The sequence below is a fragment of the Callorhinchus milii genome, unplaced genomic scaffold (assembly GCF_018977255.1).
Source record: "Callorhinchus milii isolate IMCB2004 unplaced genomic scaffold, IMCB_Cmil_1.0 Scaffold15, whole genome shotgun sequence".
Lineage (NCBI taxonomy): Eukaryota > Metazoa > Chordata > Chondrichthyes > Chimaeriformes > Callorhinchidae > Callorhinchus > Callorhinchus milii.
In genome coordinates this window covers 4485021-4557109 of record NW_024704756.1, presented here as the reverse complement: position 1 = coordinate 4557109, position 72089 = coordinate 4485021, and the positions used below count along the sequence as shown (strand labels likewise).

Here is a 72089-nt window from a genome sequence, read left to right as displayed (position 1 = left end):
CTTGTCTTGGCTTGCTGTGTCAATAAGTGTTATGTTCTTGACTCACCTTAAATTACTTGATATTAGGAGAGTGTGATCTTTTACTCCGTTTAGTATTTTGCATAGAACTAGACACATTCATCAATCTCAGTGATAATAACGTTTGGTGTGAATAGTCATGATCTAATATGCAGGGATTCTGTTGCTAACTGCAAGGCAGTTATTTAAAATAGTTTATATACTGTAATGCAACATTGGTGCCTAATTTGTGGTTTGGGTTAAAAACCCATGGTAAAATCCCCTGTAATCCTTGTCATTGATTCTTAATTCCATAATTGACGTCAGCTGTAATTCCTTCCATATACATGTACACAGAAGGAATTACAAATCTTTAAATAACCAATATATTGTTGCAGTCCAAATTGTATACACTCCAGCAAAACATTGTACCATTCACTAATTCAACAAATTGCATTTATATAGCCCCCTTCACGTGGGGTAGCGTCCCGGGGTGCTAATAGTTTATAATGTAATGATTTCTGATATAATCTATAACTAAACAATAATGTGAAAGAAATCATGATCTCAAGTAATCTGTGCCAAATGAAGTACCATCAATACTGGCACTCAGTGCAACAGCAAGAGGCCAAAGTGCTGATTGTAACCAAGCCACGTAAAACTCAGATGTAACTGCAATACTTCTGGAAAAACTCATAGGTGAACATTTGCTGTGGCCATTTTTGTCCCCTTACTGTGGTGAAGTCACACACTGCTGCTTTATTGATGGGAGAAAGATTTTGCAGGTCCTGGAGTGTTCTATCAAAGTGACCTTTCTCTAGTTGTCTTTGAAACAGCAAAGGACAAGTTCCATGATAACACTGCAGATGACTTTGTTGGTTGGTTCTGCAGGAAAAACATACACATAGGCCCTTGAGCAAATTTTCTTTACAGTTGTTTTCCACACAGCAGAAGTGTTATAACTTGTGGTTCGTGTATTGAAGAAACTAAACCCGAGAGTGCACAGATATGCTTTAGAATTTTATGTAGGGCAAGTCCTTCTGTTTAACCCTGATGCAAATTTGTATTTCTGATTGGGTGCGGATGTCACAATGACGGCCATTGTGTCTTGTGTGTTTTGTTTCCTCCACTCGTCATTCCAATTTCAGAATCTTGTCTTTTAGGCGCTCTAAGCAAAAGAGTTTTGGGTCCTGCTCACATCTGGCCATTGCTTTAAAACACAGCTAATTCTCAATTTCCAATTAGTCTAGAACTGACAAAGACTCCATGAAGCATCTGTCCCCCAGCAGTGTTAAATTATTGTTCCCTGATTTGCCCAGACCTTTTCTTTAGCCAGAAAATGAGAAGAATTATCTGAGTTCAACAGTGTAACATTTTCCTTTCGCACAAAGCATAATGAAGAAATAAATTCTAAATGATCAGAAAAGATATAAAGGATGGGAAAGAATATTGAAAGTGCATAAAAATATGGGCCAGATCTGGGCTGTGCTGCCTGTTTACCTAGCAGTAAGTAGGAACCCGGTTGTTTGTCGATTGGCGGATCTCTTTCTGGAGGTAATAACCCCTCCACTGTTTGTGGGACACCGGTGTGCACAACTAGCTGCCTCTTTTCGCCCACAAAACACACAGTCACTCTACAGTATATTCTGTGAAGCTTTTCGAGAGGTCTCAACGATATGTTAAGACGCTATATCAAATGCAAGGATTATTATTATTAAAACAATAATGGTTCAGAAGTAGATCATAACAGCAGTTGAACCTAAATTGCAGGGATCCAAAAGACGGTCAAGCAATCTCGAAGTGAGTGGTAGAGAGAATGAGAAGGATACACCTCCATCCAAAGGATGTGATGGTGAAAGTCGAAGAAGCAGGCGACTGAGGACACCAAAGACTGAATCGCCTTCTGGAACAGCAATAAAAGAAAAAGGTGAGACTAATATGTGGTATGATCTTGGTTATGTGTCAATCTGTACCTAAAGATGTACAGGTTTAATCAATCTCTGCTGTTTGGATCAGACATTCAGTTACTGGAGATAGAGATAACGGTCTGCCTTGCATAACTGGGAGATCTGAGTTCTTTGAATAGTTGATTTGTTGACTTCCAACCAGAGGTGCGAGGTCTGCTTGTGGAATTTGGCAATTTTTAGCTAGCTTTTTGTTTCAGAAACTGAAGGATGGTGACGAACGTTACAAGAGACAGGGAAAACACAACTGACCTCCATCTTGGGTCACTTGAGTTTGTATTCATGCATTTGTTTTAGAGACTTTATTAATGAAGTTTGTGGCTGAACAATTATATCATGCTATTTTATTAAATTTAAAAGTGGTGGTGTGATGATTTGGACAAGTCTGTTGGAAACTAAATGTGCGATCATTCCTAGCATAAGAAACTGATATTGGCTCATGCCTCTGTTTTAATGACTTCTCCATGCCCTATATATACTATTATGTGAGGATAGAAAGAATCTTGAAAGAGATTGATCATGTGGTTATATTAAATGTAGTTTGTTTTTCATTTTAGAAACATTTTTTTGCTTTTCATTGTCCATCATCATCATCCCTGATTGAAAGTTGGGTGGAAGACCTAAGAAGGACATTTTTGAATCAATCACTTTTTGTAGGAGATGATTGAGAACAGTCTTAAGAATACTCGCCCTAAGCTTTAATTTTTTTATTCTCTCGTGCCCTTTGGGGAAGTGACTTCTGGTTTCTCCAGCTGTTTTCAACCAAGATCAGGAACTTGCTATCTGGCGGATGTAGGTTACTTTAGCAGTGACTTGAAATGTTCCTTGAACATTCCATCACTTTATACTTAGGCCCCAAGTTACTAGAAGTGGCATGAGGTAGCTGAATTATACTTTTGTGTGACATTTGATTTTCCTGAATTACATATTCTCCTTGTTAAATACAGTCCAGAGTTTGTAAGGGCTTGTGTTGGAAGAGTCTGGATAAAGTGTATGAATGTTAAGGCATTCTTATGGCAGCTCTAGGAGAAAACAAACTACAACAGAATTATAACGTACTGCATAATTAGATTATTCCTGTAAAATCTGGTGCTTGTCTCGGCATTTTCACAAAGATTTTTGTGACTGTAACCTTTTGGATTTTTTTTATAGTTATGTGATCTCTACCTAATACCACAACACTGTTGTTGTTCAGGCCAAATTTTCAAGTCTGAGGTTAACCCAAGATTATTGAGAGTTATAAAGAGTTCTAGACCAACTCTTTATAACCTCTGAAAATGTTTTGTAACAGTTGACATAGGAACTCAACCTTAATTTTATCTCTGATCCTCACTACAAGAATTTGGATCTCTCCTGCTGGTCATCTCCTTTCAACACAACAAAACTTCAGCTTTATTCTTAAAATCTCACAGCAATGAATAGAGACAAACCGTTCAGACTAGCATTTTGATCCAATAATCACCATTCCGAGATTTCTAAAAGTAAACTTTGTTTCTGAAAACAGTTTCTCACAAATGCAGATGAAGGATTACTGGGGAAAAGATAAAGTGAGAAAGAAAAGCTTCTAAAGGGAGATAGATGGACAGTGGGAGATCACTGTCATTCTATTGCTAAACATTAGAGTACTCTGCTAATGGAGGCTGAGCTTATCCATACGGCTTGGTAGAAGTGAAATAAAATATAGTGCTGGCAGGGCAATTTCATTCTTGCTAAGGGAGTATAGGTAAGATCTGCCTCCATTAACAGAGACTGTTTCAGCCTAATAGAGATTAAGGTTGCTTCGCAACTCAACAAGAGTTTATAGATTAGTTCCACTCCAGCTGATGAGTATAGGTGAGCCTTGTTGCCATTAGTAGTGAATTTTTGTGCATTCTGGTAGTGAGGAAGTCTGCCACCAAGCATGCCTGCAGGAGATGGATGTTAAGAGCTGAATTGCAGGTCCAGCCACTTTAACCACTTGCTGTCAGCTGAAATTGCCTTTTTTTCAGCTTTACAGTGTTTCAGGCTACGATTGAAACACGTGGCATATAACTTAAGAAAATTACCATGCATGTAATTTCATACATATATACTGTTAACCAGCTGTTACTTGTCACTTGATTAAATGATTATGTCACAATGAAAATCTTTCAATGTGGATATATTGTATTAATCACATTGAGTGCTATCATGGATCGTGCCCACTAGAAACTGAATTGAAATTGCTCATTTCATGTGAGTTCCTTACAATCCAACAGACTAAGGAGACGTTTATTCATTAATCCAGACTGGAATTAAACTTGTGTTTCAATGGCGAAAAGCAATGATATTAGTAAAGTAATAGTAACTGACACATTAATTGTACACATCAATATCTAATTGCCATTTTTGAAGGCCGTTTATTTTGGTGTTCTGGCCAAAAACCCTCCACCTAAAAAATGGCAATTCACTTTCTGGCTGTTTGTGGCTCATTGCTGTGAACAAATTGGCTGTCAAGGTTGCATGCAAATAAACAGTCACTATATTTTTGCAGCCAAAAAACCCTCTGTAAAGTGCTTTGAAATATGATTATGTAATGTTCTTATTTTGGATTTGAAAACTGAAAACTGGTTGATGCAATGAGTTAGCAAACTGACTGTCACCTCCAAAATCTGGTTTGCAATGAGCCTAAACTCACAGGATGAAGCTCTTATCATTCCTTGTATGACCACAGCACAAAAACAGCCATTCTAATTGGCACCATATAGGCACTGCGAAATACCACAAGAATAACTTGAGTGGAAGATAACGTGTTACATTGTGCAATAAAGGCACCCGTCTGATTTTGGGGCTAAGAATATTGTTGAGGCAGATTAGGGGGAGTTTTACTCATTATATGATGGCTTTGGCAGTGCTTGATGATGACATTGGGTGGCTCAAATGGGAAAGTGCTTCATTCTCCAATACTAATATCCCTCAAAATCATGGGCACAGGGCTTAAATAGTTCAGCAATATATCCAGCACTACTTTAAGGAGTAAATTGACAGGTAGAATGTGAATGATTTATTCAGTGTTAGCTTCTGTTTCCTTTTTCTCTCAGATATTCCTCTGAAAAAGGGCAAAAATAGTTTTAAGGACTTCATTCCAGTGGTGTTGAAAACCAGGACTCGTAGTCAGTCAGGTGGGTAAAGCTTTCTGTGAGTAGGACATTATGAGGTAGAACAGATGGGAAATGCAAGGCTCTTGACCCATATTATAGAGGATTTATTTTGGGCAAACATTTGGGTATCTTAGCAGGCATTATTGAGATGTTCATTTTTACTTTAGTAATGTAAGGAGTTGTGACAAAGTGTGCCTGAAGGTTATATCATACATTGTACCAGGGACTGGGAAAATGTTCCAGTTCATTGCAGCCCTCCAATGAAATACAGGAAGCCACTCCAGGATACATATGGCTCCTTCCCTCATAAGAATCATGCAGCAGCTGGGGACTGATTTGGAGACCTAAAACAGTGGGTCTTCACGATACCAGGAAATAACGAGTAATATTTATATTTGTGCCAAAACCTTTTTGAGATTGATTTGAGAGAAAGTACCCATAGACCATCACTGTGATACTGTTTGTTTGGAAATCTTTTCCTTTCCACTGTGGTTTTTCTCGTGAATGTCTAAATTATATTTTCCAGGAGCTCATTATACTTTGTTATGGGTTAGATGAAAGCAGTTTTAGTTACTGCATTTTACCTGTAGAGGCTCTAGAAGGCAAAATTAATTATTTCCATACTGTTGCTCCCAGGAGATGTACTTTTGGCCAGTTCCTGCAGTCTTTCTTGGCTTTGTCCCCTGTTGGTTCATACACATGAAATGAAAATTGCTGCAAATTCAGTTTCCCAATTGTTAAAATTGTAAAACACAATTCTTAATTATTTCAGATGATTAACCAGGGAAATTAAAATACTTTTTCCGTCACATTTTAAATTGGAAAATCTTCAGTGTCCAGTAGCAACCTTGAAATAACCATTGATTAGAAATACTAATGGCATAGTGAATATATCATAATGCATATCAACTTTTGATGTATTAGCCACCATGATTTTACTTGTCTTCAGACATCCAACTGGCTTATCATTCAACATGTTATATTAATTTGTGAAGTTAGGTACCATTTGGCGTTGGAATCATGTTTACTTGTAGAAGAAAGGGCAGACATCAGTGGAGGTAATATGACTGATTTTGGTTTATTATTTTAATTAATTTTGTATATGTAGTAAAATGAATTTTGTGTATGTGGTGAATCCTTCTAATCAAGATGAAGGATAGCCTTGTTAGCAATCCCTGGTCCATTTTGAGCCTCAGACGTATGGTGAGCAATTAAGCACAGTTTTCTTTGCTTCACCCCAATGAATCAACTTTTACTTCCCCCTCAAAGGTTCACACATCACTGTACCAATTGAATTTTTTAATTTCCCATATTTGCTATTCTGTAACCAGGGCCAGATTAACCAATAACCCAGGTAAGTGGTGGTTTAGGGCCCCAAGATCGGAGGGGGTCCCAGATATGGTTGACACTTTGACCTCCCATCTGCGCCTCTTCTGGGCAGCGCATTTAGCGATGAGAAGAGCGTCGACAAGATTCACCTCTTCCTGTCATTCTCCGCCCTTGTTCCCATCACTCTCCATGTTGTCTTGTGCCTCGTATAACCTTGTGAGAGATAGCACAAAGAACGACAGGGAGGGAAGAGGAGGAAGTAAGAGGCAGCATGGAGAGTGGGAACCATGTCTAGCAGCAATAGAGTTGCTTTTTTTTTGTAAACTGAATGTCGACACATGCAGAAACCCATCACTTTGCTTGAGAGTATCCAAACCAAAATGAGTTCCATGCATACCACCTACACATGGAAATTCCAGATAATGGAATGGGCACTCTCTCGCTGGAGGGATGCATCCTGCTTAACTAATTCTGGAAAGTATTAGGTGCAGGTTGGCAAGAGCCAAGACTTGGGGACCACAGTGTGTATTGGAGTACTGCTGAAGTCTAACCAGCTAAAAGTGCACAGTTTGCCATTGAGAGAGAGCATTGGCAAGCAATAGAGCTCATCTTAGTGGTGCTGAAAAAATAAATCTACAGTGATCCAGGATGGATTGAATGCACACAGAATTCTGTCTATTCAGCATGACTTGACTAAGTTACCACTAAGTTTTGATCATGTAGTTGGTATGTTTGCAACTATAAAAACAAGTATTTTAAAAAGGTATTGTTGCATATTTTGCGTGCATAGTTCAAAGGGCCCCCAGATTTCTTAATCTGGCCCTGTCTATGACTCGAGTTAGATTTATCAAATTATAGACCATTGTATACCTTGGTCCATCATCCACTAGAAATTGAATTGACTCTCCACAAAGTAACAACATAGAACTCGTATAGTTAGCAGAGAGAACAGAATTCCATCCTATTAACCAATGTTCCAGAGCTGAATGGCAGTATAATAATGCCCTGCGTCACTCATTTGCCTGGCTTTTTTTTAAAAAGATGACCTTCAAAATATCCATCTACTATTTTGTGTGGTACAAATCAATTCACAGAATAACCCAATCAAAATTTTCAGATGCCATAAACTGCACCAAGCTTAGGTATTAAACACACTATTGCCTCTATTTGAGTTTGCCCACAATAGAAAGTCACTGCTCTTCACAGTGTATCCTACCAAGTGCTTTGAGACATCCTCCTGGCCTGAGAGGCACTATACCAAATTAAGTATTATCTATTATTATTTTATATAGTGGACACGCTATCTGCACTTTTTGTTGTGATACTTCAACATTTTTCCACATCTGTGGACTTCACCAGTTGCCCACACTGGTCATCTTAAGAGGGACAACATCTGGCCAGCAGTTGATATTAAATATTATAGTAATTATAATAAAAGATCAAATGTATATCTTAGGCAGAAATGATATTTAATCAAGCAATATATTTAACTGGAAAACAGCTCAATCATATCTACTAATACAAGGTCTATTGCCTTATTTTTTTATATAAGAAAAAGTATTATGGCCATGTAAGTTGATTACACAGGCGACAAGGCTTTTGGTAATTATGTACAACATGTCTGTCTGCAACACCTCCTACATTGGTAGGAAAATAATATAAAATAACCAGACATGGGATCATGCAGATTGCAAAAATGTAGCATTTTCAAAATACTGGATGATTAAAGAATTCTGTGAATTATAAAGGAGTTTTCAATTTATGTGTTGCAGAAACTAACTGTGGCTCATCTGTACACGTGGCCAGTAATCAGCGAGAGAGTGCATTAGAAGAACAACAACCTATGCACGAGAAAGTGGAAGATGGCTTAAAAGAAACGCAGGACTCGAAGGCTCAGTTGTTTGTAACAGAGGACAAAACGAATAAAGAGACCAAAGAAAATGAGATTAGAAGGACTGTTGATGGCTTAATTACTGAGCCAGGGGAACAGCATAGTTTGGAGTCACATGACTTGAACTGTACAGCAGAGACTGATGAGAATTGCAAAAGTCTTGATGAACGGAACTCTGCCATCAAAAGACGAACAAGAAGAAGCAGCAAGAAAATAAAAAGTGAACCGGATTGTGAAATCTCTATTCATCAAGGGGAGGAAAATAGCACGGGGATACACACACGACAGATAGCCACGCCAGGTAAAGTATCAATACCATTTGGTTGCAGTATGAACTCACCATTTTTTTTTAAATGTGTAAAAATGGGGCATCTGTGAAAGCCCACAGATCTCTAGCGCAGACTCAATCTAGCCCTAAGTTTTTTTTAATCCACTACTATTTTATCCACTTAATTAAATATATCTTTATTGAAAGGTAATCGGACACCTCTCATCTCACCACGAAAGAGATCGAGTCTCTCATCTAAATTTCCCAGCATTGATTGGAACCTGAGTCCGAAACGCAGCTCTTCTGTGCCAAGTAGTGCACGGAAACACAAGGACTCTTGTAGCACTGGGAATCTCAATTTGGAGCATACGCCAGATTCTTCAAACCAGCACCAGTCAGCAAAGCCATCAGGAAAGCGCAAGTGTAAGACAAAGCACATTATTGGGGCCCAATCATTAGACGAAGATACGAACAAAGAACACCAAGAAAAAAGCAAGGTAAGCATTTAATTTTTTGTTGAGTGATGGAACAAAACTGAGACAGTATCATTTCAAAACTTTAGCCTGCTCTCTATTAATGTCGAGTTTTTGTGTACAATGAGAGGTGCCGGTAAAATGATTGTCCTTTCTCTAAACTGCTAAACTCTTTTGCACTGACAGTGCATGAGAGTTGCAATAAAGTGTCATTGTGGTTCCTAAAGCTATTTGACTTAGATTGGATTAATACATTTGCTCTCAATAGATGCACTGGAATTGTACTTTTTTAATCATAAACCTTATTATTGATACTTTCCAACCCCAACTGGTGCTGAATGTGTTAAGTGTCAATTAAATATAGAATTCCCAGTTGACTTAGGTTGAGAATTAAGATGTGGAGTTCTGCAGCTTCGTGGTTAGCGCGCTGGCCTCGCAAGCGAAAGAGGACCAGGGTTCAATTCCCGGGCAGGCCGAATAATTCGGCAAGTTTCCTTATTCCATACGCCTATGTTCACCTAGCAGTAAGTCGGAATCCAGTTGATTAGTGGATCGCTTTTCTGGGGATAATAATCCCTTCAAAAAAATAATAATTTGGTTAATCAATCCACGATTGTTTATGGGAAACTGCTGTACGCATTTGGCTGCCGCGTTTCGCCCACAAAATATACAGGCAATTCACTTTATGGTATATTCTGTGAAGCACTTTGAGACGTCTCGAAGACATGATCAGGCGCTATATTAAATGCAAGAATTATTATTATTATTTTTTTATAAAAGATGTTTAATTGAACACGATTAGCAGGAATTAATCAATTGCAAGAAAAAGTTCAGTCTTAAAGCTAATTATAGCTGCTTGTGTTTATTGCATGAGAAACCAGTTGCTTCATGTTATATACAAAAGAATACATTTTATGGTTGTCTTAGAATTATATTGCATGTAATTTGTTTCTTTTCTGCACTGACTGGTCTGTGTTTTTTGCCGTAACAGATTAAAGTAAGGCAGAACCATACCCAAAAGCGCTCAGCATCAATGCAAGATTCTGATTGGACCCCATCACCAAAGAGGTCGCGTGATTATTCAGGTCGTTGGACAAAACGGAGATCCTCTGTCACACCCGCTAAACGTACACCAGTACAGCTGCAGTCTCCATCAACTCAGGCAGAGACATCCACAGGACAACAGCCACAATCTGAAGGGCGGAAGCTAATAGTGAATAAGAATGCCGGTGAAACACTGCTGCAGAAGGCAGCACGATTGGGCTATGAAGTAAGATCCATAATTCAGTATTGTTTTAGGAGCTGTTTAACTTTGTGGTGACCTGTCACTCAGTGGTTAGAGCACTCGCCTCGTAAGCAGGAGGACCTGGGTTTGTTGATCCTCTCGCTTGATGGGCTAGTTTCCTTACTCCACACCCCTCTGTTTACCAAGCCGAAAGTAGGAACCCAGTTGTTAGTTGATTGGCGGATCGCTTTTTCTGAGGTAATAATTCTTTAAAAATAAAAATAATTTGGTTACTCAAACTACGAGTGTTGTGAGATACTGCTGTGCACAATTGCTACTGCGTTTCGCCTACAAAATATACAGTCAATTCACTTTACACTATATCCTGTGAAGTGCTTTAGATGTCTCGAAGTCGTGATAAGGCGCTATTTGAAATGCAAGGATTATTATTATTAATTTGCCAAGAGCCGAAGTTCAGTTCACGTTCTAAGAAACCACTTTCGCATCAAAAAGTGCTTCATAAGACTTACTGTGAAGTGACTGTATTTTGTAGTATTACTTGACAAAGGCTGATCAGTTACTCCAAATTCTGACTTGCTGCCTTTGGGGTACACCCTGTTTATTTTCCCTTCAGTTCTTTTACAATGAACTACTGCATTAAAATAAGTGTTTTTGCAATACCCATGTATTGCCACAAGGCATCACTATTGTGTTTTTAAAAGATAGTAGCAGTCGTAAGTGTAGAAGCTTGTTTACATCTCGATGAGAGCTAAATTGGCATTTTTAAGCAAAATATAGAACAAATTTAAGTTTTTTTAAAAAGTCCTCATTTGGGGCTAATATATCAATCGTCACGACTGGACTTGTGGAACATATAGTCAGAATTTGCAATGCTGGGGGAGAACTGCATTGTCGTTGGTGCTGTCCTTTGGATGAGACATTAATCCACAGTCCTTGTGCCTGTTCAGTTGGACATCAAAGATCCAGTAGCACTGTTCAAAAAGAGAAGGGAGTTTCTCCTGGTGTTCTTTCTGGGTAATAATCCTCCAGTTAAAAAAATTTGTACAATCAATTCATGGTTGTTTGTAGGACATTACTTGTGCAAATTGGTTGCTGCGCTTTACTACAAATACATAGGCACTCCACTTTAAAAAAGACGTTTTAACATAAGGCGCTATATCAAATAGTATTAAAATAGGATTATTATAATTGCTAACACTAGCATTTTCTTTTTTATAATAAAAAATCAGAATTGAAGAATTATCTAAATGAGGGAAATCAAATCATTTTAAACCTTACCTTTAAGAGCTTTCATGTAGCCTAACAAGAGAGTCTGATTTCCACACTTTGCTGTATGTAAAGTGTCGTCAGGATTTCTTCAGTTTCTTCCATTTTCAGCAGCATTTTATCTTGTTCATTGTATCTCATTCCTTAATAGAGCTTTGACTGTACGTTAAGAGCACCAGCTGAGGCATGTAATGGTTGGAGGAGATAAGGCATTAAGTTTACTTAAACTAATCTGTTTGTACTATACTAGACTAGCATTTGAATGCAGTACATCATTGGAAGGTATCCACTGCTGTGCACTGCCATGGCACAACATTTCAGCAATTTCTAGCTGAAAGTGTTATATTAGAAAAAGTGAGATGAACTGTTATGGGTGGAAGATACCGTTTCAAAGAGGCAATCTTGCATTATCTTGAATGCATTGGCAGCAATGTAATTACATTTCAACTTTTATCTAAGAAAGCACCCAACCTGGCTCAGTTGCTATCACTCTGATCTCTGAATCAGAAAGTTGTGGATTCAGGCCTTACATCATGACTTGTGAACTCAGTAGTGTAGGCTGACTCTCCAGTTCATTCAGTGTGCTGCATTGTTGGTGGTGTCATACTTTGGCTGAGATGCGAAACCAAGGTCCTGTCTGTACCTGTTCAGGTGGACGTTAAAGATGGCGTGGGACTATTCGGAAATAGGAAGTTTTTGTCCTGGTGTCTTGATCAACAATCCACATTTAAAGTTGCTCATTCAGTTCATGGCTGTTTATAAGACAGTGCTGTGAGCTTATTGGCAAATTGATCAATCATTATTTATTCATTCTGCTGTCTCACTATTACTCACAAATTGGTGAGTTTTTTTTATATCTGATCTCCTTTTGGATAGGATGTAGTTATCTACTGCCTTGAAAATGAAGTATGCGACCTGAACCACCGGGACAATGCAGGTTACACAGCACTGCATGAGGCTTGCGCACGTGGATGGCTGGAAATTGTCATACGTCTATTGGATCATGGAGCAGATGTAAACTGCGGGGCACAGGATGGTACCAGGTAAGAGTCGTATGAAATGCACATTTATTCTTCATTGGTCCATTTTCTAGTGACACTCTTCCTGCTGAGATAGTTTTTTTTTAATACCAGACAATTGTTTCTTGTGGAACATACCAAGGTTACTGTGCATACCTTGCATTATCTTGAATGCATTGGCAGCAACGTACACCTCCGCCCTGCCTGTGCATAATATATAGTGAATGAATTACTATTCTTTACTGTGGGAATCTATCTATTCACCACAAGGTAATACTGCATGACAACAGTCTACGTGAGGCCACACTATACCAGGGAGACTGTTATACTGGGGTTGGACTCTATACAGTTAATATTCTGAAATTACTGTATTATGCTGGTTGCTGTATTTCAGTAGTTCGTTTTCTTGTGAAAAAATAATTGACCGCACCCAGGAGATGTGTGTTTTTTGTATAGCACTGCAGGAGATTGATCGGACCAATTACATTTAATTAATGCTCAGTCTATTAAAATGCATTGGCTTCTGCAAACTGGGCTTGTTGTCATAGTACATGGAGGAGGATTTCCATTTGAAGAATAAAGACCTGATGAAGTTAATTATTTTTAAATGGTCCATCACACTGCGTATACAATCCAGATTCGTGTCATGGTCCTGTAAGACAAATGCACACTAGGAAACGGTCTTGCTATCCCACTTGAAGCGTGCAATAAGATTGACTTTTCTAAGTTAACTGATCGAGGTTTGTTTTTGTACTTAGACCCATTCATGATGCAGTTGTGAATGATCACCTGGATGTTGTTCGGGTCCTTCTGTCATACGGTGCAGATCCCACCCTCGCTACCTATTCGGGTCAAAGTGTTCTGAAGATGACTCATAGTGAACCAATGGAACAGTTTCTTACAGGTATATGATTTGCACGAGTTAAAGAGAATAGAAGATTATGGGAGGAAGTAAGGAAGGGATGGAGACTCGCATGGAATATAAACACTGGCACAGAATAGCTGGGCTTGTTTCCTGCTGTACAATCTATCTGTTACTCAAATGAATTTACAATTCTTCAATTTACTTGACTACAAAAAATATTCAACATTTGTACATTTAGATCATATGGGTGAGGTCCATAGTGCAGTTGAAAAGAAGATCCAGTGAGTCAAGCAGCAGTGGAAACACAATGCCAGATTTGGGTATTATCTATAGATAGTAGGAGGGAGGAAACACGGTAGGAAGGACTACAATATTCTTTAGTTCCTGGGGAAGAATGAGTTTTGATTTAACCATTACAAACTAGTTTACATTATTGACATTTATGTTATGATTGTATTACACTTTCATTCCAATTATAAATTGGTTACTGGTTATTAATATTAAGAATTTGGGGTTCTCATTCACTTGGAATCATTAATAGATTTTTCCAGTCTATGCCCTAAAATCATATTTGGAGTTATGGAAACTAATGTTAGTTTTGCCCTAATGTACTATAAAGAGTCAAATCTTTCAATCAAAATTCTATTAAACAATCATGTTTTTATTCAATTCTGTTCTTTGGGTAGAGTATTTTACTGATCTTAGAGGCCGCAGTGAGAATGATCCAGCCCTATCCTGGGAGTTTTATGGAAGCTCTGCATGTGGTGAGTAGTAGAGTTGTTTAATACTATAGAATCAATAGATTTCTTATTGAATCTCAAAGAACTAAAACATTGTGAAATTTCATCTTTTGTTCCCCTAAAAAAAATCAAATTATTAGTACAAACCATATTACAACCAGTTAATTTGTTAGGTCAGGGTATTAAGGGATACGGGGCAAGAGCGTGTAATTGGACTTGAGGTACAGATCAGCCATGATCTTATAGAATGGCGGAACAGGCTTGAGGGGCTGAATGGCTTTTGTTTCTATATTTCATCAATCACATTGGATGATATTGCAGTCTGGTATGATTAGGTTATTTTTTGGGTGGGGTGCGGGTAACTATCAATGCACTATTAATCTATGTATAAGCAATCACATTCTTTGACAGACCTTCTTATGATTTAGTTATTATGCTTTTCTGAAACATTTTCAGAATGGGGCAAGCAGATGGCGTGTGATATTCTGGCAAATCCCCCTGATGAAGAGAAAGATGAAGACAAGAATTATTTTGTGTTTGAGTTTTCAGACAAGCCTTTTCTTCTGTGTTACAATATACAAACTTCTCTTTCTTGTAGGTAAGAGCTCAATTTCAAATCATTTGAAAAACAGATACATTTTGGAAATAAGTTATAATTAGACACCATTGGTACATAAAGAGGTAGTGATCAGATTAGATTCAGTCCCTGTTATTTGCTCTTTTGTTGAGAATACATTTCTATAATGATCAACCAAAACTGTCTAGCATTTGAGTCTAAGTCACAAAATGGATGTACAGAAGCACCTATGCCGAAGTTAGATTTTTAGCAGGCTTTTGCAGTTTGTTCATATTTTCCACACTCCATGGCTGTCTTGGGCGCATTGCTCTACACAAATTGGCTGCCGCATTTCACCCATAAAATACAGTCAAACCACTTCATAATATATCCTGTGAAGTGCTATGAGACATCTTGATGACATGATAAGGTGCCATATCAAATGCAAAGTTTATTATAATTATTATTTTGTGTCATTCATAGGTACACATTAATTTGCGGATAATAGCTGGTTCGGTATTAGTGATATCCAAACATAAAAATCTGGAAAATAAATACATTACATCCAGTTGAAACAAGATTATATAATTCAATTGATTTTAGTGATCGAATGAAGGAAAAATCTTTAACCTCTGCATCAACCCTTCCCAATTCTTTCTCTACTGTGATGCATGCATTGGAACTTCCTTTTTTGTCATTGTTGCATCAAAACTGACTCATTCCTGCACTTTTCACTCAAAACACTTAAGTATGCTTTGAGAATACCCACACACAGTTAAGTTGGAGAAAGAGTACACGATTTTCAGGACCTACAACATGACTCAGTCCTAGTTCTTTCCTTTATTTAACATAACATGCAGGAGCCTGCCTCGCCATTCAATCATGGCTGATCTTCTAATCTAACTCCAGCTAATAACCTGACCCTGCCTTAAAAATAATAATAATAATCCTTGCATTTGATATAGCGCTTTTCACGTCGGGAGGACGTCCCAAAGCGCTTTACAGAACACACTGTAAAGTGAATTGACTGTATATTTGTGGGCGAACGCGGCAGCCAATTGCACACAGCAATGTCCCACAAGCAGTCGTAGATTGAAAATGACCAATTTATTATTGTTTTTGGTTTTGGAGGGATTATTATTAGGCTCTGTGTGGAGTAAGGAAACTTGCCCAAGGTTTCGCCCTTTGCCTGGAATTGAGCTCAGGTCTCTCACTTGCAAAGCAAGTGCTCTAACCACTGAGCTACAGGACTCCACAAATCCGCCTTATCCCCATATCCCTTTTGCAATAAGAAATCTGCAATTTAAACATATTTAAACAAAAACAGTAGAACAATTTTCCAACCTATGTGTATTTAGTCAACAAAATGAGCCACATGGAAGCATTAAAGTGAAAACTAATTACTAAATTACAACAATGCCATGAATGAAAGATCCAATTTTCATTCATGTGGTTCACTGTTTGATGCAATGAAAACAGACCTTTCATTCATCCTGACACTTGTAATCGAGATACAACTTAAGTTTGAGATAGTATGAAAACAAATCAATGTAATGAGACAAAACTAAAATTTTTAGATGCAGATTATTTCATTACAAAATTTGCAGGTTTAGTTTTTGGCAATTGTGTCAAGAAAATAAACGTACTTTTTAAAAAGTGAAAACCTTTTTGTTTTAAAATCTTACTTAAAAGAATATTTAACATTCCTTTCTCCTTATTTTTACAGCCCTTGCAACTGGCTGCTATTACCTGCTGTCCTCCGAAGACTAAAAATGTCTGTTAGGATTTTCCAGTCCCGCTATTCTCACTTTGAAATTGCCACCATTACTGAAGCTGAATTTTACAGACAGGTATCTACCAGCCAGCTCCATCCCCAGCTTAGTGACCTCCAGTTCTGCTCTGTGGATGGGAGGATGTCTCTGCAGTTGGTACGGTGTGTGCCCGAATTACTAGACCTTCTAGGTTCCACCATGGAATTATTGACTGAAGACTGTGAGACTGTTATTAAATTCACAAGGTGAAAAACTGAAATCATGAGCATCTGATAAACTGTTCCTCTCACCCTGCTCAAAAATGAGATGTGGGCTGAAATGGGTCCTGTCCAGTGTACGATATACCAGCCAAACCTTATCTTCAGAGTGGTGTGAACCAACCAGCGCAACAAAACAATTACAAAAAGGTGGCTTTGGAGGTGACAAAACGGGTTTGGTACAGCCTCTGAGCTTAGCAGTGCAACAGCTGATGTAAGGATTACTGGGATGTTGAAAGTAAAGTGTTAATGTTTTAACCAGGTCTAAAATATTAATTCCATCTAATTATGTTGAAGTGCATTAACCATCAAAAATAATTTGTAATCATCAATGGACTATTTGATTTAAGTAATCAATAGCTGACCCTCCATCCCAATTAATTCTCACCCATATTTTTGTTATGAAATTGGTTTGTTTTGTGTCCAGATCCCCACTTGTCTGAACCACACACTAATTTTATTTGGGACAACAACATGATTTATTACTTGATCTTCTGGTTGGGAAAAAAAAGTGAGTGGCCTGGGGAATTTTACTTCCTCTGCCTCTATCCACTTGTGTACACAAACACACAGAATCACCACAGGACTCTGGCCTCTACTTGGCCCTTCCAAACTGCAGCGGTGCTGAGATCTGGAGCTCACCTGAGTGAGTGGATCAAAGCTGCACGCCACTTAGTGGCAAGTTATGGTGCTCTAACACTGCACTACCATGCAACTACCATGATTATTTTTGTGTAAAGGAAACATGGCAGTGAGTATGTAACTATTTTTGATTGAATTGTATCTAACTTCCTGCACAAAGTAGAACATTGGTTTTCATTAAATGTGAACTGAGTGTCATCATTTGGGATCTGAGCACACTTATCCGTGATGACATTATCTGAATAGAAACCATAGTACCAGTGCCTAAGAGACAAATGCCCAGAGTTTAGATTGAAATTGTTCAATGTATAGGAACTGGACACTAGCTCTGATATACAACAGAATTACATTCTGCTGGTTAGAAAAGGTACTGAACTTGACAGCGTGCACCTAAGATGAGATGGTTCCATTATAAGTGCATGCCTGCAAAGTTGAATAACCACACTGAACAGCAGAATTTCACCCCCAGACAAGCTTGTGGCAGGGGATAGCCCAGTGAAGTAATTTGCATTAAGAAATTGATGAGTTTTATTTTAAAATATAAGTTTACTGGAATATTTTATTTTGTGGTAGAAAAATCTATTTGAATCAAAGTTAGACTGAGCAGACTGATGTAAACGAATGCTGGGATATATGCTGATGGGTTAAAAAGCTTACAAAGCATAATAGTGCTTCACAAATATCTTGGTTAATATTCTATTATTTGAGCCCTGCCTGAAGAGACTTACTCTGGAATGGTAAAGTGTCTTTCAATGCTTGTTTAGTTAATCCCATGACATGAATTGAGCTAAAAGCCACACAAAATTAAGAGGACAATGCCTTATTAGTTATGTGAAGGGTAAAGGTAAAGTGGGTTCCTTCAATGAATAAGATACTTAAGATGTGAGCAAACAGCCTCCTATCAACTCCAAAGCAGATTCAAAATTGCCATTCCTAGCTGCAACTGCTTTACAAGTTACAAACCACACTCCACCTCAAGATTCTACCTTTACAATTTAAAATAAACTATTTCAGACTTAACATCTTCGGTCTGTCGACTGATCCACCCAGATGTTAATATGCTCGAGCTCCATTGTCCAGGTCGAAGGAATGACGGTGGACTTGATTTGCTCTCTCAACCCACCACACTTAGGTCCACTGCAGCACTGTACATCACCTGGTTTCCTGTCTTTTTTAACAAGTTATTTATTTGCACTACATCAATGCATCCAACACAAGCTACCAATTTATAAAGTTGAGCACTTCAATATCCATTGTAAGTTTTAACTGAAAACATGGCTTTTTTAATAAAGCATTTACTTTTTTTAAAAAAGGGAAACTTCATTCTACCACAGTTAAGTGTCTCATTGACAGAAAAGAAGCAATTCCATCAGCCCTTTTTTTAAATCATTGTAATTGTTGCAGGGTATCAACACTGGTGAGCAATGCTCCATACATGAGTTTTAGTATGAAACCCTGGACCTTTTCCTAACTGAACAGCAATGTGTTGGTTTAGCTACAACTGCTTGCTCAATTTGTTAGGAATGCATTATAACTAGGTAATAGTATTTTACTATTAGATTAAGATCTTATCTGATCAACTCTTAGTAACCTTAAAGGTCTATAATTCGCTAAGTAGACATTTTAAATAGAATCTGTTGATACAAGACCAGTGTCACTTACCATCATTTAAGCTGATGCTGAAAGCAAGCCTTGATTTCAGTGGAATTTTGTGTAATATCTGGATGCAGAGTTTGATTGAGAATGATTCAAGCAGATTTTTTTAGAAAAAGAGCAGAATATATGTACACATACTGGGTCAGGCTCAAATGAACTCATGCATGCAGCTTTAGAACTCAGTACAAAGTGAAAAAAGAAACCTTCCTTTGAAAAATCTGTTAAACCATGGATTCCACCCCCACCTCCCCACCGCCTTTGCCTCCCTCCAAAAAAAAGATTTGAATGATAGTTATGTCAATGAGAGTCTGATTTGAAATGGGACTATTGTAAAATCCAGGCTTCAACTTTGGTTTAATTCAGGAGTATTCGGGCAGAATGTTTTCATGGCAATAAGAGCTAATAGGACTGGACATTTTTAGATTAGTGAGAAACAGATATAATAAATACACACCACCTCTATTAATAATGAAGTCAAACCGCACTCTTTATCTAGGATTTTGTAAGTCAGTCTGTTAAGCTCCCAGCTTCAGTTAGTGACATAGCAGCCCTAATATGCTCAAAACACTCAATTGTTTGTTTTATGTTTCCCAATTTGTAAGTTTCTGAAAGCTACACCGTTATAGACATGGAAAAAAAACCTTACACTGTCCAATACAATATAGTATGCAAAAAAAGTTAATTCAATGTCATTCGTCCCTTACAGAATAAAGTGATTTTTTTCTTCCACCAGGTCCTGACAGAACAGATTCATTTTAAAGTTAGTATTGCTCAAATTATTGCAATGTGAAATTGATTAAGTCTTGTCGGCTGTCACAAAAAAAAATGCTCTGCCACAATCAGTTTGTATCCCAGCATTTGCTAAATGGCACTTCTGTTCACTAAGAGTGTCCAACTATGTAGGGACTGAATTCTGCTAACTAATTTGCGTTGCTATTGCAATGTGTCAGATGAGGTAGATGGATTTTGGATCTCCAACAAATCTATTAAGTTGTGTAGATTGTTGCAGTGTATAGATATGAGTATTGACTTGTTCAACTGCTGCAGTTGTCCAAAATAAATTCCCAACAAGCCTGCACAAGGCAGCAACCTCATGTCATGGACAAATCCTCCTTGCAAGATTGTAGACTTGTGTATATTTTGTACAGTGTTTGATATTGCAAAGTTGAGTTGGAACCCTGTTGGTTAACTCTTGGTTTATATAAAGATGTCTGCATTGTTTTGCTGAAATACTGAACACAGGCATTGATGGTTTCTTGAAATCTTAGTGTTTATACATTTGCTGTTTATATACAGTTTTGGTTGTTGCAAAAAGAATGTAAATTATTTAAAAGCCAGCACATTTCATTAGAAGATTCAACAAAACTATGCTCTCTATTGGCAATACAACGTATATAAAATTGGATGTTTTGAATTCATATTTGAGGAACAAATGAAGAGAAGACCTTGCTGTTCTGTTCATTAAAAATATAAGTTAGATTGCCACACCACATTTATACAATTATCTGGCAACAATTCCCATTAAAAATATTTGGATTCATATGTTCTTCTTTATAGATTCACTTTATAGATATAGAAGCTTTATAGATACTTTGTAATCAAAACAGCAGGGCTAGACCTGGATTAAGAATGTTACACAAGAGAAACAAATTATGACTGAAAGTTGTGACGAGGTATAATAAAGCTGGTCCCTATTTTTCTACAGGAGTGACCAAATAGTTCGACTATGAACATCCAGTCAGAGACCTTTCTTTTACATCAGTGTCGGTTCCTAGCTGCATGTTATTATCTTTTTGTACTCAGATGAAAGGGATGATTTACGCTAACTGGTCAGAACCAAACACGTTCCTACTACTAATGTCTTTTTTTTAAAAAAAGCCCTAAACTTCAGTAGTGAAGTGCACACTTATAGGAATTCAACCTATCTCTCAAGAGGAATAGCACAAAGGTTTTAAGTGCAAAATGTCTTGTTCTCCGTGTTCCTTTGATTCTTATACTATATGCTGCTATGTTTATTAATTGTATTTATTTACACTTCCTTTGTGATAGATTGGATGTTTATTTTACCAGACAACATTTTTAATGTTTAACCTTACTGAGAAGCTCAGTTCAACTACTTTCACCACAATTAAAAGAAAAAAAACCTCTGATCCAAGCTCCCCGATGGTATAATGGCCAAAGACTTGGTTTTGTGTAGTTCAGTCCCAGAGAGATGGAGATTCAGTTCTCTGTCTATGCCATAAACTGGTTCCAGGTGAGGAAACTAATTAGCATTATAAATTAGCCTTTGTGCTCCCCTCTAGAGAAGGGAGACTTCAGGCAGGTAGGATTCCTACAGGTGATTGCTATTCAGTGCTCCCTGCTGGAAAAGTGCAGGTCAGCACAAAGTTGCAAAATTCCTTAAAGGTTTTCAACCTGAGTAAGAACTACAACATTTGGAAATTTGGCTTCAAAATTTAGAATGAAAACTTAAATTTTAAGATGACAGAGGGGAGAAAATTGGCAGGGAACCATCACCCTGATCACATACTGTACTTTGCACTGGTGTACACTTATTAGAAGCTAGATGTTCACATTTATGGCTGCACTTATCATACAGAGTACAGGAGGTTTAGCCAGATATTATCATTTTTTAAACAGTGATAAAGTAGTCTCACCTTTGTGAGGTGCAGCACTGAGGTAGTCAGTCACCAGACACCAGTCACAAGCTTTGAATTGAAATTAAAAAGAAATAGCAGCCTCGACTTTAGCACCTTGTGACAAGACCATTCAATGTTGATCCCTCCAAAGCACTTGATGGCTGATAATAGGAAAGTTAGGAAATTAATTTTAGAATTTCTTCGTCTGTTTAAGATTTAGTGACTAAAATGAAACAACAGGGGACGAGTTATTGGATCAGTGTTTTTACGTTAAAGATGAATTAATTCCCACAATTTTCTTTTCTAGTTTACAAGATGTGTAGTTTCTACCAGCACTCCAAAACCTGGTTTAATGGCATTATTGCATATTTATAAATCGCCGATTAAAATGTAAATATTCTTCCTCCAATTAATAATGGTCCTATCTTCTCACAAAACCTTTTGCGTACTTATTCCACAAAGACCACATTAACACTAGTGAATTCTATTTTCCATAAATTATCTGGTAATGGACATTAGGTTTCTTCGTTGTGATCTAGTTTTCTCACATTGACAACAGTGGTCACGTGCTATGCTTTCATGAGCAAAACAAACATTACAATGGGGCATTTGAGGCAACATTAAAACTTTTCTATTAATTCTTCAAATATTTTTTCCTGAAAATTTTACTTTCTTTTCCTGCTTCATTTTTGCCAATGTCACACAAAGAACTAGATGCACAAATCTTCACAAAAGTTGAGATGCGCCCTCTTTGAAAATAGTCAGCCTACAAAATACAGTCATTACACATCACAGTATATCCTAACGAACTCATTGAGAGTCCTCTTGACGTCAAAGCCACTGTATCAAATCTAAAGATTATTATTCAACCACTATTGCTCCCATTAAAGCTGAAACACCATGTGTTTTTAGTGATAGAGCTGCAGAGACAGTGAACTGATTATCTTCACCATACTTTGTTTCCCAATAGTACACAGAGTATGTGTAGAAAATGGGTACAAGTCATTTGGTTTTCCAGAAAACCTAAGAGAAATTAATACTTTAGATTGTCAAAGCACTCTTCTGTCTGGCAGACAACAATGGTGATGTTCATCAACAGGAACATCGGGTGGATTGGTGCGTTAAATACTGGTTTATAGATCAGTGTTAAACCAGGGAGCAAAACTATGTCAGATTTGAACAAGAGCCTGCTATAAGAATGAGTCTATTAGCCCTTTATAATTGGAATGTCACAGAAACAGACATTTTAACAGAAAGATCAGAGAGTTTTATTTTGAGAATCTATTCCATTGAAGACAGATGACTTGATGCCTTTCCTTCTAATTCTCCCTTAATGCTTTGAAAAGTCTCAGTAGTCCTGCTGTGACCACACAGATCTTTGCTCTCAGATCTACATTAGTCAGACATCCCCACTGATCAGGATACGGATAAGAGTAGAACATTGGCCCCATTTGAGTTTTCAAAAGCAAAAGTGATATCTGAATTTGAAATAGCAGAAGTTGCTATTTTGACCTTTTATTCATATATCCTACAAGAGATAAAGATTCTGCTTTGTAGTCACTGCTTTGAACTCATTCTTAAACATGTTGCTTTGGGACAATTACATGCAGTAGCTACACTGAGTAATTAACTAATCATCCACTTCACCACCCACCATTTGTATTTGGATGTGTTGTCAACAAGGACTTATTGTTTACCTGTGCCATTTTGGCCTCTTCACCTTCTATTTGGTAACTCCTAAAATCGTACTTGTCCATGATATGTGGATGACAACAAAAATACAGATTGTGGTAGTTATAACTCTTTGAATTTTCTCCCCACAAATCAACTTCCCTACTCTCCCTAAAAAAACACAAATGAAATCGAGGAAAGCATGTAACCTGAGCTTTGGAGGTTTTCGACATTTAATTGGATGCGGTTCTGTTCCACAGAGACCATCTTGCCACGCGTTTACCTAAATGAAATTAGAGACGTCTCTTACATCAAGCAATTTAAAACATTATCAAGAACAGTTTGTGAGGATGGGGAGAAAAAAAAAGTGAATTTAATTTTTATTGCATTTATTTGCAATAATACAACTATGATTTCTGCAGTTAGACACCATGAAACCCGAAGTCAGGGTGCAATCCAGTCTGGGAAATGGGAAATCACATCTGTTCTTAACAATAGATGTTCTAAACTTCCCCTTTGGAATTTGAAGACTTTGGATCGTTTCTCATTCAGAGAATATCTAACCCTTTAGAAAGCGATTGCTTTTCTCAGCAACTCGTCAACTAATTTAATTTCGGCAAGCCTAGCCCTTCCGAATAACTTAAAATTCCTGTCAATTGAAACCATTTTTTTTTTTTTTTTTGCGATTTGTTTTCTCAAAAGGATCCACTTCTGGATTACACGAGAAGGTTGCACTCTGGAAAAGGGGAATTTTAAACGGATTAAAGCATTCGGCTGTTACCTTGTGCTATTATTATTGGATTTCTGTCTCTGTTCATATTAAAGGTTCAAGATAATGTAGTGAATGCAACTTTATTTAGCTTTCAATCCTGATATTGTTTCACTCACCATCAAGTTTTCTAAGTTGTTTGGAATTAAAGGTTTATATTGATTATTTTTTGTGTGCTTTTGAGTCTGGTTATGACTGCCTTATTTACTTTTCATTCAAAAATTACCTAACAGGCTTGATTTCACGTATGCTTGTTTGTTGCAACTCCCCAGCTGTACCTTCCACAAGTACCAGCAGATTATCCAGAACTCTGCAGCTCGTGTCCTCTCCTGTATTTAAGTACCGTGAGCCGATCACCCCCACCCTCGCATGGCTCCCTCAGAGGATCGAGTTCAAGTCCACAGTCTTCCTCCTCCTTACCTCTAACCTACTAAAATGTTACCAATCTGTGCTCTTCCCCAGTCTACAGGCACTGGCCTGCTCCACGTTCCCCGTCCTGCCTGCTTCACCGTTGGCGGTTGGGCCTTCCGCCTTTTTGCCCCCACCCACTGGAACTCCATCCTGGAGCCTCACCCCCTCCCTTACCTCCATTAAAAGGTGCGCCTCAATACCCTCGGCAACTCTAAAGATTTTGTCCTCTTTTTCTAGTATCTTGGTGTATCTGAAAGTATTGTTCTGGTTCAAAAGCAACCCTGGGCATAGACTTTTTCGAAAAAAGACTCACCGTCTTTAATTTCATCACAAAAGATCAAATATGTGCCAACATTGCTCATTGGCCACTTCCTGAGTAGACAGTGCAACATTTGATAACGGTTTATCAACCGAAGCCCTAGATTACAAGTTCTTCCGCCACAACTGCGTTCAGTAAACAACTTTCAAAACATGACGCCAGTTCACCAGCGCCATGACATCCCTTGACCCTTCCATTTGAATAGCAGTTAATTTAAAACCATACTTGTCTATCCAATTTCTATTCGAGAACCATTCTATCTGGAAAGCAAGCCAGGTAAAAGCTGGGAGAAGTTACCAAGACCTATTGCATTACCATATATCGATATACATATATCTATATATCTATACAGACACAAAAAAATATATATATAGCACTTAAGACTGGCAGAGTCTAATGCCAAGCTAGGGGTAGGGAGGAAGTAACCGTGAGTACAGTTAATGAGGAAGGTCTTCAAGCGTGATCTGAAAAAGGGGAAGGAGGAGGCAGGGTGGAAGGATTGAGAGAGAGCTTTGGGGCATAGTGGCTGAAAGGAAGGCGGAACGACGTGGTGGAGAAGACGAGGGACAAGCAGAAGCTTGGAGCCAGCCGATAAATTGGATCCCATGCTGGAGTACCCAGGATTTACATCAGTATCCTCTCTAATCTCCCTAATACCAATTCACGGCCAGCTTTCCGCATCTCATAGCTGCAGAATTCTTAACAGTCTTGCTACCAACTGAGGTTTTAACCCCAAACGTTATAAAACAAGTGATAATAGGGATTGGAAATGTTTTGGACTTCTTAAAAATCACACTGTGGAAAACAAAAAGTTACTGGCAATTTGTGAGCGAAACGAGGCAACTAATTGCGCACAGCAATGTCCCACAAGGATTGAGTGAACAAATTATTAATTAATAATATAATAATAATCCTTGCATTTGATATAGCGCTTTTCACGTCGGGAGGACGTCCCAAAGCGCTTCACAGAACACACTGTAAAGTGAATTGACTGTATATTTGTGGGCGAACGCGGCAGCCAATTGCGCATAGCAATGTCCCACAAGCAATCGTAGATTGAAAATGACCAATTTATTATTGTTTTTGGTTTTGGAGAGATTATTATTAGGCTCTGTGTGGAGTAAGGAAACTTGCGAGGGAGCGAGCAGAATGGTAGGGGGTTAGGTCGCAGAGGTAGGGGGGAGCAAGGCCACGGAGGGCTTTGAAAGTGAGGACCAAGATCTTGAACTGTATCCTCTCTGTGATGGGAAGCCAGTGGAGTCGGGCAAGGATAAGTACTGCTTAGGTTATGTGAGGACATCTGGTAATTGCACAGCAAGATAAGGAAAGCTTCAGATAAAGACTTCAGTCACATCATCCAAACATCAGATGATATAGCTGAGGTTTATTAAGGACAGGGAATATTGCCAGTGACTGTGTGCGTGCTTGAAATCAGCCAGCTATAAACAGTGGAGCTCACAACATGATGTTTCAAAAGCCAGCCTTTAGTTAGTGGTTTCTAAGGTAAAAACATCATATTTTTATTTTAGTATCCTTCCACACGAAAGCAAATCTACCCACAAGAAAAAAAATCCTTGCATTTGATATAGCGCCTCATCACACCTTTGAGACATCTCAAAGCACTTCACAGAATATACTGCAAAGTGAATTAATTGTATATTTTATGGATGAAACAAAGTGACCAAATTATTATTAATTAAGTTTTTTTGAAGGGATTACTACTCCTGGAAAGCAATCCGCTAATCGACTAACAGGAGTCCTGTAGCTCAGTGGTTAGAGCACTCGCTTTGCAAGTGAGAGACCTGAGTTCAATTCCAGGCAGAGGGCAAAACCTTGGGCAAGTTTCCTTACTCCACACAGAGCCTAATAATAATCCAAAAACAATAATAAATTGGTCATTTTCAATCTACGACTGTTTGTGGGACATTGCTGTGTGCAATTGACTGCCGCGTTCGCCCACAAATATACAGTCAATTCACTTTACAGTGTGTTCTGTGAAGCGCTTTGGGATGTCCTCCTGACATGGAAAGCGCTATATCAAATGCAAGGATTATTATTATTATAACTGGCTTCGTACTTATTGCTACATAAAAAGAGGCATGTGGAAACCTTGCCTTAGGTTTTGCCCTGCCCAGGAATTAAACCTGGGTCCTCTTGCTTGCGAGGAGAGTGTAGTTTTCTGAACATTTTTTAAAAATCTGCTTTAATAATATTGGGGTTGAGCTATCTATCGTACAACTGGATTGGGTCATTAAAGTAGTTGAAATGGCCGTTATCTACTGTATTGTGTGTAACCAGAGGCTTTTTTGTTAATATTCATAGAATCCCAATTATCACACCCCGTTCACGATCTCCTTAGTAGGACTTCAGAAAGATCATTAATGGGCTTTAATGTCTGCTTTTCTATGTCCCAAGCAATTTCAGCCACATTGCAGCTACCTTACCTACTGCACCCCCAGTCTTTGACCAGTATAGGGTGCCCCCAATTTAAATAGTATCTGCTGTTGGTGTCCTGGGAATATCAGAAGAGCAGTACAGATTCACAGGAAGTCAGCCAGTCTGCACCAGAAGTGACTCCAGCATTGACCCGGAGGGGAAATTGGTAGCCATTTTTTTCTGTGGACATGATTTAATGTTGATATTGTAGACATAAAATACTGCATTATAACAAGGGGTTGTCCTAGACATCTCAGCACTTTCACCTCAGAGTCAGAAGATTGTGGGTTCAAGCCACAAGTCAAGATATTTGAGCTCATAAGCGAAGTGCAGCGGTTGGAGGTGTGTTTCATTACTAGAAGCTGATTAAGGGACATTGCTGCTGTGTGCAAATTGGTTACCACATTCGCCTACAAATGCAGAAGCTATACTTTACAGGAAAAAACAGCACTTTGAAGCACAATACGTTGCTTTGGTAAGGGCAAGGATTATTATTTAACTCTTATACATCATTTATTTAATATAGCAACAAATTACACAAACAAATCTGGAAGCTCCCTTATTTACACCATCGATTTCTTTAATTACTCCTCAATCCTCATCCTCCTATCACGAACGTCATCTACTGAGTACTTTGAACCCAATTTCATTTTCAGCACCGGCCATAAAGACAGATGAAAGTTTTTACAACCTTTCTAAACATATATTCTGCACCCTTCCCAATGATACCGCCTCCTTTTTTTAAAAAACACGACAAAATATGTTGAGGGTTCAGTTTCACAGCGTTGTCCCACCTGCCGTGCCTCAGGGAAGTGATCTTTTTTTGTGTGGATGGCTGGAAAGTAGGGGATCTGAGTCAAACCCCTGATCTTGTCTCTCAACCCAATGTATAGGGTGTCCACAAAGTCCTGTTACTTTTCTTACACTGATTTTTTATTTTTTTATTGCAGATGAGTTGACTGCCACAATTCAAAGTCAAATGCAACCATGTCTGATACCAATAACTTCCTCCTCACTCCATCGTCACTCTGAGATTTCAGGGTAATTCACTGATTCACTTTACTGCCTATATCTACATTGATACTTTAAGATAATACCCACCCAGGATTATCGATCGTCAAGAAATATTTCTCTCTCTCTCTCTCTCTCTCTCTATATATATAAAAAGATATATAGAGAGAGAGCACAAGATCACAGTTGGAACAGGTTACCAGGAAGGATGGTTAAAGCGAGTCCATTGGGCTCATTGAAGGGCAATTTGGTGTTGCAATGGTATAGTAAGCTTGGCATTGTGGATGGAACTCAAATGAGTCAAAGAACCGTCTTCTTCCAAACCCCTCTTGTGACAATGAACCATCAACCTACCCACAAAAGCCTTTAACTTAAAAAATACACGTTGCTCAAGCCAGGGAAACAACACGCTTCCGTATTTTACTTCTGCTTTATAAATCTAAATTTAATTTAGATTTATTTATTTATTTATTTAGATTTAATTTAGTTAAATCTAAAGGGCCTTAACATTTTTTTTCCCTCTCCGATTTGCTTCAACTTAAACTGTTTTGATTCTTCTCATGATGTGCAGATGCTTGTCCATCACTCACTTTTGGATAATCCTCCAAAAACCACAAACAATAATAAATTGGTCATTTTCAATCCACGACTGTTTGTGGGACATTGCTGTGCGCAATTGGCTGCCGCGTTCGCCCACAAATATACAGTCAATTCACTTTACAGTGTGTTCTGTGAAGCGCTTTGGGACGTCCTCCCGACGTGAAAAGCGCTATATCAAATGCAAGGATTATTATTATTATTATTATTATTATTATTATAACATTCAGTATTAAACATTTCCATTTTTGTTAAAAGCAGAAATCGGATTAGAGGAAACATGCATTTTGAGAACTAAGCAGGATTCTACACTGGGAGTTTCAAACCTACTAAACATTAACTTTGGAAAGCCAATCCATTGGTATTTTATAAGTAGCTATGACACTCAAGAACGTGATGGAACAAAACACTAAAAATTTATTGCAAGATCAAAGTAAGTTTACACACGCTAATGAAAACACACCAAGCACTGCAGAGTTAAAGATTGACTCAAGACTGGGCTGTGCTTTGAACAGCTGGATTTCAGTTGATATAATCAATAAGATGGGCACAGTTCCAGTTTTTCTAAAGTATTTTCTATTTTGACACCAACTGTCTATGACCTCCTGGATTGAACACTTGGGTCTCAATTGTGAACTAATGTTTCAGCAGAAATCAGTGGCGAATCTGATCTGCCAGAAATGGAGCTCTTCTAGGTCACACTCAGGAATGCAGAATTAATAATCTTCGCATTTGATGCAGTGCCTTATCACGTTGTTGAGACGGCTCAAAGCACTTCACAGAATATAATGCCAAGTGAATTGACTGTATATTTTGTGGGCGAATTAAAATGAATGGCCAATGAAAGGGCGAGGCATTAGTATTACAAAAGATGTAATAAACTGGTGGAGAAGGCTTGATGGGCTGAATGGCCGCCTCCTGTTCATGGTTCCTTACCTTCCTAGCACTGCAAATCCAATAAGAGTGTGTTAAACGGTGCCTTTGTCCTATTAGTTGGACACACCTCTGGATCCTCAGACTCCAATGCCCTCAGATCGAACCCTGCGTTACAACATTCCCTAAATTCTAAACGTGCGCCATCACAGCTTCTTAGAAATCACAGAATTCTACAGCATAGGAGGCCATTCGACCCATATTATTGTTATTATGATATTATTATTATCCTGCCTGTGCTGGCTTTCTGAAAGACCTATCCAATCAGTCCCACTTCCCCATTCTTTCCCCATAGCCTTGCAGTTTTTTTTTCTTTTCAAGTAAAAAAATCCACCAGCTTTTCAGGCAATGCATTCCAGATCGTAACAACTCGCTGCTTAAAAAAAAATGTCTCCCCATCTCCCCTCTGCTTCTTTTTCCAAATATCCTTTAGAATTTTGTACCGCAGATTATTTCATTAAGGTGCACGTTTCAGATAGTCCCCGTTCAACAGAAAACGATATCTTGCATTTATAATTGCACAGTTTCATGTAAAAGCATCTGAAAGCGCTTTGCAAACATAACACAGTGGACACCTCAAAACAAACCATTGGGGTGTCTTGCTCACACAAACCACAGAAAGCGCCTGTGATTCTCACAGACTTGGAGAGTGCATTAAACTCCGGATAACTCGACCCTGCTTTAACTTGTCACAACCACTTAAGCCATCATGGTCAATATCAGCCTTCTGACTGTGTGTGTTGCACACAAGATGGGCTAGTCAAATGCTTCCTCCCCACCCCCCCTAAAATTCCACTGAACTCTCCCCAAACTCCTATTTAGCTCTTAAACGCACCAATGCCGCTTCACTCCACTCCCAGGAACCGTGGGTTTAAATGTCTCTGAGGAATAACAGCAGCATTTCCATGTCTGACCCTCACACACAGACAGCTACACTCTCACTGACATGCATTCATTCTCGCTGCAACACAACAGGATCCCACTCCCTACACCTTGCTCACCCTTCACACATCCAGTGCCAGTTGAAATGCTGTACACTGTCCAGCGCCTTGGGACGTCCTCCCGACATGAAAGGCACTATACAAATGTAATCTTGTTGCCGTTGTCCATCTGATCGCCCTCTGCAAGGTCCAAAGCAGGAACCAGGACATTCTCATCAAAAGAGACTTGTGTGTAAATAACACAAGTCTGCGGTTAGTTAGTTAGTCAATTAGTGAGGAGAGAAAGCCAACTAAAGGGTGTGGGGCAGTGTTTTATTTCAATGCAGGAGGAAACCTGGTTTCAGCTGTTTGTCAAACTGACGTTTAAGTGGAAAACGAGAACATTATTGCAGCAAGGAAAGTGCACACACAGTTAACTCCTCGCTATACCGCCACGTACGGTTGCACCACATGTTGTCAATACAACTAACTCTTTCACTGCTGTTTTGCTGACTTGACTTTATTTTTTAAACGCCCCAGGAAAAAACTATTTGGCAAAACTTTTCTTCCCCCACTGTGGTGGGAGACTGCCATTGCATAATTGTGTTTGTAATTTACATCATGATGTGTTTTTTTTTAAGAAAATGTTCATGTAAATTTGTGTCCTTGAACAAACTAATAATTTTACGTGGCCAAAAAAAGACATCCACTAATTGCAGAACAATTTTATATATACTGTATATTATTATTAATAATAATCTGATATAGAGCCTTATTACATTGTTGAGGCGTCTCAAAGCACTTCATGGTGTAAAGTGGATTGACTGTATTTTGTGGGTGAAGTAAGACATGATGACTAGTGAAGTGTGTAAATGTATACACAGTCAAAGTAATGTAGAATGAGGTGTTGACTTCAAATGGAAACTTAAAGATATCAGCATCTGCTGAACATTGTTGCATCTTACAGCTTTAGGTAAAATGCTACTTTAGTTCACATGAATAATACAAGAACAATTTGTATTTAGACAGCACCTTTCACACACAGAGTGCCTCGGTGTGCCTAATAATCTTTGCTTTTGATGTAGCGCCTTGCCGTGTCATCAGAACGTCTCAAAGCGCTGTATAGTGTGGTGACTGTGTATTTGTAAGCAAGTTAGGACTAATTAAATTCTGGAATATATCACTCCCGGTGTAACAATCTTTAACAAAAGAAGGTTCTAAAAACAAAGATCAGGTGATAATTGAGTCATAGCTGAGTTTATTTTATATGTAATTTAATTATGAATTTGGTTTAAAACAGCACAATATGTTTTCTTGTATACCTGACAGGGTTTGTAGACTTATTTTTTGAGATAACAATAACTACTGAGATACAGTACTAAAGGCATTTCATTGTGTGAATAGTCCTCGTGTTTATTGATAATATACTCATGATTTCCCTCTCTTGTACAATGCACATGTTCTAAGCCCAGAATAATTTCTAGGGTCTGCACAGCTATATTGTGCCATTGAACAGAAAAATAAAAGTGCATTTTCCAGGCACAATTTAATAAAACCAACCTAGGGAAACGTACACACCGACGTTTCAGCTGCAGGTTGGAATAAAAATATTACATGTGTTAGGTTTGCTGGAGCCCCAGTTTATTCAATACGAGTTGACACAAAGATTCAAAGAAAAGGTCTTTATTCGCAAACAAGCAGCAACAGTCTCTGCATTAACGTTGATATATTATCACATCAGAATACAGCTTTATCCAGCATAATGATCAAAATGTATATTTTCCACGATAACCACACTCCAACTGGAAGAAGGCCCTTCTTCCTTACAGATCTCACTAAGTCTCTTTTTTCCCTTTTAATGGTAACTTCTGGAGGTAAATCCCCTCACCCCTGTACAGTAGAATCAATATCGATTCCATTGGGAAGTGTGCTGACTCTCTACACAACTGCAACTATTTCAAACTTATATCTTTCTTTTATGCGTTTCTAACTCCACCTCCCCTCGTCACAGAAATAGCCCCCACCTTTCGCAGGCTGCTTTGAGAGAGAGAAAGATATGGAAACCTTTTGGGCAGCCTTCCACAGCCTGCTTGTTTCTACGCCTTGAAATAGGCAGGGGTCTGAGGCTGCACCCTTTCCTTTCTTACATCTATGCTCAAGGACCCGATTGCTCATTATCTCAGAGGAGTGAACACTTTCCCAGAAAAATATGAAATGTAATCAGAAGCTGACCTCAACCGGTCCAGCAAAGTTACTTTTAACCCCTGCTAAACTAGTCATTAATTCAAACAAATCTTATTAAAGGATGGGTAATCTATGGGTTGTATAGGTCATTCTAAACGTGCATAAAGATGAAAGCCTTAAAAACATTAAACCTCACAAATATAATCTTACAACTATTGCTTTTTAAAAAACAGTACATCTGGATTGGTCAAGGTCAGGACTAATTCTTTAACCTCTATACCACAAGGTGAAATTTGCAGCGTTTCATAATGCATTCCTCACGACAATTAAGTCACAAATTCTGAAACGCTGCAGATCACACAGAACGCTGCAAATTTCACCGCCATTTTCCTGACATTATCTTCCCGAGTTTAAGCATTTCCATCAAAGTCCACTTAAAAAAATAAAACAGCAAATTACATTTGTATAGCACCTTTCACGTCGGGAGAACGTCCCAAAGCACTGGAAATACAGGCACCATGAGCAGAAAATATCTAATTTGGCGCAATCTTATCTACATTTAACAGAGTCCGCCTTTTTAACTCCCCAAATTGTTACATCCCACTTCTTTCTGGTACCGACTGGTCAGATGGTTAGCTTGGAGGGTGAGCTTGGAGAGGATACAAAAAAGTCCATTTAAATGATGGCGAAATTGCCCTTGGAGGTCACCACCTTCAACCGCCTCCTCCCCAGTGTTCCTGGGCTCCAGGTTGCTGTTCGTTTCTCCGTTCAGAACCCCCCACTCCATATCATTCCTGATTGACTTCAGCAGCTGATAGCTCTGGTAGAGATCCCTGTGTTTGGAGAGGTTCCAGTTTCTGGGATTGTCCTCCTCTTCCAGTGAGAGATCCGCAGCAAGGTTGGGACCATGATGGTCTCGTCCATATCAGTGGCGGCTGTGATAAACCTGTCCATGGCGTTGAACAGGGAATGACGGTTTGTCTTGAAATCTGTATTCTGCATCATCTTCCCACGATCTGACAAAAGAAACAATACTTGCATTTGAATCGATGCCATTATCACATTGAAACTAGGGTCAGAGAAACCCAAGCTCACAAAGGGAAGTCCATACAAATATGTTTGGAATCAAAATGGTTAAGCACACCCATACTCTGGCGGAGTAGGAAAATAATAGTAAAAATAATAATAATAATGCTTGCATTTGATATCGTGCCAAACACGTCGTTGAAATGTCTCAAAGTGCTTAAAAATAAATTAACAGTAGCTGGAACAGGAAAATATTGATGGCGAGGCCAAAATGTTTGAAATCTGAGTAATTTATTAGTAACAACAGATAGAATACAATGGCAGTATTGTGATTGCGAGTGACAATATAAGATATCTCCGCAACAGTTAAAAACCCACCAGCGCATGTGTCAGAGAAAATATCCTCTGCAGCAGGACTTGAAGCAAAATTCTTGTAGTCTAAATACGCAGGATATCCCTTTCCAGTGTTAAGGTTGAAGCTTTGCTCAGCTGTGCTAAACCTCTCCAGTTCTGTGGGTTAAGACAAGCCATTGCCAGCCTCCTTGCGACAATAAATAGTGTTAGTGGCCATTCAGCATGACTGACACCTCCCTTTGACCAATCTAAAAGCCAACAGTGAGAGCTAATGCAATACTTACATTGATTCTGAACTCAAGAGGCTGACACAGGCTAGTGTTTGAGTACGCTCCACCCATTCCACGCTCGGGCCAAGTTATATCAACTGTTCAGGCAATGATCAGCTTCTCTCAGCGTGAAACCACACCCGCCAACCTCAGCAGAAGTCAAGTTGTTATTTAAAAACAACAAGATTGCATTTATAGAGCGCCTTTCACGTCGGGAGGACGTCCTAAGGCGCTGGACAGTTGGGTCGGGACCTGAGCAGGGAGGAAATGGTCAGGGTGAGTGGAGGGAAGGGAGGGAGCGAGGAGGGGATAGAGAGTCGCGAGGGGAGGTGAAGGCACGGTCGAAGAGAAGGGCAGGGCAGCATATCAGATATAATGGGGCAGCAAATAAAAAGTGGGCACAGTGAGGGAAAAAGCACCACTCTCTCTATTGGTCTTTCCTCCTTCGCGACCACATCACTCCCACCCTCGCTCGCCTCCACTGGCTCCCCATCCCCCAGAGGATCGAATTCAAGATCCTCATCCTCACCTACCAGGCCATTCACGGCCTTGCTCCCTCCTACCTCTCCAACCTACTATCCCCCTGCTTACCTGCCCATACCCTCTGTTCCTCTGGCTCCGGTCTGCTCCACATACCCCGCCCCAACCGCCCTACCATTTATACTCTCAGCTCCTAGGCTCTGGAGCTCCATCCCCCAGTGCCTTCGCCTTGCTTCCTCCCTTTCCTCCTTCAAGGCCGGTCTCAAGATCTTTCTCTTTGATCGTGCCTTCAGCTCCCCTCTCGACTCTATCCCCTCCTCGCTCCCTCCCTTCCCTTGACCATTTCCCCCCTCCTCGCTCCCTCCCTTCCCTCCCCTCACCCTGACCATTTACCCCCTGCTCGGGTCCTGACCCAACTGTCCAGCGCCTTGGGACGTCCTCCCGACGTGAAAGGTGCTCTGTAAATGAAATCTTGTTGTTGTTCCCAACTCACAGACAGTGTAACCTATCATCTGAAGCACGGCACCTCCGTCAATCCTGCGCTCTCGCAGCCAGCACTGTACTGAGTGACAGTCTAGACTGAATATACTGTAATTAATACTAATAATAATCATTGCATTTGATATAGCACCTTATCACGTCTTCGGGACGTCTCAAAGCGTTGCACAGAATATACTGTAAAGTGAATTGACTGTACATTTTGTGTGCGAAACGCAGCAGCCAATTACGTACAGCAGTATCCCAAAAACAGTTGTGGGTTGAAAATGACCAATTTATTTATTTTTTGAAGGAATTATTACCCCCGGAAAAGCGATCTGCCAATCGATTAACAACCGAGTTCCTACTTACTGCTAAGTAAACAGAGGTGTCTGGAATAAAGAAACTTGCCCAACATTTCGCCCTGATGGGAATTGAACCCAGGTCCTTTTGCTTGCGAGGTGAGTGCTCTAACCACTGAGCTACAGGTCTCCATAGACATAGACAGTACAGGTTATCAACAAAGTGCTCTTACCCCTGTTACGAACAATGACACGAGACTATGAAGGAGCTGAAACAAGTTGTCAGAGATGTATTTTGCCTCCTCACTGTTATGGAAGATGTCACACCGAACATGGCGATGGATAAACTTGCCATGAAAATGATGGCGCTCACTCACACACACCAATCCTGTGGACGTCTAAATACAATTAAACGCTTGAACCAAATATAATTAAATACTTCTAAATACAATTATCATTATTCTTCCACATGTTTCAGTTGTTGGTCAGTGCACTGTAGAAAAAAAACATGGGGCTAACAGAGCTTTGGAGAGATCCTGAATATTGTATCTACAATCTGCTGCCACAGAGTTTGTGTTATGAAACCAGTGTTGGTGTTAAAGCTGGCAAGTGAATAACTGCATAAACTAAACTGTAGTGATGTGTGAGGCAAGTTTAATCTTTGTGTCACTGCTGCGATCATAACTGAAAAGGATTTCATTGTCATAAATTTAGCAACGTTGCTGTCTTTACAGTCCGGATCAATGCTACAGTGATCGATCTGAATAAAGATATTTGATATTTGGTTTGAAATGCTAATGTGTTCGGAAACAGATTATTTTGAAAAACAGCTCTGTGAACCTTTTTAAAGCCAGCACGCCTATTTGTGAGACAATGCAGAGCAACGTTCAACATTTAACAGCTAGGCATTTCTGTACCACGGTGGGTTTCACAACAGGTGCTACGTATGCTAAGTTCGATCTCCTCGTTGGCTAAACAAACTTGCAAATATAGCTCTCAGTGGAAATCAGTTTTTTCTTGCAGAACTCCTGAACCCGCACAAAAGGTTGCGAGAATGTTTGTTCCAGGAATTAGTTGTCTTGCTCGTAGGTTAAGCAAAGTTTGGTATCCAATAGGAGATCCGTGGGTTTTTTCCCCTCTGTACCTCTTAAATGTACATTGGCAATGCTCCACTGGAACACCGCAATGACCTGTGTGTGCAGGTTTCTCCCCCACTTCAAGTCTTGTCAAATGGACACTGCAATATGTACAATAACAACTTGTGTTTATACAGTGCACATCATGTAAGATAACAGCAACTTGCATTTAGATAGCGCCATTCATGGGGGGTAGCGTCCGAGTGCTTGAGAACAGTTGTGGAGCCTGATGCCGAGCTAGGGGATGGGGGAAGGGGACCGTAGGCATAGTTGAAGAGGAGCAACCAGGTAAGCGCGACCTGAAAATGGGGAAGGGGGCAAGGCGAAGGAATTGAGGGAGAGAGTTCTGCAGCTTCGGGACGTAGTGGCTGAAAGCACAGCCGCCGATGGCGGGGCGGAGAGTCCGGGGGACAAGGGGGAGGCCAGAGACAGTCGAGCAGAGACAGAGGGTAGTAATAGAGGGAGAGAGCAGGTGGAGAAATGGTGTGGGGGTGGGACGTGAAGGGATTTAAATGCAAGAGTGAGGGATCTTGAAATTGATCCTCATTGCAACAGGGAGCCAATGGAGTTTGACGAGTTCTGGGGTAATGGGGGTACAGAGTTGAGCACAGTGAGAATGCGGGTGGCGGATTTTTAATGTCTTGGAAAAGGGTGGGGGAGCAGAGAGATGGAGTTCCAGAGGATAGGGGCGTACTGTACTTGCTAAAGGAAGCATGGAGAGGCTTAAGACAGAAGTTTGTTCACACAGCTTAATGAAACAGATCTGGGTTGCTAACTTGTTCTACAGCAAGAGTTCAACACTGTTTTGAACAGAACAAAATAACTTTGGTTAAACAAACATTGAAAGCTCCACTCGGGATCGAAGGAATCTTAGAGCGCCCTCCATTGGCCACAGGCATTCACAATTTTCTTACAATAAGTTTGAAAGCAAGCAGCTAAAATCATAGTTTCTTAAGTGTAACAGCAAAAGCTATCCATAACATGTAGTACGGAGATGCCAGGATTTGTGGACTTTCTTTTTTTTTAATCGCATTCAGCATGACTCTTTTATGGCAAACATTGCGTTCAAGGTGAGAGACGTTAGTGCTCGGAGTGAGTTGGAAATTTCCATTTTGTATACTCAATTTCACCATCAAACACTCCCAGGTCAGCAAACACATTTAGATGCAGAATAAAGAATAAATATCTCCCTCCGTAACTCAACACAATGCCTTATCCCAAGTGAAGATACAGCATTTGGTTTCTCCAATCAAGCCTGGTTTATTTGGTCGCACCCTTGTCTCTGAGCCAGAAAGTTGTGGGTTCAAGACCCAGTTGGGGATTTTGAGCTCATAGTTTAGCATAACGCAGTTCTGGGGAGAGAGACCTGCATTGTCTCGGTTGCTGTCCTTTAGATGAGCCAAACTGTCTGCCACGTTAAAGATCCTGTGACAGAAAATCAAAAAGATAAAGGAGTTGCTTCTAGCGTCCTGCCCCCCACAACCCCGTTCAATAACAAAAATAGAAGTCGCTGAGAACACTCAGCAGGTCAGGCAGCATCTATGGCGAAGGAAAGTGAGACAACGAAGGGACGAAGGGTTGTGGACCCGAATTGTTGACTCATTTTCCTTTCTCTCCATAGATGCTGCCTGACCTGCTGAGTGTTCGCAGCTGTTTTGGTTTCAGATTTCCAGCATCTGCAGTATTTTGTGTTTTGACTCCATTCAATAAAATTGGTTATTCACTTCAAGGCTACTGCTTTGCACAAATTTTCTGCTGTGTTCACCAACAAAATAAATATGCGCTACATTTTACAGTAAAATTCTCTGAAACACTTTCGAGACTTTTGATGATGTGATAAGAAACGCAAGGATTAAAAGAAGCACCATTTTCCGTTGTCACAACAACAAAATTATTTATAGAGCGCCTTTCACATCGGGAGGACGTCCCAAGCATTGGACAGTCAGAGGTCAGGACCCGAGCAAGGAGGAGGGGTGGGGTAGGGGTGAGGGAAGGCAGAGAGGTGGGAGGGAGACTCAAGGCACGATCAAAGAGAAGTGTCTTGAGACCGACCTTGAAGGAGGCAAGGGAGGAAGCGAGGTGAAGGGACTGTGGGATGGAGTTCCAGAGTGTGGGGGCAGAGAGGCTGAAAGCCCGGCCACCGATGGTAGGGCGGGTCGGGCGGAGACATGGAGCAGACCAGAGCGCGCTGAATGGAGGGAATGGGCAGGTTGGTAGGGAGTCAGCAGGTCAGAGAGGTAGGAGGCGGCAAGGCCATGGATGGCCTTGAAAGTGAGGACCAGATCTTGAACTCGATCCTCTGGGGGATGGGGAGCCAGTGGAGTCGGACAAGGGTGGGAGTGATGGAGTCACGGAGCCTGGTGCATGAGAGTACATGAGCTGCAGTTTTGGATGACCTGCAGCTTGTGAAGGGAAGGGTTGGGAAGGCCAATGAGGAGCAAGTTTCCGTGATCGAGCCTTGATGCGATGAATACGTGGGTGAGGATTTCAGCAGCCTGAGGGGGAGGCAGTGGCGGAGTCTGGCAATGTTGCGGTGGTGGTGGTAGGCAGTGCCGGTCATGGCGCGGATGTGAGGGAGAAAGGACAGTTCAAGGTCAAACAAGTCACCCAGGTTCCTGACTGGCTTAGTGAGGATGAGTGTGCAGCTGTGGTACCAGGGCCAGAGGTGCGGAGGTGCTGGCGCGAGCCAATCAGGAGCGTCTCGGTCTTGCTGACTTGATGTATTGAGAGCTGTAGTGTAACTCAATTGAAGTGGACAATGGATCGTGAAACAATTGGTTAATGTTTGAATTGTGATTCCTCTACAAATACAGATCGATCAATATTTCAGGATCACAAGTGGTTTCCTAACCTGCCCCGTATACAATGCAAATCAAAAACAATTGTATATTGAGAAAATAACAGTTGCAAAAGCCAAATAAAAGACATTTCTGAAGCAACTCATCAACTGTGCAATTAATATATCGAAGATTTCTTTTCAGCCAAACGTTCGGAGGCTTAGACTCCTCCTGCCGCAAGGAATTGAAAGTTTCTAAACGGTCACCTTGATCGAATGAGGCTGAAGTGTACACTAAAGATAAGAGACCATTTAAAATTGCACTTGCTAGCAATATTTTTAAAGAAGAGCAAGCATTTGAATAAACATTTGACTTGTAAACAATAGGGTGCAGAGAGTACATCAGAGTTCAATTGAGGAAATGTACAGAGTGCAAGAGAATAGGAAGCACTGGTTTGAAGATTAACTGTTCAATGCTGGGTGGACTTTATTTGGCTTTCCTAATCGGTTGCAGTTCCAGTCTGCTGGTAGGAAGTGGACACCACACAGGATCTAATGGTAACGTGACAGATACAGAGAGCATTAGTGCTCAGTCCCTAAAAGCTGCTCCGTGGGGGTTGGATCCCCTCTCGACTCTCTTCCCCCTCCTCGCTCCCTCCCTTCCCTCCCCTCACCCTGACCATTTCCCCCCTCCTTGCTCCCTCCCTTCCCTCACCCTGACCATTTCCCCCCTGCTCGGGTCATGACCCAACTGTGCAGCACCTTGGGACGTCCTCCTGACGTGAAAGGCGCTTTATAAATGGAATCTTGTTGTTGTTGTTGTTGTGGATGAAGAATGGCCAAGGTCTTAGATATCAAGGCAGCAATGGTCAACTAGCCTGGGAGCTGCCCCTGCTAACACATATCATCAGTGCTCTAGGGTACAATTCTAGGCACCCCAAGCGAGACCAAGAACTATAGAGGAATCTCACTAATTTTAGCATCTCTGGAGGTCATATTTCAGGTAGTCATTGTACCAATGTCAGAGGACATTGAGACCTGCAGTTCATTCAGGAAGGAACAGGTTGGATTCTGCTCTCGTGAGGGGTTAGGGCAGGATATGAGATTGTGGAACACCGTAAGGCTCAGGAAAATCCACCTAGGTTGCATTTACCAATTTCTGTAAGATTTTGAAACTTGCGGCTGTTGAATCCCTCTCACAGAAGCAGGAAGCTGTGTGAGTACATGGCCCAAATCTTAAGATTTTATCTTATCCAGGGATTCCTGGGACAGAGCATCGAGGCTCCAGAACACAAGGGTGGCTGGCATATTAAAATCAGTCTGGAATCAAAGAATGCGAACACACCCTCATATCCAGGGCTTGGTACCTTGATTGGCACAAAGTCATAAACAGCAGCTGCTACTGAAGCACATCACTTCCAAATAGTTGACCCTCATTCAACAGGTAGGTGTGTCTGTACCTTGGCAGGGACGAGGCTCACACATTAATGCTCAGACATTTCATGCCAAGTTGTGCTGATCACAGACAGGAGTTCCTGCTATCCCATCGAACAAGGGGTCAACCTTGCCTGTGTCAGGCATTTAATATACAATTAGCTGCTAGATTGGGGTCGGAGTTGGGGGGCAGGGGGTTGGGGAGATAGGATAAGCCAACACATCCTTGGGGATAGCTGGAGTCCACACTTTGTTTCAGTCTCAGGAGTCCAATTCCTGACACAGACAAGTCTGTGGTACTCTAACACTACATCAAATAATACACTCCACAGCATACTCTGTGAAGCACAAACTTATGTTTAACTTAAGGATGTTTATTTCATTGGTCAAACCCCAGCAGTTCCCCAACACACTATGGGGTCCCCAAGCCTTAGCTCCGGCCACCCTGTGCCTGCTATTTTTTTTTTTTGCAATCAGATTAGCAAATTCACTCGGCAGAATCAGAAAGCATTCTGTCCCTCTCTTTGCCCTCTTCCCCTCCAGGAGAGAGTACACTCTCCATTCAGACAAATTGAAAATTTCCACGTGTGAGTGCTGGCTTGGACCCTAATTGGCCCATGTATTGCTACACGAGCAGCCCAGCTGACCAAAAAAGGCAATGTTTCTGAATAGTTAGCTTGGTTCAGCAAGACTACTAAATGTCTTAAAGAGTGCAAGCTTTATCTTACATATACAATTAACTGCCTTTTCTGAGCATCGTTCGCCCTCTACTAGTAAGCACAGCATTGAGCAAGGAACCCCAATTGGAACCCCCCCCCCACCCCAATTGAGCAGTCACAAAAACAGCAGTAGTTTGTAGATGCAGATTAAGGTTTTAATATGTACAACATTGTTAATCCATTAGACACTAGCACCAAGTAAACCTACCCTAGGATGTGTAGAAGCTTAAATTACTTTTGTGTTGCAAGTCAGACATGTTGCATTCAATATTTATTAAATAAAGGATAGTCAGGAAATGTTGCAATGTAAAGTTTGGAGCATTAGTTTAAAAAAACTTCAGTAACAAGTGAAATAAACAAACATCTGCGAGTACCAGTGGTTAGACATGGTACAATTCATCACCAACATGATTTATCTGCTATGTTGTGGCAAGATATTAAGCAAAGAACAGGCAAACAAAGGGTGGTCTTGCATACCTTAATACAAGTCACAGAAAGACTAGCAGAAGCCTCAGATCTCTCATATGGTAGCATGTCCCCTTAAAATGGGATTGTAGCAATAGACAGCTGCGGGCAAACCCGGCACCTAATCCTATCAGCAACTTTTCTTTTGTAAGGATGATGGCCATTTTTAAAGGGGTGGGAATGGTGCCAGTGGGCAGGGAGAGGTTTATGATGTCTGTGAGTAGAGGGGCAAGGAGGTGGAGCTGGGAGGTAAGGAGAGGGGTAGGGATGGGGTCGAGGGAGCAGGTGGTCGGTTTCATGTGGGTTATCGTGGTGGTGAGAGGAGGAGGAGGAGGCAGGTTTGAAGGTGTGGAGGGAGAAATGGGTAGGGACCAGGGTGTGAGGGGGAGATGGTAGTAAACAGAAGGGCAGAGGCAGCTGAGCGGATCCCCTCAACTTTGGTTTTTCACAGTTGGCGTTGGAGGAGAGGATGGGCGAGGTGTGAGAAGGGTTGGTTGGTGTTGGACAAGAGGAGCTTGGGGTCGTCTTTGGCCTCCAAGATTGTCTTGGGAGTAGGACAATTTAGTGGAGGCGAGGGCGGAGCAGTAATCTTACTTCATTGAAATGTCTCAAAGTGCTTCAGATTTACTGGGGTGTCTATCGTAGGTGAGCACAACAGGAAATTTGTACACAGCTACATTCCGCAAACAGCCATGAAGCAAATGACAAATTTAATCTTGGAATTTATTGGCCAGGATACGGAGAGAAACTCCCTGCGCTTTGAATAGTGGCACCTGAACAGAGAAGAACTCAGCTTAACGTCTCAACCAAAGGAGGGCACATCTGACAATGCAGCACTTCCCTAGAGGTGTACTGGAGTGTCAGCCAAGTCCTACTGTGGGGCTTGAATCCACAATCCTCAGACTTGAGCTAAACATGCTACCAACTGAGCCAGGCTGACATCCCAGCTGCGATTAATTTAAGTGTAAACGATTCATTCATTTAATAAGCACCAAAAATGAACAAACATGGTTTTACGGATTGAGAAACAAAATAAACTGGAAAGGTAAAGGCAGAACAAGAAGCATTGAAGTGTAAATTGTGCCAAGTGTTTATTTTATAATAGCTATTATGGTAATACTGACGTGAGCAGCTTCATTACTGCAATATTAGTGTTAACAGCATCACTGTATACAAGCTTAAAAACTCCAGTCTAGAAAGATGGCCAGCTCCTGCTGGCAGTTTAAGAGAAAATAGGCTAGACTGATACACAAAAGGTAGAAAACTAGTGAAGTTACACTGTGGAATCTCTTCAACCTTAAAGGCAACAGATTCTATAATAGTTCACATTCGTCTAGAGACATTCGATATTTCCGTGTAGTATTCATTCCTTCCAGTGGGAAAAGCAATTGTAAAAATAAACTTAGGTCACACAAAGTTTAAATTTGAAAAATACTCTAAATCTTAAGAATGGATTACAAATTCAAAACCGCAAGACAAAATTTAAGCTAGTAGGTGCACAATACTAACTTAGCTTTTGGATCAAACCAATGGCTATAATTGTACTATTTCTGGTCAGTGCAGTCCTGCTAACTAATAGTCAAATAATTAAGGAATTTACATAGTCATCATGTGGTACATCACCATAGCATGCAAATAAAACAGTATACAAAATAATTGTTTTTGCTTAAAGCAAATACGTCCCTCTGCTGGCTCAGTTCCCTTAACTGTACTGAGGTTTGATGTTGACCCTGGTCTCCTAAAGAGGAAAGAGAAAAAAAAAACTGAATGTACAAAACTTGTATCTCATTACAAATTTGTTGGTTTACAAGCAAACAAAACATGCACTTGCACTGGACAACAGTAACCTGTGCTTCAGTTTGTTTGCTGGTGTCCAACAGCATCACAAAGTTGGTTTTCCCACTTATGACCAGCAGGAACTGAACTGTATTTCTTTATAGTATTTTCTCTCTACACAGATAAAGACAATAGCTGGAAAAGGCTAGTGGACAATATACCAGGATGGGCGAATTAAACTGTCCTTACTCCTGGGATTGGGGTGGTAAAGGAGGGTGTTGGGGGGGAGGGAAGAAGACTCAACTCAGAGTCACGACAACGACCTCTGAAGGCAGTTATGCTAAAAACACAAGACGTGGAAGGATCCTAGTTAAACCCAGTTCGAATAGACTTGACAGCAGCTGAAACCAACTTACCCAATGCAAGTCCAAATTTCAATGCATTTAAATCAAAGTGATCCATTCCCTACACCTTAAAGCAACACTAATAAAATCAGTTGGAATGAACTTTCTACTCAACTTATCTGGGGGGGGGGATAAAATCTCCTTGCATGTTCCTCAGTTTAAAATTCTCTAGTTATCTCACACGGTACCATACTCAAGCCATTCTTGCTGCAAATGACTGCAATGCCATGAAGTACAGCACTTCAAGAAGATTGTAATCTCATAAGATTTTAACTCGATCAATTACACAAGGACTATTTCCAAAGATTACAATAAGAGTTTTATGCTCCATTATGCTTTAGGAACAAGGTTTGCAATGGAAACTGGTAGCAACTGGGGAGAATTGGAAGCAATGAAGCTTAAGAAAATGAATGCAACTCATGTCATTTAGGGCTGTTAAAAAAAAAGACTGGTTGCCTATTTACTGACTGGGCTGTGTGACGCTTCCAATTCTCTTGCGTCTGAATTGGCCAAGTCTCCAGTTTCCAGAGAGCAGACTGAAATCAATAATGATAATAGTGGGGCTGACCAAGAAGTTGCAAGATCACTGGATAATCCAGACAGTCATTTAAAGTGACACGACAACTTCTTCACCATAGATCGTGGGTGTTGAGATCAGATGAGCTCTGCTATTAAACTCCATACAGTAAGTGGGCGAACTCACTTCTTGAACTAAACAAGTCTATCGATTGATTGATTGGACACTTGTTTGATTGAAGTTTCATAGACAAGGGAAACAGCAGTCATTAAAAACAATTACAGGTACATCTGTGCTGTGCATGACAACTGTTCAATGATGAAGCCCCAAGCCTGTGCCACTGCTCAACTCCATTCTAACACCGTAGCACTGCACAGGGTAAGAATTTCTCATGCAGGATTACAAAGACACACTTTACCTATTGTATCCACTAAACCATTTCATACTGGTTGTTTGTGATGTATCGAGACAAACAGCAGGCCAGCAGAATTCCAAACAACTGAGGGTAAGGGGGTGGGTGGGGGGGAAAAAAGAAAGAACACATGAGAAAATTTTGTATGGAGTAAACTGAAATTTCAACAAAAACATGTCAAGGCTGCAGTTTGGTTTGTAGTTTATATACATGTAAAGATTATTTTTGAAAACATTCTCCATTGCCGCATAAATCTACTTTAAACAGCTTTGCAACAGAATGGGGGTGGAGGGGTTGGGAGCGGGGAGAGAGGGGGGGGGTAAGGGAGGGGAAGGGGAGTGGCCGATGGCATGGTCGAAGAGGAGGATCTTGAGGCAGGACTTGAAGGAGGCTAAGGAGGGGGCGAGGCGGAGTGTTTGGGGGGATGGAATTCCAGAGGTTGGGGGCAGAGTGGCTGAAGGCTCTCCGGCCAATGGTGGGGCAGTTGGGTCGGGGGACGTGAAGCAGGCCGTAGCCGACTGAGCGGAGGGAATAGGCGGGTTGGTAGGGGGTTAGGAGGTCGCAGAGGTAGGGTGGGGCGAGGCCATGGAGGGCTTTGTAGGTGAGGACCAGGATCTTGAACTGGATCCTCTAAAGGATAGGAAGCCAGTGGAGTCGGGCGAGAGTGGTGGAGATGGGGTCACAGAGTTTGATGCAGGAGAGGACACAGGTTGCAGAGTTCTGGATTATCTGCAGCCTGTGGAGGAGGAGTTGGGAAGGCCGACAAGCAGGGCATTTGCAGTCGAGCCTGGAGGTGATGAAGGCATGAACAAGAGTTTCAGCGGCCTGAGGGGTGAGGTAGTGGCGGAGTCGGGCGATGTTACGGAGGTGATACGTGGATTTTGGTTGAAGGAAGAATGGGGAACGAACAGTTCGAAAATTTCAGTTTCGCTTGTGAAAATATCAACTGGAAGACTTTAAAAGTAACTCATTGAAAAACATTTGCAACTGGAGACTATACCTGGAAGAAGGCAATTCCAAAGGCAATTCCTGCAATGATTCCAATATTTGTCTCCATAAAATTAGTCACCAGTTGGAAACAACCCTGCAATATAAAGTACGACCAATTACTATTTCACGTCAAGTCAGAGCTTTTAGTAGCTCAACTACAGGGCCCAGTTAACCACACAATACCAGAGATATTGAACAGCGACTGCCCAATTTAGAGCAATATTTTGCAGTCAGTTATGTATTTTCCCAACTTAACCAATGGTATCATCAATTGCACATAATAGTTAGGGAAGTTACTTTGTTGTGCGTTTTTAACTCTACGTGGCTGCCTACGTTATTTGTACCACCAAGATTCAGCAACGCTTAGGCCATGTTGTAAGACATGTATGAGTTGTTCCCAAGGAGAACAAATAGTTCCACGTTACGTGCTGACTAGAGATTTCAAATACCTGTATTTACAGCAGAATTACTTGCACGACTTGAGGTACCAGTATTTATAGTTTCCACTCACTCAATGGCAGAGATCATTCAATGCCTTTCTTCCAGCTGATCAATGTGTCCTTAGACTACAAAGCGATTGCTTGAGGGGCGGATAGAACCAAATGGAAGGTAACCAAACAGTCGTGATATCATTACAATGTCTAATAAGTCTTAAAAGAAATTATGACGTCTTTTTTAAAATAGGGTAGACAGTACAACTTTTTGGTCACCCTGTACAAGCCAGCATTCGACTTGTCTGCATAATGTTTTGAGTGCTTACTCCACAAAGCAATGTTTGGTTACTGCAATTGCAAGAAGGAAGCTAGAGTTGAAAGTAAATAAATGACCTCGACAATACTGAGGAATCAAGTCAACAAACGTTCCCAATTCACTTTTGCTCTGCGTCAGCCCATTAATTTCTTTAAAAAAAATCTTACCAGTTCAATATCATAGCTACAAAAGAGGTTCACAAGGTTTGAAGGCTTAATGAGCAGATACCAGTTGAATGTCAGACCCGAATGTACAGCATTGCTACAAGTCCACATAAACACGGGTGAGCTGTGTGTGACATTGCAGATGCGAATACACTGGCCAGACACTGGCACCACTCATCCCAGAGATCTATCGGCAGCATCTTTACAATCATTATATTCACAATTGACAAATTATATTTTTTGGGTCAGCCGGGTGACTGACACATGTGGAAACCCATCACCGTGCTTAAGAGTGTCCAAACCAAGCTGAAATTTCCATTCATCCCACACGGAAATTCCAGAGACAGATTGTTGGAATGGAATGCGCACTCTCTCCCTGGAGGGACGCATCTTGCTTACCTAATTCCAGAAAGTATTAGACGCAAGTTGGCAAGAAACAAGGCTTTTGCACCCCAGCTAGACAATTTATACAGAAGGGTATAATTTACATTTTAACGCCTTTAATGCCAGGATGTCTCAAAGCGTCTAAATTTAATCTGAAGAACATCAGTCTTACCGTGTCATAAACTTTGTCTTTCACAATGGTTGCATTCTTCAGGTCTCCAGGCTTGCAGTCACTGTGATTTTTACAGCAGCTAAATGGAATTCCATTCTCTTTGAAGTAGCCAGTGCTAAGCCAGTCTGTGTAGTTCTGTACACCACAGCAATGCAACTGTAGAGAATAAGAAGTACAAGCTGCAGACAGATTTTCAAAGAGCAATTTTCCTTGCGAATGCTAAAGAGTGCATTCTTGTCAAGCTGCCATGTGATTCCAGCACCTAGTTCACTAATCTTCCAGCAAATATCATTGCCACCTTTATTTTTAGGGTACCCTGGCTAATCACTGGGCACCGAGGAGCATTTGAGTTAGTTGTGGAAAGGTTTAAAGCTAAGTTAGATGAGCAACACATCTTAGGCAGGACTTGCTAACAGCAAGTTGAATAATAGCAAAAATCTGCTAATTATAAACGTCTGCCATTATGTTTTCTGAGCTAGTAATGCAATGCACCTGCATTAATTGTATCCAAAGGAAGGAATTGGGAGGAAAAACAGGATACCATGCAGAGTTGGGGCAAAAGACTAATCCATTTTATTTTACAGGGCAACCAATAGAGTTTAGTAAACCGAAGCTCCGCACAGTAATTAGTGCTGGAAAAGCTATTTGATCTGCTTCTAATTGGAGATTCAACTGAATGTTCCTAGAGATTCAAAAAATGCTTCCGTTTAATAAAGAAATGTTTCCAGTTAAAGTAAAAATTAGTTTCAACATTGGAGGTTGATGATCTTATTTTGGATTGAACAGCTATTGTTAAACAGTTCAGTAAGTGGCTAGTTAAATCTAATACTGTTCACCATAAAATAAACTAGTTGCTAGAGTGAATTGGTTACTCACATTAATTTGCATGTAATCCAACGGAAAGTCTGTTCCATTCCTAGAATATTGGTTTATAGCCTTTTCCAGAGAGACCTTGAAAATGCTTCTAATCTGAAAATAGTTAATGCAGACATTTAATTCTGAAACAAACTCAAGTTGGAAGCCAAAAATGTAGTATTTAAGTTGCAGCTATAAAATACTATGCAAAATAAACATCACACAATCACCAGTTTATCTTACAGATCTTACAGTTTTAGATCCTTCAAGAGAACACAGCTCCACTGCAAGCTCACCTGGGTGCCACTTTCCTAAACTAGTCTTTACAGAAGAGCAACCATTTCAATCAAATAAAATAGCTTTGTTTGCTTGCACACTCCACAAGTGCAAGTATTATTACATTTACAGATAGCTATGGATGCAAAGCTTTCCATAAAATGGCATAGGTGATGTCCCACATGAAGCACGCAATTTATACTGGCCAGGGGAGAGCAGGGAGAACAATTACAGATTTGCCAACTAAATAATTTATGAGCAGTAATCAGGTACTTGACACATGGAACAATCAAAAATAGCAGTGGTAGCTGAACATCCAAGCACATAGGTGCGTGCCAGTGACTAACTGTACAGCAGTAAGAAGTTAACATTTCTCAACCTGTATTAGAATAAAGTTTGGCTTAGGTTCAACATCCAACACATTCTGTTCACAGCTCAGTTAACAGGACATTTAAAATTGCAATGCAAAAGCATTTTACTGAGGCATAAAACGGCTGACACTATTTTAATTTAAGGATCATTAAGAGATTAGTTTACTCAATTCTTTGAGAGGCCAAGAGCCTTTCACTATAAGCCGTTGAGTTACGTTTCCATATAGTCTGCATGTTTTGCAAGGTTATTTCAGCAAAATATATCCCCTGAGGAAACAGTATTATAGGGTGTTCCTAATCTGCCTAAAGCAACTAAGATAAGTCATCTTCTGTACTTCAACTAAAAATTACTGCAACATTTTTATTGTAAAAGACTTAAATTTTAAACAGTAAGCTGGTGTGTTTCCATGAAGGCTAAGCCTTGGTTGATTGACTTAACTTCATATCATGGGTCTAAGCATTTTCGGTTCTCTTGGATTTAAACATCTAGTATAGATGCAATTGAGTGACAGTACCTTATTCTAGCCGTTTGGGGGCACTAACTTCACAAAGGGTAATTGCACTGCACGATCACAGCCACCAAGTGGCATTTTGCAGAGGATGAAGAGGCACACAAGCTACGCAGTGGCTGAAAAGTGAGCAACGTTAAGTTCATGTACTCCCTCAATAATAATCCTTGCATTTGATATAGCGCCTCATCACGGCTTTGAGATGTCTCAAAATGCTTCACAGAATATACTGTAATGTGAATTAACTGTATCTTTTGTGGGCGAAACGCAGCAGCCAATTTCGCAAAGCAGTGTCCCACAAACAGTTGTGGATTGAGTGAACAATTTGTTATTTTTTTTGAAGGAATTATTCCCCCCAGAAGAGCAATCACCCAATCAACTAACAACCGGGTTCCTACTTACTGCTAAGTAAACAGAGGTGTGTGGAGTAAGGAAACTTGCCCAGTGTTTCGCCCTCTCGGAAAACGAACCCAAGTCTCTCGCTTGCAAGCGAGAGCTCTAACCAATGAGCTACAGGACTCCAGTAAAGTAAGGAAAATAAAAAGCAACTATTTCAAGCAACAAACTGGGAAGGAAAAAGCTGGAAGTGAAGTGTACTTGATCTAACTGGTCAGCTGACAAGTCAGAATTAACAATTCTCAAAGCACATATATTAACTGGTTGGGGTTAAACATGTGCAAACAGATGCCTTTGTTATGTAGGCAACAAGCAACGAACATTATAATCACCTGTGATCCTTTTCATTGGTTGTTGGATAATTAAGAGCACCTGTAATTCCTTCTGAACATATGCTAAATGCTAACAAATCCTACTCTAGTGTATCATGTAGAGGATGAGACAGGATAGAGCAAAAAAAAAACAGAGCAGCTATACTCAGACTCAAACAATCCCACAATGCAAGCCCAACACATTTAACACAATCAATTCATGAACTGGAAATCCAAAGCAAAAGAGTGGTTAAAGTGAAGAACCAATCCTTACCTCATGGCGGAAGATAAACCCGGAAATTCCAGCTACAATTTGTGCCAGGAAGAGGAGTGACAGGATCATAGCATACTGGCAAAGAAAAACAAAGATCACATTCCAGTCTTACAAAAAGATTTTGGTTTACGATACTGAATTAAAGCAAACATTTCTGTAATCGCAGGTGCAACCACCATTCCAGGATTAGGAGCCAGCCAGCTGCCCACTCTGCCTTAATTCTTCAAAACAATTTGTTTCTGGGACTGATTGTGAAATGAGACAAAAGAATTTGTACACGTTCTTCAAAACCATTCAGTCCTTGAACAGTTTATCGGGGAAGTCAGAAACAGTGAGCGAGGCTGCAAAACTATAACCCATAATAAAGAACTAACAGTTTAAACACAAATTTAGTTATATACCTTAGAGTTAGTTTAACTGAGGCAATGATTAATAAAAAGTCAAGACTGGAGGGGAAAGAAGGAGCCTGTGTTGAGTTAAACTGATTTCTCCCAAGGCAGCACAGAAGTGTGACAATTGGCCTCAGAAGGGAGAGAAAGCCAGCCAGCATTTGCAATCCTGATCACTGTTCAGTGACCTCTGCTGGAGACCGTTACATGCCAAACCCCAGCAATGAGAGGATTGCACTCAACTGTAATGCAATCTCTCTATTGTCACGTCCTGTCAAATATGGCATCTAGAATCACACAAGAGTGAATGGTTCATTTGGGCAATGTGCCACAAGGCAATCAAAACCGATGCACCAAAGGCATCAGCATTTTCAAGAGGGGAAAGACCAAACACAAATCATCATTTTCAGGAAGCATAATTGTTCTGCTCAATTCTCGCATTGCACATGAAGCAAACTGTAGTTAGAGATGATAGAGTAGTGGAGATAAATTAAGTACATACCAATTTCAGCATCCACGTGCTGCCTCGACATGTTGCGAAGCATCCAAAAAGGCCAAATACAATGATAGTTGCACCAGTTCCAATAAGCACATAAGGAGCATTTGTGCTTTTGTCAGCTACAAGAGCCAGGTACTCTTCCAGACTCAACTTACCCCATACTCCTACTGCCAACAACACCACCCCTGTAATCTGAAAAACAAATATTAAGCAGTTTGTTTATAATAAACCCATCCGCTGAACTTAACCATTTAAGATGATCATAATGTTCTGATACAGGTTCATAGCTGAACCTTCAACCCATCCCTCTCTGTCACCAATTGACCTGCTATTTCCAACACTTCATTTCTACTGTAACATTACTCATTTTAGAAAAAAATTCTACTGAAGCAATGTTAAAACAAGCACAAAGTACACCTTACGTTGCAGCTGTTTGGTAACCAGAGATTGCTTTTCACCCCAAGTTATAAAAACAGTAGGTTCAAGAAGTTAAATGATAAGAGAAAATGTAAACATTAGACAATTAGTGTGGAAGACTTGCCATCTTTAAAGGTCTACCATTTTTACAAGTTTTCCTACAAATATACTGTCATGAGGATAGTGTCTCAGAACACTTCACAAGATTTTATTGTGACATGCAGTCACTATTTTGGGTCTGAATTCAGAAGGGGCGACAGTGCTGCATTATCGAGAGCTGCTATGCTTCAGAGGGTGTTAAATTGAGGTTCCAGCTACCTGTTCAGATGAACATTAAAGATCCCATAACACTGTTTGAAAACATTTCTTAGTATCCCAGCCACAAATTCTCCATTGACTTCATGACCGCTTGTGGGACACGGCTTTGTGTAAAAGGGCTGTTCTGAATGCCTACAAATACTCAAGTCATTATAGTTCTACTTGGAGATGTTGCAACTTGATAGGTACTACACCAAATGCAAGATTCAGATTTAGTTTGCAGCACAGGCAACTGTTTCATTTACATCTCGTCCACTCATAGCGCTCAGCTACCTTCCTTGTGTAAATGGTTGTGCTATGATTACCAAATTTTGCAATTTCCCAATCGATTTTCAGCTGGCTTTTCAGTAAAACTCAAAAGGTCGGTTCAGCGGCCTGGGTACAATACACTCCAATCAATAGCAGCACAAATGTTCATGTTCAAAAATGCACTTGCCATTTGAAAGCAGCTAAAACAGAAAATATTGAGAGCCGAGTATCAACTGACTTTAATTTTAAGGTAGCACCTCTTTCAATGCCAGATTGCAATTCGGACACCAAGTCACATAGTTATGGACAGTGCAAAGGCTTGGTGCTGCAACAAAGTAGTGCCTTCAATATGTAGGACAATTCTACGATAGCCCTGAACAAGTCCTCACATTAAAATCAGTCAGTATTCACCCATATGCTGTGTGCAAAGGAATAAAGGTTGGCATAGTATTTAATCTCTTCTAGTTAAACCAGTGTATTTCAGAGGAACACAACAGCATACAGAACTGCCCAGTCACATTTGTACAGTAGAACAAAGGTACATAAGGCTATATACTGGTCAGACTGATCTCTCGTTAGTTACAAAGGCCGCTTACTGAAATTCAAGCAAGGCATTACACCAGAGCAATAAGATTTCAAAAGATTAGATACCGTTTGGAGACAGCCTGGTGAAATTCCTGTGCAAAGCAGCCTCGTTTAGAATTTGGATTGAAATTCAATACTCATTGAATTGAAATTCATTACTCAAGGAGTCTTCAATAGTCACTATGCACCCTCATTTCTCCCTCCAACAAGGGGGGCAGATAGGTATCCTATCTTGCTCTTCACTCGAGCAACAATAAGAGCCAATCAAATTGGCAAAAATTAGAAGACAAGTGCCCATTTAAGGTGATCACAATACTATAAGTGAGCAAATCTCTTCCTTAATATGTTCAAAGCAATTAAGAGCTTATCGTTCTCGGGAGCACAAGATGTTACTACAAATGCAAGGCATTTCTCTTGCACATGGTCATCTCGTGTTTCCAAGAATGCAAAGGACCAGCTCATACCAGTCTCCTAAAGCCACTCAATCCTCAGTCTATCCCATCTCACATCCCATCTGAAGATCCTCCTCTTTCATCGTGCTCAATGTCAAACTCCACCACTGTTAAACTCTACTAGATGCTAACCCGGGTGAAGGGCACCATATATATGCAAATTGTTGTTGATCTTGTAATCCAAGATTTAATCATGGTGACGGGTTTCTACAAGTTCAGACACCCAGCTAACCAAAATGATTTAACCCCTGGTCCACTCTTTTCTCAGAAAGTTATTCTCTCGTCCTGTCCCCATACATGAGGGAATCCTTGCTATGAACAAACAATCTTTAAGATGGATACTACATTTGCTGATGGTAGCCATGGCACTGGGCACATCTCCAGGAATGTGGAGTCCTGTAGCTCAGTGGTTAGAGCACTCGCCTTGCAAGTGAGACACCGGGGTTCAATTCCAGGCAGTGCGAAACCTTGGGCAAGTTTCCTTACTCACACGCCTAATAATAATCCCTCCAAAACAAAACAATAATAAATTGGTCATTTTCAATCCACGACTGTTTGTGGGACATTGGCTGCCACGTTTCATCCACAAATATACGGTTAATTCACTTTACAGTCTATTCTGTGAAGCGCTTTGAGACGTCGAGAAAACGTGAAAAGTGCTATATCAAATGCAAGGATTATTATATTATTATTAATAATAAACATCTCAATACCCCCTATAACAGATGGCTTCCTCATCAAGTCAAGGCAGGAATTTGCACGAGGACACTAGACTAAAGTCAGCTATCACTCCAAATATCCAGTAACCTGGAAAGATGGTGCAGAATGAAGTTCAGATGTGATGCTCTCTACAACTGTAACCTACCTATATTCCAATAAATTAAAGGGGCCTGCACCCTTCCTATAATACAAATAACGCTCTCTTGGCTAAGATAGCAAGAGAGCTACTGGGGTCAACTAATATCTGAACAAGAGTCACCTTTAGGAGAATGTGTTATAGAAAAGACAAATTATGTCAATTGTAAGTTGTTGCAATATCTGTGCAAGATCTCAGAAATTCCAATACAAATTTACATTTATATTGCACCTTTCACTTCAGGAGGATGCCCCAAGGTGCTCGACAGTCCCGGCTTGTCACCAGGAATACAGAATATTTGTTAAAACTTAGCCACTGAAGCATTGCTCTAGTACAGACTCTCTATCACTATCAAAAGTGAATGTGGATCCATTACAGGCAGAGACAGGAGGAATTATAATGGGGAATAAAGATATGGCAGTCTTAAACAAATACTTTGCTTCTGTCTTCATGTTAGAAGACACTGAAAACTTACCAAAAATCAAGGGGAACCAAGAAGCTATTGTTAGTGAGCAACTTAGGGAAATTAACATCAGTAAAGAATTAGTACTGGAGAAACTGTTGGGATTGAAAAATGACAAATCCCCTGGACCTGATGGCCTGCATCCTCGGGTTTTAAAAAAGGTGGCTGCTGAGATAGTGGATGCCTTGTTTTTGATCTTCCAAAATTCTCTGGATCCTGGAATGGTTCCCATTGATTGGAAGATCGCAAACGGAACACCACTAGTTAAGAAAGGTGGGAGAGAGAAGATGAGGAACTATATACCAGTTAGTCTGACATCGGTAGAAGGGAAAATTCTAGAATCCTTAATTAGGGACGTCATAGTGGGGTACTTTGATTAGGCAGAGTCAACATGGCTTTAGAAAAAGGAATCTTTTAGAGTTCTTTGAGGATGTAACTAGCAGGTTAGATAGGAGGGGAACCAGTAGATGTAGTGTATTTAGATTTTCAGAAGGCATCTGACAAGGTGCCACATAAAAGGCTGCTACACAAGATTAGGGCCCATGGAAATAAAGGCAATATATTAGCATGGATCGAAGAATGGCTAACAGAGAGTAGGGATAAACGGGTCCTTCTCAGATTGGCAAGATGTGACTAGTGGAGTGCCACAAGGATCAGTGCTTGGGCCTCAACTATTTACAATCTATATCAATGATCCAGACAAGGACATGGAACTTAAAATATCTAAATTTGCAGATGATACTAAGCTAGGCGGGAGAGTAAGCTCTGAGGATGACACAAAAATATTGCAAAGGTATACAGATAGGCTAGATGAGTGGGCAAGAAGGTAGCAAATGGAATATAATGTGGGGAAGTGTGAAGTTATTCACCCAGGTAGTAAAAACAGAAAAGCAGATTATTTTCTAGAGGGAGAGAGACGAGATAGTGTTAGTGTTCAGAGGGATAATAATAATAATAATAATCCTTGCATTTGATATAGGCTTTTCACGTCAGGAGGACGTCCCAAAGCGCTTCACAGAACACACTGTAACGTGAATTGACTGTATATTTATGGGCGAATGCGGCAGCCAATTGCGCACAGCAATGTCCCACAAACAGTCGTAGATTGAAAATGACCAATTTATTAGTTTTGTTTTGGAGGGATTATTATTAGGCTCTGTGTGGAGTAAGGAAACTTGCCCAAGGTTTCGCCCTCTGCCTGGAATTGAACTCAGGTCTCTCACTTGCAAAGCGAGTGCTCTAACCACTGAGCTACAGGACTCCACTGAGCTACAGGATGTGGGTGTCCTTGTACACCAGTCACAAAAAGTTAGTATGCAGGTACAGCAAGCAACTAAGGCTAATGCATGTTGGCGTTTATTGCAAAAGGGTTAGAATACAAGAGTAGTGAAGTCTTGCTGCAACTGTATAGGGCCTTGGTGAGACCGCACCTAGAATATTGTGTCCAGTTTTAGTCTCCTTATTTAAGAAAGGACATACTCGCCTTTAGAGGGGCTGCAGTGTAGATTCACTAGGTTAGTTCCTGGGATGAGGTGGTTGACCTATGAGGATAGGTTGAGTAAACTAGGCTCTGAGACGCCATCCGGCATGGAGGGCGCTATATAAATCTAAGTTATTGTTGTTGTTATATTCTCTAGAATATAGAAGCATTTGGGGTGATCTTATAGAAACATATAAATTCTTATGGGGCTTGACAGACAGTGTGAGACTGTTTCTCCTGGTAGGAGAATCTATAACTAGGGGTCACAGCCTTAAGATTAAGGGTCAGCCTTTTCGAACATAGTTGAGGGAACACTTCTTCACTCAGAGGGTAGTGAATTTATGGCATTCTCTACCCCAGAAGGCTGTAGATGCTCAGTCCTTAACATATTCAAGACTGAGATTGATAGATTTCTAAAGGATAGAGGGATTAAGGGATATGCGGATAACCCGGGCAGATGGAGTTAGGTTAGAAGATCAGCCATGATCTTATTGAATGGCGGGGCAGGCTCGAGGGGCCGAGTAGCCTACTCCTGCTCTTAATTCCTACGTACAGGATCCACTGCAGTCCATGCAACATGGCAGCTTTAACAAGCCCTCAACATTAATCTATCAAAAATCTACTTTTTGTAGTAGCAAGGTGCATTTAAGGATTGAACTTCAGAGGTTGAAAGGCAATTGGGGCATACTATATTCAGTTAATTTGTCACAATATCACATATTGTTACACCATGTGGCGTAACAAGAGTCGTACTACAAAAGTATAATTTATTCAATATCCATCAAATGCAACAAAAACAGCTGGAATGTTCCAGTCATAGAAATTAACTTGTCTACACCACTTCTAGCTGTTGACCCTTCAATGACGGTTGACAGTAAACACTTTAGAGGACATAAATTCTAGAATTTTAGCAAGTCAAACAAGATTTTCCACAGTTGTTTAATTAGTTCATGGCTCCTCATTAGGCTGCATAATGCTCCACCTCTTCTATTAACATTTTACAGCGCTTTTCACATCAAATCGAGTCAAAGCACTTCACACATGATGTACTGTAAAGTGTGATAGCTTTTTTGTAGGTGAACATTTTGGAGCAAAGTGGTACAAATACTATAAACCTTGTGCCAGTCAACATGATGACATACTCCAAGCATCCCATCCACCAGTCCAATAAATGTTCCTGGTGGCATCAAATGTTTCTCTCTAGAATCTAACTCCAAGTTAAATGCTGACTTCCCAGTCTTTTTCAATCCACATACTGTACTTCTAAAAACTAGTTTGAACAGTGGTTTCTGGGCTACACTTAAGAGTCAGGACATATGATAGTAATTACTCAGAAGCTTTGAATTACAAATGGAGTAAAAACTATTCTTTCTCGTCTCCCTGCAGAAATAGGAACATGTTTTGGAAAGTATGAAAATGCACTGGACCTGTTAAAAGTAGGAATTTGCATTTCCATGTGGGAAGTTATGAAAACAAACCAGATGTTAAACAGTAGGCTCAGGTGAGTTTCTGGAGTACAGCCCTTCGTTCACAAATTCCACAGAATCCATTTCAAAAGAGCTGTAGAGTGTCAGTAACTACAGTATCACAGAAAGCATTTTTCTCTCCTGCAGTTTCAAAAACCCTTATTCGTCTGAGAGAAACAGGATGCGTGAGCAGGGAAAGCAGCAAATTAGCAAATTTCCTTGATTCAAGAGGCTGATAATTAGTGGGGGAGTGGGCAGAGACAACACTACTCGGTGACACCAGTTATGTTACACCCTCTCACCAAGTCTTTGTGAAAGAGGATTTTTTCCCCATTTTGCAGGGAATAAATGCTAATCAACCAGGGATCAAGGCCAAACAATCCCTTCTGATTTGACTCTTAAGTACTCGATACATGGAGATTAAAACAATTCTGGAGGACGAAAAACAATCACAAATTTATAGTCAATTTCGATTGTGTTCACCAACTCCAAACATAGGGCAACAGGCTCCAAGAAACAAATGAAGTGAACACACAAAGAAAACTACTCTCCTAGGATAGGACTACAAAGAGGCAGGCAAGGCAACCTCATTTCTCAGGCTGATTTAAGTTGTGAAATACCCAGAGGAAGGGAGAGAGAGAGTAAACTCAGGGAGGGGAGATTCTCAGAGAGAGAGACAGAAAAAGAACAAATCGCAGAGAGAGAGAGAAAGAAGAAATCCTAAAGAGAGAGCGAGAGAGAAATCCTCAAAGAAAGAAAAAGTCGGCAGAAGGCAAAAAGAGTCGACAAGAGGCTGAATCACGTAACAACAACAAAACCCCGACGAAAAGGCAAGAACCCGCGACAGAATAGCCTCAAACAAAAGGAGTTAGAGATAACGAGCGAGAGACAGACAGACACAGAGAGAGACAGAGACAGAGAGACAGACAGAGACACACAGAGAGAGACAGAGACACACAGAGAGAGAGACCGACAGAGACAGACAGAGAGACAGACAGAGACACAGAGAGAGAGACCGACAGAGACAGACAGAGAGAGAGAGACAGAGACACAGAGACAGATAGAGAGAGAGAGAGAGAAAAACAGAGACACAGAGAGAGAGACAGACAGAGACACAGAGAGAGAGACAGACAGAGACACAGAGAGAGAGAGAGAGACACACACACAGAGAGAGAGACAGACAGAGACACACACAGAGAGAGAGACAGACACACACAGAGAGAGACAGACAGAGACACACAGAGAGAGAGAGAGAGAGAGAGAGAGACAGACAGAGACACACAGAGAGAGAGACAGACAGAGATACAGAGAGAGAGAGACAGACAGACACAGAGAGAGAGAGAAAGAGACACACAGACAACTTTTCCACATCAGCCATAATTTTAACACACGGTCCCAGGAACAAGGAGAGAAACTTGCACTAAAAAAAAAGTTAAAATACAGGGTCTCACTCAGTTTGTTGTGTTTTTTGTATATAGTTTTCTTTAATAGTTGGTGTAAGTTAAATTGGAAAAAAAGTTTGAAAAAAGCTTTTTTTCCCCCCCAAAGAATCATTTTAACGAATGAGGAAAAAAAATCCCCCCCCCAAAAATAGTCGCGAAAAAAGTTGGGAATTTTTATTTTCTTAACAAAAAAACTCTCTCTCTCTCTCCCTTTAAGTTTTGAGGAGAGAATAAAAACTTTTACGAAGCTCTTAAAAACAAAAAAAATCAGTTTCTTAACTTTTCAGTAGTTTTTTAAAAAAAGTTTCGAAAAAAAGTTTGAAGTTTAAATTCCCCCAAATTTTTTGAGACTAAACCAGAAGTTTAAGACGAGGAAATACACCTCTCCAGTGTCTGTGTGTGTGTCTGTGACCCTGTGACTGTGTCTGTCTGTGACTGTGTGTGTATCTGACTGTGTGTCTGTCTGTGTGTGTGTCTGTCTGTGTGTGTGTCTGTCTGTGTGTGTGTCTGTCTGTGACTGTGTGTCTGACTCTGTGTGTGTCTGTGACTGTGTCTGTGACTCTGTGTGTCTGACTGTGGGTGTCTGTCTGTGACTCTGTGTGTCTGACTCTGTGTGTGTGTGTGTGACTCTGTGTGTGTGTGTGACTCTGTGTGTGTGTCTGACTCTGTGTGTGTGACTGTGTGTGTGTGTGTGAGAGAGACTCTGTGTGTGTGTGTGTGTCTGACTCTGTGTGTGTGACTCTGTGTGTGTGAGTGACTGTGTGTGTGTGTGACTGTGTGTGTGTGTCTGACTCTGTGTGTGTGAGTGACTGTGTGTGTGTGTGACTGTGTGTGTGTGTGTGTGACAAGCCGGGAGCGAGTCTATCGCAGCCCAACAGGTACCAGGTCCGGGGCCCGCCCGCCCGGGGGCCCCTCTCTCCCCAACCCGCCCGAGGGCCTCTCACCCAGAATAAGAAGCTGAAGACGATGAGGAAGGTCTTGAGGCAGGTGATGACCGGTTTGGTCTGCAGCCGCCGCGCCGAGGAGCTCATGGTGAACAGCGCCAACCCCGACCTCTGCTGCCGCCTCACAATTAACTCCTCCCTCCCTCCCTCCCGCCCGCCGCTGCCAAGGAAGTGACGCCTCCCCCCTTAGCAACCACTTCCTGCCCACGCCCCGCCCTCTCATCCACATCCACACCGAGAGCACAGCCCCTCCCCCCCACCCCGAGCACAGCCCCTCCCCCCCAAGCACAGCCCCTCCCCCCCCCACCCCGAGCACAGCCCCTCCCCCCCACCCCGGCACAGCCCCTCCCCCTCCCCCCCACCCCGAGCACAGCCCCTCCCCCCCCCCGAGCACAGCCCCTCCCCCCACCCGAGCACAGCCCCTCCCCCTCCCCCCCCGAGCACAGTGCCCCCCTCCCCCCCCCCCCGAGCACAGTGCCCCCTCCTCCCCCCGAGCACAGTGCCCCCTCCCCCCCTCCCCACGAGCACAGTGCCCCTCCTCCCCCCCCCCCCCCGAGCACAGTGCCCCTCCTCCCCCCCCCCCGAGCACAGCACCTCCCCCTCCCCAGCACAGTGCCCCCTCCTCCCCCCCCGAGCACAGCCCCTCCCCCCACCCCGAGCACAGCCCCTCCCCAGCACAGTGCCCCCTCCTCCCCCCCCCAGCACAGTGCCCCCCCCACCCCGAGCACAGCCCCTCCCCCTCCCCCAGCACAGTGCCCCCTCCTCCCCCCCCTAGCACAGTGCCCCATCCCCCCACCCTGGAGCACGGTGCCCACCCCCCCCCCACAACCCGGAGCACAGTGCACCCCTCCCCCCACCCATGGGCATGGTGCCCCTCCCTCTGGGTGCACAGTGGCCCCTCTCCCCCTCTGGGAGCACAGTGGCCCTGTCTCCCCCCCCCCCCCCACTGAGAGCACAGTTTCCCCCCACCCTCTGGACACAGCTCAGCTCTTGTACCTAACACATGCTGCAGGGTTGCTATTCAGAATGCAATGGGTTATTCTGTTCTATTCATAACCTATTCATAATAACAATCCACAAAATACGGTCACTACACTTTATAACAATAATAATCCGTGCATTTGATATAGCGTTTATCACATCTTCTCGACATCTCAAAGCGTTTCACAGAATAGACTGTACAGTGAATTGAATGTATATTTGTGGCCGAAACGCGACAGCCAATTGCGCACAGCAGTGTCCCACAAACAGTCGTGGATTGAAGTGACCAATTTATTTTTTTTCTTGAGGGATTATTATCAGCCGTGTGGAGTAAGGAAACTTGCCCAAGGTTTCACCGTGCCGGGAATCGAACCCAGGTCTCTCGGTTGTGAGGCGAGTGCTCTAACCACTGAGCTACAGGACTCCACTATATACTTTACAGTATATATTGTGAAGCACTTTGAGATGTCTGGAAGACGTGATAAGGCGCTGTAGTAAATGCAAGGATTATTATATAAAAATATTTTATTATGTAAAACGCAAAATGCAGCCGATGCTGGGAATCTGAAATAAAAACAGAAATTGCTAGGAAAACTCAGCATCTATGGAGAGAGGAAAGCGAGTTAACGTTTCAATGAAATGTCATCGTTCTGACGAAAAGTCATCAACTTGAAATGTTACCTCACTTTCCGCTCTGCATAGACCTGCTGAGTGTTACCAATGAATTCTGTTTTTATTGCAAGGATTATTATGATTATTATTGGGTTGGTTGGTGTGTGTGTGTGTTATCCTGGCTCAGTTAGTAATAATAATCATAATAATGCTTGCATTTGGTATAGAGCCTTAACATGTCGCTGAGATGTCGCAAAGTTCTTCACGGCATAAAGTGGAGTTGACTGTGTATTTTGTGTTCGAAACTAGCAGCCAATTTGCGCACAGCGAAGTCCTAAAACAGCCATGGAGTGAGTGTCCAATTTTATTTGGGGGATTTGTTGGCCAGGACTCAGAGAGAAATTCCCTTTTCTTTTCAAATAGTGTCATGGGATCATTCCACTTGAACAGGCAGATGGGACCTCGGTTTACCATCTCATCCAAAAGGACGGCACCTCCGACATCCCACCAGCACTACATTGGACACATTGGAGTGTTATCTTAGACTAAGCTAGGCTAACCATTCGTACCCCCAAGTCAGAAGGTTTGCGGTTCAAGCCCCATGTCACAACTTCGACCCGCTATAGTAGGGTGACAATACGTTCCCGATTTCCAGGGACAGTCCTTGGATAAGGTATTGTATCCCTGGAGCCAAATTTGAGTTCAGTTTGAAACTGACCAAGAACAGTAACATTCTGAAACAGATCCACTGGTCAGAGAAATACACAGTTCTCCAGTAACTGCCAGGATCAGGAACTGTGGTGAGTTCAGTTTTGTTTGTATGTGTCCCTGATTTGGTTTACAAAATATAGTCACCCTACCATATAGTCCTCCCTTATGCTCCCCTTAGTTTGTCGGAGGTGCCGTACTTGTTAAACTGTGGCCCAGTTTGCCTCTTCAGGTGGCCGTTTAAGATCCCGCGACACTGTACAAAAACGAAGTGAGTTTCTCATTGGAGTCACTCATGTCCTGGCTGTTTGTGGGACATTGTTGTGTGCAAATTGCTGCCATGTTCACCTGCAAACTACACTGTCAGTACTCTCCCTCAATCCCTCTGCCTTGCCCCCTCTCTCCTCTTTTTTAAGTCCCGCCTGAAAATTTTCCTCTTTGACCATGCTTACAGCCACCTCCCCCTGGTTTCGGCAATGCTAAGCGCTCCAAGATGTCACCCTGCGTGGAGAGCGCTATATAAGTGCAAGCTGTTGTTATTGTATCTTTCAATAAATCCTGTAAAATGCTTTGAGATGTTCTCCCGAAAGGTACCATATCAAATGCAAGGGTTGTTATTATAGTGCCTATTAATGTCCTCATAGCTGCTCACAGTCAATAGATGTCCATTGTAATGATTGTGTGTTTTGAGGCAAACATGGCATAACAATAATTATCCCTGCATATCAAATGTAAAGATTATTATTATTACAGGTCTATAAATGTCAAGACATTCTTGCAAAACTTCACAGGTAATTGCTGTCAAGTATAATGACTATTTTAGGTAAACTTGGTGGACAATTATATCATCCTTGCATCTGACATAGCGCTTACAAAATGTGGAAACATAATCAAAGTGTTTCAGAGATATTCTGTGTCAAGTGCGGTGACTGTATTTGTTGACAAATGCAGTGGCCAATTTTGTCCTGCAAAGGGCTATGAAGTCAAAGGCCAAGGTGTTGATCAGGACACCTTGAGAACTTCCCCTCTCTTTGTTGCAATAATACATCACCATTAAATACAAACAACCTTACTTCAAAGGTGGACCTTTGATATGTTTCAGCAAAATTGGCACTCTTCTGTGCACATTCCAACAACAAAGTCCCAGAGTGTTTGACAGTGGCAGAGCACGATGCCGAGCTGGGGGAAGGGGTGAGGTGACCATAGGCACGGTCAAAGAGGAAGGAGGAAACTAAGGCAGAGTGGCAGTCTTTACCAACTGGAGTTGGCATCTCAGGGCAAGGTGCAAATCTCTGCCATGAAAGACTGACACTAGGTTGGCAACACTGTGGGAAATATCAGCGGTGAAAATTGTCATCTGCAAGAGTGAGACACATTGCAAATCTACTTAAACACATGGAGCTCCACTTATTTTTATTTGAGAGTGGCAATCTCGCCGCGAGTTGCATTTAAAATGAAAATAAATGATTGCCAGCCTCGAGAGAAACTTGGCAGGTCGTCGTATGGAATTTGGCTTAAATTCAACTCTTGGTTTCCAGTTTCTCAAGTTTCAGAACTTAATGAAGCACTGTACTCATGGGAAAAATACTCAGCTGATATTTGTATCATTATTTCTTTTAACAAGAGCAGATCCAATTATGTAAATCAGGCTGAAACTCATGACTGTTTTACTTGAACGTGAGACTGTTTGACGGAAACAATGCTGGGGGGAATTTCAGACTTTTTGCTTGAAACAAAACATTTCCCAAAACCTTTTCAATCGCTCAATTATTAACCAAGCCTGTGTATTAGGTTACAACCTGGCAATTGCTCCTCCCATGTGATTCTCTGTGCTGAGGTGTCTGCTGTCTTGTACCAGTTTCACCTCTTGTTATGCAACAACTTATGTGGCTTTCTGTCAACACTTTGCTTTCCACAATATTGTTCTGCTATGAAATGCAAAGTTTATTATTATTATTTTCCACAACAGCAGTCCTGCATCTTAAACACAGCAACCAGAAGAGTTATATGCTTTACAAATCTACATTTATAGGCTTGCTTCCTTAAGTGCTAGGAGTTTTCCTATTGGAAAAATATAACAAGACTCTTCAGTTAATTGACTATAACTGACCCTTTAGTACTTCCTGAATTTGTATTTTCAAAAGTTTTTCACTGGGAACAATGAGCCATAACCATATTTTATGAAGGAGCAAAACTTTCTATTTCAGCTCCTAACTGGTAAAAAAAAACATGAAGATGAACAAAAATAGCTTTATTGGTTAGATTCAAATACATGTCCCTCATCAGCTGTTCACTTAACAACACAGCCAGGATTTCGCTTCAGGTAGCAGGAAGTAGTATTTATTGTATGAGTCACTGTAAATTCCTTATTAGTCATCGAACGGTGAGCTACACCCACAAACAATACATTAGACAAGATGACGAATTATTATTAAACTGAGCAATGAAATTCTTAAGGCTATGACAGACTCCAGTATTTGTTATGACATATTTATTTGAAGTTTATTGCAGTTGCCATACATATGTGTTATACATATGTTCAGTGCAATAATTGCAGATGAAAGATAATGCTTCGTTAAGGTTTCGGATGTGACTGATAATGCATGACAATGGTTTTAGTTTATCTGCATTGGCAGCCTCAGTCACATCTTATACAATTTGTTAACAGGTGACCATCACAATCGAATAACAACAACTTTCATTTATAAAACGTCTTTCATGTAGGGTAATGTCTTGGAGACAGTCGCCAAGCAAGGGCGAAGGGGGAGGGGTGGTGGGGGAGGGGTGTGCGTGGAATGGAGGTGGCTATAGGTGCGTTCGAAGTGGTGGGTGTTAAGCTGGGCAGAAAGAGAGGAGGTGGAGGAGAGGATGGAGGGTGGGTGGGAGTTCCAGAAGTTAGGGTGAAAGCTTAACTGCCATGACTGTGCATGTGCAATGAAGGTGGAGGACATGAAGTCAGCTCAATTTCGTTGAGCGATATATTACTTATACCCTTTACCTTGTAATCCTTTAGTGTGAATTTAGAAAATGAGCATTACCCATTAGGGTTAGAGTGAACCCTAATGCAAATTCCACTGAGGCTTTGAAGGATCACCCTGTGGTTTTGAAACCTTGCACATACCTATTTAATGTTACAGACCATGATATTTCAGAATTAGATGTCTTATCTTATAAAATCGCTAAAAATAGCAACTGTTTTGCTACTGTTTAAAATGGGATTTCTCTTTAAAACTCAGTTCCTGCTGGTAAATGTTTGTCATTACGTCCTAGTTAACGTAGATGGTTTAAAATATTTGACGAGGTGATGATATCATGTTGAAACGATGGGGACATGAACGTGAATGTGAACAACAACAACAACAACAAATTACATTTGTATCGCTCCTTTCGCGTCGGGAGGATGTCCCAAGGCACTGGACAGTCAGGGATTTGGACCCTGAGGATTTGTAAGATGGGAAGCAGCACTGTCAAGAGGAGCCTCGTAACATATTAAAAAAAATCAATCAGGAGAAATCAGAGTTCATCGTAAATATATCATGAGATTTTTAGTTTGCTAGATTGCCTCATGCTGGGTTTATGTAGTAAAGCTGTTTCTAGCTGAACCAGCTGTGCAATATCCTGGGCTGTAGAGCTCGTCCCAGTTTGGCTGCAGGGCAGGTTCAACAGCACCGATAGTAGCTCACAAACGACTCTTAACATCCGGGAAAGGGATCAAGGTGAATTATTAGGGCAACCCGAGTTGACAACGAGACATGTGGCTGTTAGAGCAGTGAGCGTAGTTGTGTAAATAGTTGGACAGAACAAGACATTTCTACAAATATTGCATAATTGGAACATAGGATTCCTCCAGTCTGCAAATACGTGTTAGAGAACATCAAACATGACTAATCCTAAACTAGGAATGGGTGTGAAAAGTTTTCACCCAGAAACTTTAATAACAAAATAAGCCTGTGTTTCCCCACCCAAACACTGGGCTGAAACTTTCCAGAGGAAAGATGTGAAAGGCTTCAAAAGCAAACCAACCCACAGAGGTTGTGGACGTCAACACAATCAGTTCTGACCACATCCAGCTGATATTTCAAACCAAGTTTAAAAAAACTGTGATTGCAAAAATAGTCAAATATTACAACATAATGTCAAAGCTGATCAGAAAACCTGGGAACGTCCCAATAGATAAATCACTGGACTTCTTTCCTCAGGGACTTGAAATAAGGTGTCTGTCTGGCTCTGTTGGTAGCTCTCACCCCTCTGAATCAGAAGGTTGTAGGTTCAAGCCACACATTAGAATTTTTAACTCACGGTCTAGGCTGACTCTCAATGCAGTGCTGGGGGTGTGCTGCATTGACGGAGTGGATGTCTTTTGGATTAGACGTTAAACTAAGGCCCCGTCTGCCTGTTCAGGTGGACTTTAAAGATCCCATGGCACTATTCGAAAAGTGGAAGTCTCTCCTGGTGTCTTGGCCACCAATCCCATAACTAAAATGGGTCACTCGCTTGACTCAAACATCAGCAAAGTTTGAGGGACATTGCTGTGTGCAAATTGGCTGCCATGTTTCCCTACAAATACAAAATCACTACACACCACAGTAAAATCCTGTGAGGCGCTATATCAACTGCAACAATTATTATTATTAATTAATAACAATTAATACCAATTATCATTTATTATAATAAATAAACCAAAACAGGGACAGATTACCCTTTGAAGAGACAGAAACTTCACTGCACTGAGAGAGTGGATAGAAAATTAACTGTGGGAGTGTGTAAATATCATTTGGGAGACACATGCACAGTTTAGCTTATGGGCGGCCATAGTCACAATAAGAAAATGGAAAGCCCACTCCATATCCACAGAATGCTTATACGTTGTGGTGTATAAAAGCCAAGAGCATTGAGCAACCAACTGACACAAACGGTTACTTGAATACTAGACACTTAGCGACACGATGTGCCGCTGTGTTACTCGTATAACGGGATGAGTCAAAACAAACATAAGACAATACAATAACATCAAGAGTGCAACTTTACCACTTTACCGCTGATATAGTGAACTTCTGTTGTGATAACCTGCCTGGCTTGTTCAGTCAAGTCTAGCTTACATTTGCATGTTTTATGATTGTACCTTTCTGTTGAGGTTTGGTAAGATAAATGACCTAAGCCTTCCACATGATCAGGAAATGCATTGAATGAGCAATGACGTAATGTTTAGCCACAGTCAGCACATATTTAATAGTAATAATGATCCTTGCATTTGATATAACACCTTATCACGTTGTTCAGACGTCTCAAAGCGCTTCACAGGATATAATAACAATAATAATAATCCTTGCATTTGATATAGCGTTTTTCACGTCTTCTAGATGTCTCAAAGCGCTTCACAGAATAGACTGTAAAGTGAATTGACTGTATATTTGTGGGTGAAATGCGGCAGCCAATTGTGCACAGCAGCGTCCCACAAACAGCCATGGAGTAAATGACCAATTTTATTATGGGGAATTGTTGGTCAGGACCCCAGGAGAAACTCTCTTTTCGAATAGATGCATGGGATCTTTCACATCCACTTGAACAGGCAACCTTCTGACCAGGAGGTGAGAGTCCTACCATTACGTCACGCTATCACATTTGACACCAGTTCCAGTTTACTTGTTTACACAGGACTGTACCTGGAAGAGTTTCAGGCATGTTCCACAATAATTCTGCCCACTGGGTCTAGAGGTATATTTGGGAAAGGACATCCTGTTCTTATCTCAGATATTTTGTTTACAGGCTTATTTGCTTCATCAATAAACCTTCTGTCCAGATCATTGTGTTAATGTTATTGGGCTTTTGCACTATTTAGCAGTGCAACACGTATGGTTTTTCCTAAAGTTTTCTATGTGGTTGAGTAATATTATACATTGACTAAAACATTAATGAGGCATTTTATAAGAGATCTGACTCTAAAGGGTATTGCCATCAAGAAATTGCCTCTCAAATTGCCATCAAGAAATTGCCTCTCAAAGTCCAAGTGCAGTGTTTAGTGGTAATGGTACCTGGGTTAATTACCTTTATCCGCTCACTCATTACCCGTTAGCTCATTTGTGAGTTCAGAAATATCCCCTGGGAATGGCGTGTTTGCTTTGATTGTTGACATTAGCCATTATAGGCAACACAGAGGAAGGAGAGGGAGACTGTGCAGCAGGTGAGAAATTCCTAATGTAAGATCCTACTAGCTAAGAACCAATTACGTTCCTTAAGACCTTAACTTTGACTGAGCAGCAGTGTGTCCTTCTCAATGGGATATTCCCCAAAACATAATCAAGGGATGCTGTGGACCTTTAACCTCCAATGGTACAACCATAGCAGTAGCAGTCAAGGCTATTTGCTTCAATGTCATGTAAGTGTGTTGTGAGTTCAGCTAGGAAAAAATATACAATTAGATCCTGATATTCTGAAAGATTGCACTGAATGAGATTCTCGTTCCTATTTTATGTTGTATATTCTTATGTCCTTATGAGGACACAAACTCACGGTACATTGTATTCACCAGCGTCATTTTTCACTTGAAAGTTCACGGGAACTCTGGCTGACATTTCCCTTCCTGACAAAGGAGAACTGTGGTCAACTGTAACGACTGAAACTTTTCCGGAGAGAAGCTAACAGCAAAGAGCAACATGACCTTCTGGACTGTGTGACTTTGCACTGTAAATAACATGATGGAAACTTTTTTTTACAATAACAACAACAATAAATTACATTTATATAGTGCCTTTCACATCGGGAGGACATCCCGAATGGCCGGAAGAAAATTAAATTTTAATTTTAAAGGATTTAAATTAAAATTATTCCTTTAAAATGCTTCAAAACCATCAATAATGCAACAGCAGACTAACATTTCTACTGCCTTCCTTTCTGACTTTTAATGTTACAGAGTTAAGCTTCCATTATAAAACCCTGCCTTTGCACCCCCAAGGGAACAAAATCCCGAGGTTCTCTTTGGAGGGGCGGGGGATGTTTGGTGTCAAATTCTGTAGGAGTTCCCATAAAATTCTGGTATTTTGGTATTTTCATGAAGTGAAAGTGCAATTCTGAATCCTACACGAGCCTCACAAACAACCCCCAACTCAAGGGATAAGGATGTCTACTCCTGTCTGCATTAGCAGAGATTAAAGGTTAGACCTCAAGGGAAATTCAATACACAATCTACCATTTCCATTAACAGAATGTCAGGGAATATTTGCACCAGAGACACCTCAGAGGCGATCGGAAAGAGGTACATCACATTGTAAATGAAATTGAGAAAGTACACCCAGAAAGAACAAAAGCTTCAGATGCACCAAGACAGTTATACAAGAGGTCACAGGTTCAGAGTTGCAAAGGGCAATTTCAGGACAGACACCAGGAAGTATTTATTTTACCCAGAGGGGGAATTAATGATTGGAATGGGTTGCCAGGAAGGGTGGTTGAGGCCAGGACTCATTTAAAAAGCTGCTTGTCGATGGGAGGACGGTAGAGTGGGAATTCTGGAAGGATGAGGTTGAATAGGCTGAAGGGCCTTCTGCATCCCCATTCTCCCCATTCCTCTCTACGATATACCATTTGGGAATGTGAATGCAACCCCAGCCCTCAGTTACCACAGTACCAAGTAGCTATCTTTGGCGCCATGGATCCAGCCAAGGGATGTTGCAGCCACTGCTACCATGATGCTGTGAAACGGGACACAGAAATTACATTACATGGGTGCAAGGAGACACTCATCACTTTGTAAGTTTGTCCCACCAGGGTTGTAGTCTGGGGCTGTGGTATATTGGATGAATTTAACTCAGAATTACTTTTTGTCGTAACCCAGAATGTTTCGCACACAACATACACAGTTTAGTCCACATTACAATATGTTAGAATCCTGTAGCTCAGTGGTAAGAGCACTCGCCTCGCAAGCGAGAAACTTGGGATCAATTTCCGGCAGGGCAAAATGTTGGGCAATTATTCCGTAATAATTCCTTAAAAAATCTAATAAATTGGTCACTTCAATCCACGACTGTTTGTGGGAAACTACTGTGTACAATTGGCAGCCGCGTTTCGCCCACAAAAACATAAAGTCAATTCACTTTACAGAATATTCCGTGAAGCGTTTTGAGACATCTCATTAACATGATAAGGTGCTATATCAAATGTAAGGATTATTATTATTATTATTAATGATCCAATACAGGAACTAAAACATTGCTTCAAATATGCAGTGATGATTTCAAGATCTGGCTTTAGAACTGATTGGCTCTGTCTCTGAGCCATAAGCTCAGGGGGAGAGAGAGACAAAGAGTCCACTGTGTCTCAGTATTCCATGAAATTCACTGTCTGCATTAAGCCAATAATCAGACTGAGAGAATCAATGCCAAGTCAAGGGGGCCTCATTGAAGGATACAAATGTAGAAAAGTTACTTAATAAAAAGAAAACTATGTAATGGTAGAAACTGACACATGGGAGCAAATAAGCGAATCAGAGAATTATGTTCCAAACCTTTCTCTCATAGTCTGATCCTTTAGTTATTTACATAAGTAATTTGGCCCAGCGGTGAACATGCACATGTTCTCAGCTAGGGAAGAAATCCACAGAATTTTGCAGCGTATAGATATTCAAATGCCTTTTAGATTCCCAGTATGATACAGCAAAATTAAGTATTATATTTCTTTTCATATAAATAGAGAATAAAAGGTACCATTTCCTGAACCTGGGCACTAGGAGGCAGCAGGCGTACTGCTCTACTGGGCGAAGTCATTCCAAGTGATGTACTGTATTGTATTTTTTCACCACAACAATATATATATGTGTATATCATCCTTCTCAGCATTGTATGGGGGCCATGTACTCAAATGAGAAAACGTGTCGCCTCTCTCCACCCGCTATACACTTAGAATGATTTTCATGCATGAAGATGAAAGAAAGGACTTGCATTTTTTATGGTGTCTTCTCACATCAAAACGCCTCAAAGCACTTCACAGTAAACCTTGTCAAGTGAAGTGACTGTTTATGTAGGAAGACTTTTTGTGCACGTCAAGTTCCCACAAACAAACGGGAGATGAATGACCAATTGATCTGGAGGATTGTTGACCAGGACAAGTTGTTGGCCGGGAGAAACTTCCTTTTCTTTTTCCTAGTAGTGTCATGGGATATAATAATAATAATTACATTTGATATAGCACCTTATCACATCTTCGAGATGTCTCAAAGCACTTCACAGAATATACTGTAATGTAAATTGAGTGTATGTTTTATGGCCAAAACTTAGGGGGATCCTTATC

General features: G+C 40.8%; 2 protein-coding genes and 1 non-coding gene across 4 annotated transcripts in view; 1 reads left to right on the top strand and 2 right to left on the bottom strand.

Annotated features, from left to right (window-relative positions):
* LOC103177480 (BCL6 corepressor like 1) overlaps window positions 1-22108 on the top strand; it is an 82656-nt gene extending 60548 nt beyond the window's left edge. For both annotated transcript variants that reach the window (XM_007891703.2, XM_042340844.1), the window contains exons 5-15: window positions 1768-1924; window positions 5021-5101; window positions 6076-6138; window positions 8182-8601; window positions 8776-9065; window positions 10033-10311; window positions 12430-12596; window positions 13331-13476; window positions 14124-14201; window positions 14634-14775; window positions 16460-22108. In XM_007891703.2, the coding sequence (XP_007889894.1) occupies window positions 1768-1924; window positions 5021-5101; window positions 6076-6138; window positions 8182-8601; window positions 8776-9065; window positions 10033-10311; window positions 12430-12596; window positions 13331-13476; window positions 14124-14201; window positions 14634-14775; window positions 16460-16754 (2118 nt within the window). In that variant the 3' untranslated portion in view covers window positions 16755-22108. The remainder of the gene's footprint in view (window positions 1-1767; window positions 1925-5020; window positions 5102-6075; window positions 6139-8181; window positions 8602-8775; window positions 9066-10032; window positions 10312-12429; window positions 12597-13330; window positions 13477-14123; window positions 14202-14633; window positions 14776-16459) is intronic.
* Window positions 22109-32433: 10325 nt separating this feature from the next.
* On the bottom strand, window positions 32434-34608 carry LOC103177471. The gene is made up of 2 exons (XR_006085505.1): window positions 34355-34608; window positions 32434-33966 (listed from the first exon to the last, which is right to left on the bottom strand). It is a non-coding gene; the product is annotated as an uncharacterized LOC103177471 (transcript).
* An 8855-nt stretch (window positions 34609-43463) lies between these two features.
* On the bottom strand, window positions 43464-60640 carry tspan6 (tetraspanin 6). The gene is given in 8 exon segments (NM_001293021.1): window positions 43464-44126; window positions 45504-45584; window positions 46498-46581; window positions 47958-48113; window positions 48834-48926; window positions 50950-51024; window positions 51841-52029; window positions 60510-60640. Coding segments are annotated over 7 exon segments (753 nt in total). The 5' UTR covers window positions 60597-60640; the 3' UTR covers window positions 43464-44126; window positions 45504-45515.
* Window positions 60641-72089: the final 11449 nt, after the last annotated feature.